At 31.5% G+C, this 60,400-nt stretch overlaps 3 protein-coding genes across 4 annotated transcripts; 2 read left to right on the plus strand and 1 right to left on the minus strand.

Moving 5' to 3' along the window:
• Positions 1 to 630: 630 nt before the first annotated feature.
• On the plus strand, positions 631 to 17,985 carry LOC139521524 (serine/threonine-protein kinase nekl-2-like). Its single transcript, XM_071315002.1, has 11 exons — positions 631 to 856; positions 3,327 to 3,608; positions 4,452 to 4,552; positions 5,990 to 6,089; positions 7,566 to 7,673; positions 8,980 to 9,160; positions 9,588 to 9,641; positions 9,997 to 10,047; positions 13,596 to 13,686; positions 14,274 to 14,373; positions 16,992 to 17,985. Exons 1-11 carry the CDS (start codon positions 722 to 724, stop codon positions 17,109 to 17,111), a joined length of 1,323 nt encoding a protein of 440 aa, XP_071171103.1. The 5' UTR covers positions 631 to 721; the 3' UTR covers positions 17,112 to 17,985.
• A 3,991-nt stretch (positions 17,986 to 21,976) lies between these two features.
• On the plus strand, positions 21,977 to 38,030 carry LOC139521771 (nicotinamide phosphoribosyltransferase-like). 2 transcript variants are annotated; one of them, XM_071315386.1, is made up of 10 exons: positions 21,977 to 22,034; positions 23,104 to 23,200; positions 23,919 to 24,149; positions 25,424 to 25,552; positions 26,564 to 26,722; positions 27,751 to 27,881; positions 28,507 to 28,732; positions 31,599 to 31,859; positions 34,123 to 34,245; positions 36,138 to 38,030. In XM_071315386.1, the coding sequence occupies exons 2-10, from the start codon at positions 23,144 to 23,146 to the stop codon at positions 36,219 to 36,221; spliced, it is 1,401 nt and encodes a 466-aa protein (XP_071171487.1). In that variant the 5' UTR covers positions 21,977 to 22,034; positions 23,104 to 23,143; the 3' UTR covers positions 36,222 to 38,030. The 2 variants fall into 2 exon arrangements, with proteins under 2 accessions (XP_071171487.1, XP_071171478.1); XM_071315377.1 differs by lacking the exon at positions 21,977 to 22,034 and having other exon boundaries at positions 23,030 to 23,200.
• A 1,929-nt stretch (positions 38,031 to 39,959) lies between these two features.
• On the minus strand, positions 39,960 to 45,593 carry LOC139521786 (melatonin receptor type 1B-A-like). Its single transcript, XM_071315414.1, has 2 exons — positions 44,642 to 45,593; positions 39,960 to 41,653 (listed from the first exon to the last, which is right to left on the minus strand). Exons 1-2 carry the CDS (start codon positions 44,901 to 44,903, stop codon positions 40,890 to 40,892), a joined length of 1,026 nt encoding a protein of 341 aa, XP_071171515.1. The 5' UTR covers positions 44,904 to 45,593; the 3' UTR covers positions 39,960 to 40,889.
• Positions 45,594 to 60,400: the final 14,807 nt, after the last annotated feature.

Raw genomic sequence — 60,400 nt, forward strand, 5'->3', positions numbered from 1 at the left:
TGTACTGCAATTATACAATCCAATATGACGGTATACAGTGAATCTACCTTGACTAGGATGTATTAGTAACATGATGAGTTTATTAGTATTGAAGACAACCAAAACCAAGAAGTAAACAAAGACTGAAACATTGAAACATTTGAAGAGCTATATGACCAAAAAGGTGAAAGTGAAATGATTTAACTTTAATTTTGATATTTTCAAACATTAATGTACGACTCCTAAAGTATCGAACTAAAGCCAAAATTCTGAATAAAAAACTACATTTGTATTTGATGTTTCTCCGCTAGTAATGCTGCAATTAGGAGTAAGAACAAAGACTGATATACTCGGAAGTCAGAATATTATGTCCAGGTATTAGGTTACTTGTCTCCTGAGGACTGTTTATTTCCTTGTGAACTAGCACCTTAAAAATTCGGCTAAGCGTATCAATCGGTCTGGTACATAGCAGTGTAAATCTGTTAGAATATGGATTTAATTTACATTGCATCATCATCATCAATAATTGAAAATTTATTTTAATCTTACTTTATCGATCTAACGTTTTAAGACTTAAATTTTTTTTTAAATAATCTCAGGTGAATTCAAACGTCTATATTTAAATTAACCCGAGAATAATAGATCTATTTTTAACTATGTGAATTTACAACCATTTGTTGGAACTTTTCCATAATTTCAGTAGCATGTTAAAAAAAACAACTGACCATTCTTATGCATCATCATGGATCCCAAAGGATTAGTCGGGAAAACATGTGGAGAATTCACAGTTGAAAAACCGATTGGAAAGGGTTCGTTTGGACATGTGTATTTAGTGACGAGGACAAATGAAAAACCAGCATGTTCTGGCACATACAAGGTATTGTGCATTGTGTCGTAGATTTAGGTTTAAATCAATGCTAATGATAGCCAACTAACAAAAGGATTATTTTGTTTAAATAGAATCGATAAATTTATGTTAAAAAGTATAGCTTTTGGTTTTGTAATTTGATTGATTAAGTCATTAAATCTCTCTAAAAGTTTAACCCTCTTAACCTTGAACGATGTCAGATACCTTTGTGAGAACTTGATCACAACTTGTAGTCTTTGCATACAATGATTATAATACAAATTCGAAATTCTTGAATGATCTATTGATAAAAATGCACATACAACGGTTCGGAAGGGAAACATACAAACTGACAACAATTTTAATAGTAATGAGTGAAGTAGATTTACTGTTTCATTCGTTTAGTTTTAAAATGCAATTAGTATAATAGAATGCCTAAACATTGATTACTTCCTCTTGGTTCGCGTTCAAGTTTTTACCAATTAAAATAATTTAAATGTATAATTGTTTAAACCAATCGGAGTTAAACGAATTATCTTTATCCCTGCTTTTGTAATTCAAACGTTAAAGAGACACAAAAGATTTTTTGATTTGAGAGACTAACCAGAATGTTTATTTGAACTTGAACAAAACATAAAGTATTTGAAAATTTTATTCAAGTCAAGTAAACAATGCTTAGTTTACGAGCGTACTAAAAATATGAAACATTTATAAATCGCGCTTTAAAGTGCATTTGATTTCGTTATGGTAGTCAAATAATGTAAAGTTAGATCTAGAAAAGTTTTAATTTACAGCACACAATTATAAAGAGAACTTAAAAAAATTACAAACATTTGCAGATTTTTATCAAATGTTAATGAAGTAAAATATTTTCTAGAATAAAATGAAGTTTCAAAAAGGGAAATAAAATTGAGAATGGAAATGGGGAATGTGCCAAAGAGACAACAACCCGACCATAGAAAAAAAAATCTGCAGAAGGTCACCAACAGGTTTTCAATGTAGCGAGAAATTCCTGCACCCGGAGGCGCCCTTCAGCTGGCCCCTAAACAAATATATACTAGTTCAGTGATAATGAACGCCATACTAATTTCCAAATTGTACACAAGAAACTAAAATTAGAATAACACAAGACTAACAAAGGCCAGAGGCTCCTGACTTGGGACAGGCGCAAAAATGTTTGTGAGATCTCAACCCTCCCCCTATACCTCTAGCCAATGTAGAAAAGTAAACGCATAACAATACGCAAATTAAAATTCAGTTCAAGAGAAGTCCGAGTCTGATGTCAGAAGATGTAACCAAAGAAAATAAACAAAATGACAATAATACATAAATAACAACAGACTACTAGCAGAAAACTGACATGCCGGCTCCAGACTTCAATTAAACTGACTGAAAGATTATGATTTCATCATATGAGCATCAGGCACAATCCTTCCCGTTAGGGTTTTAGTATCATACCATCATAACATATATTATGAGATATGCCAACAACTGGTTTTTGAATAAATGTGTTTAGTTCCGCAAAGACCCTATAAGTGAATCAATATTAACGCCAAAATATGCAATCTTTAATGATCTGACAACAGTATCGTAACTATATCCCTTCTTAATAAGTCTATTCAAAGGTCTGATTAGTTTTTGAGGTGTATACTGACACCTTTGTGCTTTATAAAGAATATTTCCATAAAAAAATGGATGTGAAATACCTGAACGTATAAGAAGTCTGCATGTTGAGCTATATTTACGAATGATGTCCTTATACCGATGATAAAATTAAGTAAATGTTTTGACTAGTTTGTGATATCGAAAACCCTGGTGTAATAATTTTTCAGTACTACATAAATTTCTCTCGTTAAAATCTAAAACATTGTTACATACACGAGCGAATCGTACAAGTTGAGATGTATAAACACCGTAAGATGGTGACGTTCCCTTGGATAATTAACGATAGGAAATGAAAAATCATCTCTTTTATCATAAATTTTAGTATTCAGCTTTCCGTTAGTGATATAGATATCAAGATCGAGGAAAGGGCAGTGGTCATTGTTAGTATTAGCTTTATTCAAAGTAAGTTCAACAGTATAATTTCTTTAATATACATACTGAAGTCGTCATTATTGAGAGCCAAAATATCATCCAAATATCTAAAAGTATTATTAAATTTGTTTATCAGATGTTGTTTCGATGGGTCTTTGCTTATTTTTGTCATAAATTGTAACTCATAGCAATAAAAAAACAGGTCCGCAATAAGTGGTGCACAGTTAGTCCCCATTGGAATTCCGATAATCTGACGATATACGGAGTCCCCAAAGCCAACAAAAATGGATCTAGTAAAAATTCAAGGGAGCATACCAATCGATTGTCCTTACGTAACAGTATATAGATCTTTAAGTATATAACACATAACCTAATTATTCATCCACCATATCTAACAGTGTTTTTATTTTGAATCGCCTTGTAATGTTCTTGCTTTATAATCATTTCAACATTTATATATCAGCCAACTCCATTCGCCATGAAGATGGTCCATACAGCAGGTACAAATATTAGAGAACAAACATTGTTAGAGAGAGAAATACAACTTCTTAGAGATTTAAAGAAATATGATCATAAAAATATTGTGAAATATGTTGATTTCTTCCACTACAAGAACTTTCCGTGTATTATAATGGAGTATTGTGAACGTGGAACACTATATGAATTCATTCGGGACCAAAAGAATAAAGTAGTACAAGAAGACAAGTTTGTTCATATTCTTACTCAAATAGCTGCTGGATTGGAAGTAGGTATCCGCATTAAGCTAGTCTTTGTTTTTTACATTCAAACAACAAATAAGATACAAAAACATCAACGAAAAACACTTCATATAGACACTACATAGTTCTGAAAGAAGAAGGCGAACGAAAAAATGGTCAAACAAACAGATACGAAGGAGACTATAGACAAGGACTATCAACTATCACATTGATATGTATATCAACTCTTATAAACTTATAAAGCTTTATCTGTGGATGTATATATTTTCCAAATCGGTTGTGTTTATTTTGTTGAAAAACATTTCTACACTTGATGCAATCTTAAATTTGATTTCTTGTACAAACACAGTCTCTGTTTTTTAAAACCTGAAATTTGTTGACCTATAAATGTATTTTGGTTATTGTTCATCGAAGGTTTGCTGTCCTATTGGTGTTAACCCACACTTCCTTCTAATCGTGTTCTAAACAATTTGTTCATCTAAAAAAATAACCGACTCTTTGAAAATATAAATGATATATAGGATACTTCAAAGGTACCTAGCTAAAGAAACTCTCCCCCTTTGGAAATGTAAATCAATAAACAGCTTCAGACATCCCGAGTATTTAAAAAAGATAGAAACTATTTCAAAAATATTTTGGAGTTTAGTATGGCGTTTATTATCACTGAACTAGTATATATATTTGTTTGGGGGCCAGCTGAAGGACGCCTCCGGGTGCAGGAATTTCTCGCTGCATTGAAGACCTGATGGTGACCTTCTGCTGTTGTTTGTTCTATGGTCGGGTTGTTGTCTCTTTGACACATTCCCCATTTCTTTTCTCAATTCCATTTGCATTTTGTAACACATATCACATTCTATTTCTATTTACAGTTCTTGCATGGTAAACATGTTCTCCATAGAGATGTCAAAAGTAAAAATATATTGATAAGTGGACACCTTGATATCAAAATTGCAGACTTTGGAGTTGCAAGGTAACAATTGTCATACGTTTAGATAGAATTATAATTTACAAATCATAACAAGAAATACAAATAGAGTATCTTTTTATGATAAAAGAGATGATTTTTCATTTCCTATTGTTAATTATCCATTTTTAGATGGTGACGTTCCCTTGTCACCATCTTATGGTGTTTATATATCTCAACTTGTACGATTCGCTCGTGTATGTAACAATGTATTAGATTTTAGCGAGAGAAATTTATGTATTACTGAAAAATTATTACACCAGGGTTTTCGATATCACAAACTGGTCAAAACATTTACTAAATTTTATCACCGGTATAAGGAAATAATTCGTAAATATAACTCAACATGCAGACATCTTATACGTTCAGGTATTTCACATCCAAAATTTTATGGAAATATTCTTTATAAAGCACAAAAATGTCAGTATTCTCCTCAGAAACTAACAAAACCTTTAAATAGACTTATTAAAAGGGGATATAGTTACGATACTGTTGTCAGGTCATTAAAGATTGCATATTTTGGCTTTAACATTGATTCACTGATAGGGTCTTTGCATCGGAACTAAACACATTTATTTCTAAAAAAACAGTTGTTGGCATGACACGGGTTATGTTCTTCTCATATATTTTATGATAGTATGATACTAAACCCCTAACGGAAGGGATTGTACCTGATATTCATATGATGAAGACATAATCTTTCAATCAGTTTAATTGAGGTCTGGAGCTGGCATGTCAGTTAACTGCTAGTAGTCTGTTGTTATTTATGTATTATTGTCATTTTATTTATTTTCTTTTGTTACATCTTTTGATATCAGACTCGGACTTCTCTTGAACTGAATTTTAATGTGCGTATTGTTATTCTTTTACTTTTCTACATTGGCTAGAGGTATAGGGGGAGGGTTGAGATCTCATAAACATGTTTAACCCCGCCGCAATTTTGCGCCTGTCCCAAGTCAGGAGCCTCTGGCCTTTGTTAGTCTTGTATGATTTTAAATTTTAGTTTCTTGTGTATAATTCGGAGTTTAGTATGACGTCCATTATCACTGTACTATTATGCATATTTTAGGGGCCAGCTGAAGGACACCTACGGGTGCGGGAATTCTCGCTACATTGAAGACCCATTGGTTGCCTTCGGCTGTTGTTTGCTCTATGGTCGGGTGGTTGTCGCTTTGACATATTCACCATTTCCTTTCTCAATTTTATCACTCTATTACCGTTTCTCCTCATTTGATGATTTAATTATCACTCTATTACCGTTTCTCCTCATTTGATGATTTAATTATCACTCTATTACTGTTTCTCCTCATTTGATGATTTAATTGACAGATAGTACATGATCTATTGATTTTAATTTGAAACAAATATTTGCCACTGGACATTTCAACAAAGAATAGTTAATTTATATATTTTTTCTGTTAATAAATCAATTTATAAATGTAGGGAAATACCTATTGCTGATCCAGGTCAGATGTCTGTTATGATTGGAAGTCCGCAGTATATGAGCCCAGAGATGTTATCACAGAAACCATACGATCATAAGGTAAATACTATACAGAAAGCCCAATATCACTGTTTAGACTTTAAGCTATTCGGTTGATTTTTTTCTAGTTATGAGTATTATTTGAATTTTTATAGGCTTTATACGGATAAGCTTAAACGCGTCAGAAATACCAACAACACAACAAACTTGAGAATAAAACTCATGAAAATAAGAAAAAATCTGTATCTTTCTTGAATTTAACGGTTTTTATTATTTGACTAGTGTTATGGTTTAGATTCCCAAATGGCTGGAGGAAATTGTTTATAAATTGAAAATTGACTATCAGAACTGATATGTCTTCATTCTCGACGTCCTTATTGGACAAGTATAAAAATTAACACAAAAACAATCAAGTTGCAACAAAAATACAATCGTAGACTTATAAAAGGTCATAGGCAAAGGATTTATAGAGTCATCTATTATTCATTGTGCAAAGTAGTTTAAATCAAATGATTTGTTTTAATTGAAAATTTCCATTTCCTCGCAATAATAATTCCAGCAGCACAAGTCTATAGTTTTTATTTTGCACTTTTGCTAAATGAAATATTGGTATCAAGATATGATATCAAACTGTCCATTTATGTATAGCCAAACCTCCGCAGAAATAATCAAATAAATATGTAGTTGATTATTTCTGCGGAGGTTTGGCTTTATTTGCTGCATTCATATAATCGACAAATAAGTTTTTTCCGCAATCTGTTTTTTTTGCCAATTTTTTATACTTTCAATTGATTGTATGGACTATTACTATATATATAACATATTGAAGTGAAATTATTTAGTTTATTAAATCTTAAATAAATTACCAAATTTTGGAGAAATTTATTTATTCATCTGACTTTCCGGAGCACCTGAGATCACCCCCAATTTTTGGTGGGGTTCATGTTGCTTAGTCTTTAGTTTTCTATGTTGTGTCTTCTGTACTATTATTTGTCTGTTTGTCTTTTTGTGTTTAGCCATGGCGTTGTCAGTTTATTTTCTATCTATGAATTTGACTCTCCCTCTGGTGTCTTTCGTCCCTCTTTTAGAGTATTCGATAAATATTTTAGAAATAACATATTATCGTTTCAAGGGAATAAAAAAAATACTTTATTTACTCTTAAAAATTTACAAAAGAAGATGTGGTATGATTGCCAATGAGACAACTCTTCACAAGCGACCAAAATGACACAGAAATTAACAACTACAAGTCACCGTACGGCCTTCAAAATGAGCGAAGCCCATACCGCATACGAGAAAACTAACGGCCTAATTTATGTACAAAAAATGAACGAAAAACACATATGTAACACATCAACAAACGACAACTCCTTAATTATAGGCTCCTGACTTTGGACGGGCACATACATACAGAATGTGGCGGGGTTAAACATGTTAAAGTTTGTTTTATCATTTCAAAGTTTTGGTTTTTTGACGTTATCCTTTTTATGTCTTTTCCTACGAAATAATAACATTATATTTCTGTATTATTTACAGACTGATGTATGGAGTTTAGGGTGTACATGCTATGAGATGGGAACAGGGGATTATGCTTTCAAAGCTGACAGTATCACCAAAATTAAGGAATTGGTTCGCAATAATGAGGTAGGAATACTATACAGATAAATAATAACATAAATACTATTTAATTGCATTAGACATTGAGGCGCCTATTTAGGTCTATACTAAATTAAGAAGTTATGTTATTGCTGTCTACGAGACAACAAAAGACCAAAGAACAAGGCAGTACAAAAGAACAGGTGCCTGTGCCACTTTCATCAATGCGCAAAACAAACGTTTATTTAGCTTTAAATGAGTATTACTACAAATGTCGAACTCAAAGGTAAGTACAAAAAGGAGGAATACCTTAAAACTAGACAAATGAACCGCTTAACTATATCAACCAACGTAACGAATGGAAACAACCTGTAGTATCATTAACTTAGTACAACCATATTTCGACTTGAAAGCACGAACAAATACAAAGCCTCGTCATGAAAATTACGACTAAAAATGACAACATTTGAAACATTTAGAAAAAACAAGAAATCAGATTAAAAAATGACATCATACCCGGTTGTCTTTAAAATCAAAGTATGATTGCACGGTTCTGAAGTCATTGCAAAGAAACGACATAAAAATGACCTATTGCAATTGAGCAAGATCAATATCTCTAGACTGACAAAAGTAAAAATCGTCAATAACGAGCTTGACCTCCATTCTGTGATCAGCTAGACAACACATGAAAATGTGAAAAGCAAGGATTAAGAAAATCAAATATTATTGCATCGAATCATTTTCCAATCAACCATGGACCATAACTCTTGAACCACAAAAAAGAAAATTGTGTATTTTCAAACTTAATCTCCATTTTTGCATTTCATAGCAGCATATTAGAATTTGAAATGCACCGGTTAATAAGTTTGAGCATAGAGTCAATAATAAGTGAAGAAAAAAAAACATTTTGACTTTCAATAACCAACGACGCTGGTATACTTTATGACTTAAAAATCATTTTTCATTAGTATGAATATTTCCTAACAGTTACCTCCAATGAAAAAAAAGCTGACTATTGTCAAAATGTTTTTTTTTTATTTCTTCACAGTTACCTCAAATGAAAAAGGCTGACTATTGTCAAAATGTTGGGGTTTTTTTTATTTCTTAACAGTTACCTCCAATGAAAAAAAAAAGCTGACTATTGTCAAAATGTTTTTTTTAATTTCCTAACAGTTACCTCTAATGAAAAAGGCTGACTATTGTCAAAATGTGTTTTTTTTTAATTTCTTAACAGTTACCTCCAATGAAAAAAAACTGACTATTGTCAAAATGATTTTTTTTTTATTTCCTAACGGTTACCTCTAATAAAAAAAGCTGACTATTGTGAAAATGTTTTTTTTTTATTTCCTTACAGTTACCTCCAATGAAAAAGGCTGACTATTGTCAAAATGTTAAAAAGTTAATAATGTGGATGCTCCAGAATGAGTCCGTAAACAGACCAACTGCCAAACAAGTTCTAGACAATATACAAACACATAGATGTAAAACCATTGATTCGCAGACGACAATGGATATCGCAAAGGCTGTAGATACAGGTAAGCTTAAAAGGCATACATTTATATTCACATTTATCTTTTTCAATTAATGGCAAATATACCCTGATTTGCAAAACAAATAAAACATAAGAAAAATGTGTAAGTACTAAAATACAAGATGGTTTTTTTTCTTTCAATTTGAATCTTTATCTTCATCTTTATAAAGATATTTAAATAATCACACAAGAGTGTATTATATTTTTTCAATTGGAGGTTTTTCGAATACAAGTTTATATTTGTTAATTTTGCAAAATATGTTTTGTTTAGAAAATTCCTTGCGATTGTCGTTGACTCAATTAATTAAGCTGACATGTCTGCTAGATATACTGGTGCAAACGACACTATACAGATATTAGACCGCGTTTGCCATATGAAGAAAACACGTTTTTATAATAAATACAAATGTACTTACATACATATTTCACAGTTTCCCCGACGAATAGAGTAGAAGAAACGACAACTCGAAAGACTAGTGTTATTGGTAAGTAGAAAAACAGTAAGACTCTAGTGAGAGCAAGTATTTTGTTTTGATTTAAAGTGAATTGGGTTGATAGTGTAAATACATGAGATACTTGTAGTAATCGTTTCAGAGAGGAGTTAGATAATGTCTTAGAGCGCGTAATAGGCAACTACTTATTCATTCTCACAAAAGGAATATGCAATGAAATAATTTTAACAGACTTCTGCTGAAATATTAAATCTATTTTACTTTACTTCCATCAGCCTTTTATAAACATGTGGTCATGTGACTTTACCCAAAATGTGAAATTTTAAAAACGACGTGCCTAACTTACATACAAGACAGGAAAAAAACACTCATTTCATTTTTTTTCCAGACCCTCCTGACAGTGGCATGTCGAGTGGGACAGGAACGGTGGAAAACTCATGTAAGTTAACCATACTGTTGTACATCCCATTGTTTGGCCGAAAATGTATTTAATATTTTTTTTACAATTTAAGTTTGCTAATATACTTACTGCTCTCAATGAAAAGTTTTTTTTTTTTTTTTTGTTCTAATAGTATAGATACTTTATTGAAAACTTTCACATATGTTAGTTTGATACAGAAAATACCGGTACCTTATCCCGGCCTCGTTAAACATTAGATTGTATATTTAGAAAAATTGTTAGTAATTGTTAGTACTCAAAATTATAAAATATATATACAGTATCGTATTGTGTATCAATTATTTCAATATTGATCAATAAAAAGAGAATTTTATTTAAGAGAGAAAGTGAGAAGAGAAGAGAAATTAATAAATAAATAAAACACAAATGCAAAAGAAAAAAAATAGAGAAAAAATTTAAATAAAAACTCCTTGAAATTTGGAATTAAGAATTTTTCTTAAGATACAACATTAAATAAATTTGGCAAAGTTGGTGTTCCATTGTAAATAATTCATGCAAACAAAAAACAGATATTAAAGAACGTATATGCTATTTAAGGCACAAAACAAGAACAAAAAACAATAAACAACATATAACAGTATATTATATAAAAAAATATATGTTGGTGTGGAGAAGGCTAAAAAACAAAATACACAATAACATTACATAGGGTAATGCTAAGTTGCTTAAGTGTAGATTATTCTAGTAATGGAAGCCAGGGGTTCCAGTAGAGGTTGGCAATGTGAAGAGGCTTTGTTTTAAAAAATATTCTTTTCTAGTATTAGATTTTCTTTTAGATAGTTTTTCAGCCCTGCACAATTTACTTGATTTTCACAGTTTTGTTCTATAGATGAAGAAATTTGATAAAAGTATTATTAAGTTTTTTATTTTATTATTTTCTGTTTTTTCCTAAATTTCCGAATAAAAGTATATCTATGTTCAATGGAATAATTATTTGTTTTTGGTTATAAATCCAGTCAATGAGTCTTATCGTCAGATCTACTATTTTATGGCATGTCCAATAGTTATCAAAAGTACCAGGATTATAATTTTATACGCCAGACGCGCGTTTCGTCTACATAAGACTCATCAGTGACGCTTAGATCAAAACAGTTAAAAAGCCAAATAAATACAAAGTTGAAGAGCATTGAGGATCCAAAATTTCAAAAAGTTGTGCCAAATACGGCTAAGGTAATCTACTCCTGGGGTAAGAAAATCCTTAGTTTTTCGAATAATTCAAAGTTTTGTAAACAGGAAATTTATTAAAATGACCATATAATTGATATTCATGTCAACACCGAAGTGCTGACTACTGGGCTGGTGATACCCTCGGGGACGAAACGTACACCAGCAGTGGCATCGACCCAGTCGTGTAAATAGTTATCAAAAGTGCCAGGATTATAATTCTATACGCCAGACGCGCGTTTCGTCTACATAAGACTCATCAGTGACGCTCAGATCAAAACAGTTAAAAAGCCAAATAAATACAAAGTTGAAGAGCATTGAGGATCCAAAATTTCAAAAAGTTGTGCCAAATACGGCTAAGGTAATCTACTCCTGGGGTAAGAAAATCCTTAGTTTTTCGAATAATTCAAAGTTTTGTAAACAGGAAATTTATTAAAATGACCATATAATTGATATTCATGTCAACACCGAAGTGCTGACTACTGGGCTGGTGATACCCTCGGGGACGAAACGTCCACCAGCAGTGGCATCGACCAAAATACTTTCTTGATATCAAAAAATATTCTTATATTATTCGGCATAATTGGTCCTAGTGTTTTATAACAAATGTTTATGGATATATAGTTCTTTAAAGCCTTTTTATATGATTTTATTGATGAAATGACCCCATTATAAGTAAGAAAGTTTGACTTAATTTTATAAATGTTTTCGAATTGTTGAAAAGTCATTAGTTTTCCCTCATCGTTTAATAAATCATTTATCAAAAAGATCCCTTTATCTATCCAGTCTTTTTAGAAAATAGATGTTGTTACTATTTTTATGTTTTCTATATTCCAGAGCGAATCTGATAAAAACTCCTCTTCATTTTTTGGTATAAATTTATTTTGTAAATCTGTCCAAGCTTCAAAAACGCGTTCCCAAAAAATGAAAAGTTTTCTGTTCACTACTGAAAAATAAGGAAATTTATCGGTAAAATACAGAAAATGAATATAAATATTAAACAGTGTCAATTCTTCTTTGTGAAAAATGTTCCTGTCTAAGTTTTGTTACATTCCATGTAAATAAGACCAAATTCTCCAAGCTTTCCTATCTTGACCAAACGACTGAACCATAATGTTGACTGTATAAAACATTGAGAAATAAATCCATCACTTCCATGAATTCTAAAGTTAAACTAAATTACTCTGAGACTTGACGGTATCACTTGATTATAAGAAAAAATCTGCCAAAGCTAACTGAAATCTAATTATGGTTTGAAAAGGGTTATTGATGTTTAAAGAACTCTAATCTTAGATTGTATTTAAACGGCATCTTAAAAAAAGCCTATACATCAGTAAAATACAAAAAAGTTAAAAGAAATCACGTATTTAAATTGTTTTCCTCAGATCCTATTTATTTAACAAGAATAATGCCTTGCTTAAAGTTGACAAAGTTATTAATCTGTAAATTGTACAAGCAAAAAATTCAACAATCAATAAAATACGGGGGAAAAAAGAAGTTAATGCATTTTCAAATCTTTGCTGAATTTTTTATGTCTCTAAAAAAGCATATGTCCGGAATTCGTCATTTTTCTACGAAGGATTGACGAAGTTATTGTGTCTAAAAAAATCTTTGTCTCTCTCAAGACAAAATTTAAGCTGCTGAAAATTTTATTTTATCAGTAAAAGACTGCATTAAAAAAAGAAAAAAGCTTTATAAATGTCCATACAAATTTCACAAAGTAATTGATGGCTAAAAGAGATATAACCCCAGTCTAAACAACAACAAAAACATGTGACTGGACATAGATAATAATGTCCTCACTATGTTCAATCTATGTGCACACAAAGAGACAATATTATAAATGTTCTCTTAGTTCCTTTATTTAAAAACCACGGTAATGCTAAAGCATTTTCATAAATGAAACTTTGTTTTGTTGTTACTGATGTTATTACTTCTACTCATTCTGAACTTGAAGTTAAGGATGTTTGCTTGTCATGTTTTGGAATTTTTGTCAGATTTTCGGAATCCTCTGGTTTTATCCATTTGAATGCCTTAAAAAATGGCCATTGACTCCCTTTTTTTCTTTTTATAAATCTTTTACATGTATAATTATAACCCATCTGTAAAAGTCTTATAAAGTCCTTGCTATTTTTTAATAGTTTTTGAGCACTTAAACATGTCAATGATAAAGCTATGAAAAGTCCAGAGAGAACATTACTCACCAAAATTTCAATGGCTAGTATCTGAAAACAAGCACATTGACCCATATTTTGTTTTGCCCTTATCCCCCATCAATATATACTGGTGTTATGAAAAGCTTGTTATTTCGAAACTGAGTAGCAAACCTCCTTTATCTTTAACTATCAATATATAACTTTCAGTACCAGGAGGACTTGGTTCAACAGTAGAATCAACAATGGCAATCATCAGTCAAAGCAATGATTTCCAGAAACTGTCTTGCCGATATCAAGCGTACGTATATTCCATCTGTTTCCAAGAATATAAAAAAAAATTTGATATGTTGAGGGGAAATATATTTGTGTGGTATCCTTATATATCCCAAAATCAAGGGAAACAGTATAGTTATTTGCAGGAAATTTCTTTTAATACATGAACATCTTCTTTTAATATGCGTGGTATCACACAAAGTTAGGCAACATTTTAAAACTTATCAAACTAATTTAATTATAATGTGTTGTGGATTACCAACAAGACAACTCTTAAAAAAAACCCACCAGAAGACAAAAATGTGACTATGTTTCTTGATTTCCAATATTCTTTTCCATTTTGTTAGACCTTTCTGTAACATAAAGACCTGTACATACGCTAAACTAACTTTACCTTTTATTATACAAACTATATTAGAGTTATGTTCTTTCTCATAAAATTCTTGGTCTACCTTTTTATCTTCTTCAATGAAAAAAAAAGCATAAACAGAAATACCGAACCAAGAAAAATGTCCATTAAACCTGACAAAATTAAAAACTCGACTATATCGACCAACAAAATGTTCAATTCTTGGATATGCCGGAGTTATGTATACAATTTAATGCTTTCAGAGACCTGGTTCGTTTGATTGGAGATAACACAGCTAGTAAAAAAGTTTCTAAAATCATGAAAGTTCTTCGTAGACATCCACAGAATTATGATAAAATAAAGGTATTAGTTTTTATTTTGCCTGATGAAGAACTTTTTGCCAATTTCTTATTTCAATTTCTTGTTTTAAGATCTATAATTATAAACTAACAATATTACACAACCCTATAGGTATAACCAATAGTAAAGCAAAGACTTCGAATTTCTAAAGCAATCACAAAAATTCGAGTAGTTCAATGTTTATAAATAGGCAAAAGGACATGTCCACATGTAAAATAATTTAAATTTGACGTTCGTATGTTTTATTTTGAAGCTTACTTGGCTCAATTAAACATAGTACAACCTCATTAATAGCTTTAGTATAGTACCTACGCGTTCTGATCGAAGCTTTTTGCATGTGTAACTGTCTTGTTTGTATCAATATTGATTTTTATCACGTGATTTATATCACTCGTGATTAACATGTATTCCTTACCTAAGCATGGGCGTTTTTTTATTTATTAAATTTGACACGGATTCCAATTTCAATGCTTCAGTTATATAAATTACAGGTATAATTTCAGCGTTAATCATAGACCTTTTTTGGCGAATCTGCTGTCTTGTTTGACAAACGTCAAAATTATTCAATTGCGTAGTGGAATGAACTATTTGTGGATTCTTATAAATTCCATAGAACTTTTAGACTATTTTAAATCTCGGTGTATTTCTGAAATTAATTCTTAAATACTTTTGACTTTTTAACCCTGTATGGTAACATTGCCCATGTGAAATTTTAAAATTGTTTGTATAAACATTGAACGACAAAAATATGTGACGTATAAAATGTTCTGACGTCAGACACGCGAATCGATGAATATGTTTGTGTTCTGTTAAATTGTTCCTTTTTAAATTGTTACATGATGATGACTGCTGTACCCATATTTTGAATATTTTATTTATTATGTATGTTTAATTCACGCATCATTGTAAATATAACGGAATTTGATGAGACCGTCAACAAAGTGAGAGGTTTAGCGCTATAAAACCAGGTTTAATCCACATTTTTCTACATTTGAAAATGCCTGTACCAAGTCAGGAATATGACAGTTCTCGTCCATTCGTTTTTTATGTGTTTTGTCGTTTGATTTTAGCATGTGATTATTGACTTTCCGATTGGATTTTTCTCTGAGTTCAGTATTTTTGTGATTTTACTTTTTGTTAACACCTGACTAGTCGAATGTAAAATTGTTTGGTTTATTTAAGTGAAACAACCGGATAAAGGATTCTCATAATAACGAAAACTCAATGAACCATTGCATTGATGCATGTTTTTATCCCAGGCATAGATAAAAGAGGGACGAAAGATACCAAAGGGACAGTCAAACTCATAAATCTAAAACAAAATGACAACGCCATGGCTAAAAAGGATAACCTTAGCCTCATTTAGCACAACATTTTGAAATTTTCGGTCTTCAATGCTCTTCTATTTGTTGGGCTTTTTACAATCTTGATCACTGATGAGTCTTATGCAGACGAAACGCGCGTCTCGCGTATCAAATTATAAACCTAGTACCTTTGATAACTATTTAATATGGCATTGGTGAACCTTGACATTTTTTATGTGACACAGATACGCGGAATAATTAAAGTGTTATCATTACTTCCTTTCATACGTTTACAAAAAATGTATAGAGTATGTTGTTTACAGTAGAATTGTAAAACACATAACTTCGGGAAACCTCCTCTGTAATCTCGATAAAGCTTGCTTACATTTAGTTTAAAGGGTCGAGGGTTTGATCCCTGCCAAGTTCAAACCATAGACATGAAGGTAGTATTTGCTGCTTCTGAGAATAAAAACAAACCGAGACATTTAGTAAATCCACATGTACATGATATTTCAGGTTTTTCATTTGCAGTCAGGATTTCATGAAAGAATTTGTCTTCAAACAATGAATCTATTGAATCAAGGGTTCTTATAGTAAACACATCAATGATGTATAAAGACATGATTTCCTTAGATTCTCCGTTGATATATTATAAACTATTAAGAAACCAATATTCAAACTGTCTCAGACACAGTTTACCTTTGATTAATTTGAATATTTCTCTAAGATTCCTATTGTCTTATACCTCCTCAAGATCAAGAACATTGATTAAGAATAATTCATAACCAAACTACGTCCGGTCTTGATTGCTCAAGTGTTATTTTCATTTACAACTGTGAATTTAGAATCTGGCAATGGGAAACCTGCAATCGTCACGTTTGTCTATGTTCTTATTTGAACTCTCGTATATCTCTGTTAATATCATAAAACAATTCAGATCTGACACAGACTTCAAAATAATGGTGCTAACTCTCATAGAAGTTCACTGGTGTGATAAAATTCACATACTTATAAAATGTAGGTTATGGCGACAGGGTATCTTTAATAATTTTGACAATGCATTTGTTTATATAAATCTACTAGTTAACATCTGTTTAAAACTTTAATGTTTGCTTTTAAGGCGTATCTCTTTATATAATGTTTGATAAATGTGTGTTTAATTATTCTTTCTCATCAGTATTCGCTGTTATCTTGTTCACAACTATACAAAAACTTCTACCAAAATTGTACACGCATGAAACATGTTAATTGGTGAGTGTTTCCATGTTTTACTGATTTCTAATTATTCTTCATTCCACTTTTAATTGTTTTTCTTAGGAAAAGGTTAGAAAATATGTACGGGAAGATAGGTTTGATAAAACCTATTCTATAGTGATGGCATTGAAAGGAATAGAGGAAGCTATAGCAGCACAGACACAAGTAAACTCTTCTGACTAGAGATAATAAAAGACCTTTGACCTTGATAACACATCGTGTACTTTCTAGTATATAGTTAACGACACAGGTGTGTTGTATTTATCATGAAATGTATGGATATCTGTGGATGTATTTCTACTTGGTATCATTTATGTGTCAATCCGTTTTGCATTACGTTAAAGCGTTAATCTTGAGCAAGCTTCCGGTGAAATCGACAACATACTTATGTTTGTAAACAGTGACTACGGCCAATCAACAGTACAATATGTGCAAAAAACAAATACAGCACATTTCTGATATTGGAGTTCAAAAAAATCTCTTGCATTTAATTATGAACATGGTAGCTGCGTTCTATCTTATGTTAGTTCTATTAAAGTATCAATATAATTGAAACCGAGCATATGAACCAGATGGACTCGATTTGAAAATATCGGCAAGGACGTTAACCATTTGTCATGTGTTTTGTCTTGTATTCTTAAATAGTCGTTGGTCGTGTTTTTAAACAATTTGTGCCTTATATTTCTGCGATCAATACGTATAAATTATGGACTTTTGACGAGGTCAATACGTATAAATTATGGACTTTTGACGAAGTCACTACGTTATGTATGGACCTGTTTAGATTATATTGACCGATGACGAAGTCCGAGTGTCAATATAATCTAACATGCCCATATATAACGTATTGACTGAGTGAAAGCTCTTAATTTATATATTATATGTGTAAATAATGTATTTGGAAAATGGCCCCCAATGTTCTTTCCGAGTATTTTTAAATTGTATTTTTCAAGAATTACAACATGTTATTGAAAATATGAATATTTTTTAACAACTTCATAGCTTGTTGTATTAGCTTTCATAGCGTCTGCATTTAACATAAAATTCTTGAAATATTTAGTGATCAACTTGCAATTTTTTTTGTCTGCTGCGACGTTTCCTCTGTGATTGCTATGTGTGACGTCAGGACGTCATAAATCAATATACATGTAAATAGAAACATAGAGTCAATACACCTAAAAATAGAAACCAGGCTATGGATACGTAAAATAACTTTAGAAACACGTGATCCTAATTCACTGAAAATAGTAAAATTGCTATACCATACGTAATATTAATGAATATGGCATCGTTTGCTATGGCAATATTTCATGTAAAGAATTGTCATTGTGCCTGACAAAATCTCAAACTTGTGTCTTAGTAATTGTACATAATATGAGCGATAAAAGAAACAGATGGGTCAGTCGGTTTACATGAATTTATATAGATTATGACATAAATAGTTGATGCTCGTTTGAATAACAGAATTTAGAAAATAATATGTATATCAACAACCAGTTGACTAGATTCAATTATAAACCATTTGCATTTTCACTTCAAGTGATGTTTTTGTGTGTACTTGTCTTAGGTTGAATAACAGTGGTTTACAAATTAGAACCAAAGCTGACGATTTCGGACTTGCCACTTAAAACAGTATGTGTTCTACTTCTATTTCTACCGGATAATGGCCACAATCAACAAACTGAATATTTTGCCTTGACTTCGGTGCGCATGAGGAGTAAGCAAGATGCTAAACCACCTAGAATGGAGATCACTTGAACAAAGACGAAAAATGGCAATACTAACTATGCTCTTCAAAAAAGTAAATGAGAAAGTTGCTGTGACAAAGGAAGATTGTTTGATTTAACCTAAAAGGACTCTTCTCCATATTGTTTGAATTTAGTTCAGCTTTGTCGCCGTAGCTTTAAAATCCTCGACTTACGGCGCTGACACTACTCCAGGAGGGAGATTGTTCCAATCTTTGATAGTTCGCGGAAAGAAAGAAAATTTCCGGTAATCATTTGAAGCTGCTGGAATTTGGAAGATTCTGTCATGCATATTTCTTGACAATAATTTAGGTTAAATCAAACAATCTTCCTTTGTCACAGCAACTTTCTCATTTACTTTTTTGAAGAGCATAGTTAGTCTTTTGTCTTTGTTCAAGTGATCTCCATTCTAGGTGGTTTAGCATCTTGCTTACTCTCGAGTGATTTTGGTGTTAATTTATCACATAACGTGCTGCACGTCGCTGGATCATCTCTAGTCGGTATATTTCTGTTTTATTGTATTGATCCCGTACAGGACTAGCGTATTCTGTTATTGGTCTTTTGTACGTTCTTTCCTTTACAGACGTAGATCCGATATTCAGGTTTCGTTCAGGAAGCCGGTTGTGTTATTGGCTTTGTTGCAGATGTTGTTAACATGGTCATTCCATTTCAGTTCGGACGTGATTGTGCAGCCTAGTTATTTGGCGCTTTAGATAGGATCTAAAGTGTGACCATCTTGGTATATTTAAGTGATCTCGTACACAAATTCAATTAGTTGGGTTTCACAAAATCGTTTGGAGCGAAAGCCATGTTGTAATGGGTAGAGAAATTGTTGGTGATCTGCTTGGTTCATGATATGGCTTGTGACTATGAGCTCTATGAGTTTGCAGCATATACAAGTCAGAGATATTGGTCGATAGTTCTCTGTTCTATATCTCTCTCCTTTCTTGAAGACTGGGCTAACATTAACATTCCTCCAGTCAGATGGTACATTCCTTATTTCGATTGACGTTTGGAAGATCAGTGTGAGTATGGGGGCTATTTCATTAGCAAGTTCTTTCAGTAATCTTGTCCTGCTGCTTTGTTTGGATTGATTTTTGTGAGTAGCTGTAATATACCATTTTCTGTTATGGTGAGTTCCTCATCGGACGGACATTTGCCTAAAATCTGACATCGAGATGAGAACTCATGCTGGTTGTATGTCTCTTTGGTAGAGAAAGCCGATTGATACTGTTTGTTAAGGATGTTTGCTTGTTCTACTGGGTGTGAGTGTAGAAGTCCCTCACTTCGTAGTGGTGCCACTCCACTGCTCTATGTACGTTTATGTTTTATGTACGTCCAGAACTGTTTCATACTACTGTATTGGTTATTTTCCTCTTAAGGTGTTACAATGTTCTCAATATATTTCCAGTATGCTCAACGTCGCTCTCTCTGGACCATTCGCTTGGTTTCTTTAAATTTGGAGTTGAATTTTGAATCAGCTGACCTTTTCTTCTTCTTGTACAGTCTGTCTCGTCGATGTATTAACTTGCATATATATGGAGTGAGCCAGGGGGCTATCTTTCTGCTTTTCAGTTTTATGCGGGATATGATTATTTAGACTCTGGTTAAGCTTAGATTTGAACAGTACCCAGAGTTCCTCCACTGAACTCCCATTTGCAGCTAATTCTTTGACCTTCTGGAAAATTTCATTCAATTCCTGTTTGTTATAAGTCAGAAAAGTGATTTACAAGTAAATATTGAAGATAAATAAGAAGAAAAAAAATCAAACTTCAAACCACAAGTATCAAGATTTGTTCAAAGCCTTTTTGAATGAGAAGATAAAAGAAATAATGAACTCCGAGGAAAATTCAAAACGAATAGTTCGTAAACAAATAGCATAATCAAAAGCTCAAACACATCAAACGAATGGATAACAACTGCCATATTCCTGACTTGGTTTCAGGTATTATCTTATGTCCATCAACTCAGTTTTGTTAATTGCAGCAGCAATGTACGTGTGTTGACAAGTTAGCATGTAAACAATTGTATGCAGAAGTATGATTGCATTCCTTTCTAGGTATAACATTGTTTAAAAACAAGAAGCACGTTGGAACGGTGTAAATATATCATTAAGTCAGTTGTTTGATTCATTTTCAATACACGGTCGGTGGGTGTGGTTTATTTTAGACAAACGGTTAGTATAAGAGTTACGTTTCTTTTAAAATTTAGATTAAAATAAGTGATTTGATGGTGTTGTCAAATTACCATACACTGCTAACATACATAGGTATATTTGTTCATGATTTAGCTGTAAACATGTCGTAGAGTCGCAGACTATCTCTCAATAAAGAATTGTTTCTGAATGTTCCCTTTTTCGTTTTATATTGAAATTGATATGTTACTTAAAGTTTTGAAAAATGTCGAATGTGCAGGCAGAAAATTATAGATTATCGATGTTTATATTCAAACGAGATTTCTTAGCAACAATCTTAACGTAGTGTGATAGCCCTGAGATGGGATGTTGCCTTGAACATTCACGTGTTTGAGAGACCATTGATAATCTCTTTTTCGCTATTTTGCCTATAACGTCGTCGATATTTATATTGACAACGTCACATACGCCCTTAGTTTCAGATAATAATAGGTCTATATCAAGAGAGTGGCGTAATTTAAAACATAATCACATAAAAAGATCAAAGTAAAAATCAAAAAAAATATAGTGATAAATCAAGGGATTTATATTCAGTTATCAACTTTAAAATCTTATATCTATAGTATAAAATCAAAGGGGGCAATACATACAATTTAATTTTTACTACACACGAAAATGCCTATACCAAGTCAGAAAAAGGACAGTTGTTTTCCATTTGTTTGAAGTGTTTGAGTTTTCAAAATAGATATTTGTTAAGGAACTTTTTAAATATTTCTACGAGTTCGGCATTTCTGTTATTTTACTTTTAATATTTCGAATATGAAAAAAATATAGTGCATTTTAACAAGATAAAAAAGGAACACACAACCCTAATAATGAAATAATGGTTTTCCATTTCCCATTCGAAACAATATTTTGTTTATTAGATGGTTCAGTGAAGGTCTTCATGTTTAACATGGAACACTAACAGAATATATTACCAGAAAGTGGGATTTAATGAAAAGTTTAATCATAAGGGCTCTTGCTACTTCGATCATTATATTACACTTTTCATTCATCATATCGACAGAAAATCACTAATGCTATAAATATTTGAAACCGTGACCTGTATATCATCTCAACTGTGTCACGAAATTTACTCAAATAACATTTGCAAAATATACATAGTTAGTATCTTCAGTGAACCATATCGGGTGTCCTTTAAATTTTCTAAACATAAAGAAAAAGGTAAGACAAATTTATATTTACTTCATTTCAATATTGTTAAATTTGTATTTTTTTTCTATTGATCATGATTCTCTAGCCAAAGATTGCGGAAGGTAAGCAGGCTTCAGTATGTTCGCGTGTACTTTAGTTCAACTGTATGTTAAGCAATGTGTAAACACTTTTGAATGGATTGCAGTCAAACGTAATTAACTTTTACTATAAATAGTGTAACAGTGTGAGGTTTATATTGGTTTGATGAATTTCTAATAACTTATATGATATTGATCTCAAGGATTCTTCCAAAAGTTGGAATATAATGATATCTCGTTTTTTATTATGCTCGTTGGACGGATGGTATTGCTCTGCTAAGATATCACGAAGTTAGTGTTGTTGTAATTTGCTCTGTCTAAGCAGCTACTATGGTTCTTAATAGCATATTCTCTTTTTTGACTCACTTGTTTCAATTGACTCTCTGGTCTGATATTATGCTCACGTATTCTGATTTCCGATTTAGTTTCCCTCAGTTTTATATATTTGATTTTGAATACATAGTTCCTCACATATTCAGGCAGTTTTCTTCCGGGTTTTGTTTTTTATTCAAAAGTTCGTTATGACGGTATAACAGCTTTAAAAACACAAAAAAATTCCAGTGTTATTTAACATTTTCAAAGCGGTTAGTTGCCGTTTGGTTGAAATCGGGGTAAACAAGAACCGTATGTAAAACAAATCCCAGACAAATCAGTTCAACTATTTGGCATTTTTAACAACTGTACTTAAATGTGTTTACGGATTTCGAATTGATCTCCATGAATATGGTAAGGAGCAAACGAACAGACGTTTCATAGTTACGTTTTATTTGTGGCATTCTCACATGGTCTTCTTTCTAGAATGAATATTAGTATGTTCACACTTTATTCAGAGTTTTATTTTGGAAAGCGTAATAATATCAACCAAGGATAATTTTCATTGCAATTATTGACTTTGGCAACAGCGATCCAATTATAAAACATTCTTATCACGAACCACGAAAAATGAAATACTTTATTCCTGTAATTTTGTGTTTGATTTATATTTCTACCATATATTTTAGATATTTTTTATCAATAACATTCATTGAGACTGTCGTTAAGATGTTACATCCTGCAGCAGGGACCAACAACATATGTCTTGTTACCGATTCATACAAGGTAAAGATGTTTAGAAAAGTATCACAGAAATTGCGAACCAAAAGGAAAATTTTAAAAGGGGTAGTTATCATGCATCGTTTATAACCGTTTATGACACAGAAAAAGGTTTTGGTGTTTGATATTTAATTTCGTATTGTTTATCTGGTATTTCCCTCGAGAAGTTTTGGAACAAATATAATATCCGATAGCCCCAATACTAAATGTAAGGTGATTAATTGAAAAAAGTGTAAAATAATATCAAACTCCAACGCAAGTTCAGAAAAGGGAAAGTCCTTTAAAACTGAAAAGTAAAACGCTATTCATTAACAGAAAAATGACAAAAACACCGCCATATTCTTGACTTGGTACAAGCATTTCTCGAAATATAACAGCTGTTTATAGTTTCGTTATAGAAACATAATGAGGAAATCAACCCAAACAGACATAAAAGATTAATGTGACAATAATTGGGAGTCAGCAACTAAAACTATGTAAAAATACAGTACAATTGATTCAAATGAACCAAACATACACGCTCAACTAACAAAGACACATATTTTTGCTCCGACACCGATGAAGTTTTACAAAGTCTAAGTAGCAGCTGCTTGGATATCGCACGAGTTGAGAAATGTATATTTTATACGTGGGTAAAGCTGGTATATTGCTGCTACGGTGAAGACCATATTTAAATGCAACAAATGCCTGTTTTAATATATCTTTCCATATGTTATATTTATAGGTGACACATTATCGTCAGTACCCTTCGAACACCACACTGGTATATTCGTACTTTGAAAGCAGAGGTGGGAAATATCCAACTACAACATTCTTTGGCCTGCAATACTTGTTAAAACGTTTCCTAACAGGTCAGGTCGTCACAAAAGAGAAAATAGAAGAAGCTAAGAAGATCTGTAACAGCCATTTTGGTCTCGATATATTTAATGAAGAAGGGTGGAATTATATTTTAGAGGTATAACAAAACTATATTTAAAATATTTATCCATATTCAACATAATTTAGGGTCAATTTTATAAATATTATGATATACCTCGTGGTTTAGTGTGCTTTTGGATTACTACCTAATTTGACAATGATATTGATTGGCAAGTTATGGTAGTAAAGTATAGACCTGTTGTTGTTTACCTACTCATCGAAATAACGACAATCAGTGTTGCGATCTAAGCACAAGTACTAAACTAAACGTATAACGTGGTATTTTTGAAAAATATAATACACAAACTTTCTAGACGAGAAGATTTAGTTATTATTATTTTGATGATCTTTAGATGTTTATAGAGAATGTTTATTTATTTCCTTCCCGTTGATGAATACCCCATATCCCTGATCATATATTTCGGGGTTTTTGTATTTATATTTTAACATTATTAGTTTGATATTTCTCTTGTACGTTTATACTAATTCAATTCGTTTAAAACGATAATTTACATTTTCGTCCTCGATTGTTCATTGTTTAACATTGACTGTTCCTATATTATGTCTCCCGCCTTTCTTTTTAATCAGACTTACCTATACCTTGCGTCACTATCCTATTGTTTCAGTTCCAAATCTGTTCTGACTTGAATATGCATACAATGTATGCCATTCGACGCTTGCAAGTAACATTTCATCATACAATCGATACTTTTGCAATGAAAAAGATAGGTTTACTTTCTTGAACTGAATTTTAATGTGCGTATTGTTATGCGTTTACTTTTCTACATTGGCTAGAGGTATAGGGGGAGGGTTGAGATCTCATAAACATGTTTAATCCCGCCGCATTTTTGCGCATGTCTCAAGTCAGGAGCCTCTGGCCTTTGTTAGTCTTGTATTATTTTTAATTTTAGTTTCTTGTGTATAATTTGGAGTTTAGTATGGCGTTCATTATCATTGAAATAGTAAATATATTTGTGTAGGACGCCTCCGGGTGCGGGAGTTTCTCGCTGAATTGAAGACCTATTGGTGACCTTCTGCGGTTGTCTGTTCCTTGGTCAGGTTGTTGTCTCTTTGACACATTCCCCATTTCCATTCTCAATTTTATTACTAATAAAGCATATAAATGATAATATATTGGTTTTAAAAAAATAATTGTTTAACTGTGATATCGATTTCATGAAATAATTTTGTATTATAATATCAGTGATTAATACATTTTGTCTTTTTATTGCTTGACAAATTGTTTTGATATTTTTCTTTTAAATTTATTTAAAATGCTACATTTCTTAATAAGTCTATTCACTATTTCAGAAACACAATGGTTATCTCCCTTTGTTGATAAAAGCTGTACCAGAAGGACTAAATATACAAACCAGAAATGTCTTGTTTACTGTGGAAAATACAGATCCAAATTGCTACTGGTTAACTAATTATTTCGAGGTAATATTATTGATAATATTATAGGCAAAACGTAATGATTTCAATTAATATTACAGACACATTCATGTTAGAGCAAAATAACAAATCTATTACGACGTTGAATTAATCTTAAAAAAATGTGATGTTTGCCTTGAGATAGAAATTAAATTAATAAATATATATTATGATTTCACCTGCCATAAAGAAATTATGAATACAACCTTTGCATAATAACTCTGTTACAGTGTCTAGGAAGAAATTATTTCTATTTCCGACGTTACTAAAAGCAAACAATGATCATGCAGTAAAAAAAACAAAGAACTAATATGAAAGTACAGTTAAATGTACTGTTAATTGCAATAGCAAAAAATATCATATGAAGAAATCTGTAACAATATTTTTTTACCAATTTGCGTATTGCTTGTCAATTACTATGAATCGTGAGTCGCCGCTGCCGTGATGATATTTGTGTAACTTGTTTGTGTGATCACGTCCCCATAATTGGATCACCAGCTATTTAAATTTAATATAAGATATTCAGCTAAGAGAGTTGAAAATAAATGGCTCGGTTTTATAATAATGACTTTTTTACCTCTGAAATAGTACTGTCAAAATTTACTAGAATATGTTCTAGTAAAAAAACGGTTTTATATTTTTATAACGGAAACATTCGTCCTGAACATAATTAAAACTTTGTTAACTTATATGTAATTTCCATTATCAGCATAACAAAATTAACTTTTCTTTTAAGATAATAACTACGCAGTTTAGAATAGATAATTTTAAACTCCTTCTTCGCAGCTTTTAAAGTTGACGAGAAAAGAAAAACAGCGATTTCAGTTCTGTCATAACCATACATCAATAAAGTTTAGGTATCATATCTTTAAAAAAATATTTGAAAGCTATTCATAATGATAACCGAATAAATTAAATCACAATTTAAAAGGACAAGTAACACAGTATGACGTTTTCAATGTTTGCATGAAACTAAGATCCAAATACATTTTATATATGAGTCTTAAAATTTTCCAGTCATACCTAGTTCAGGTATGGTATCCCATGACCGTAGCAACAAATTCTCTTTATCAAAAGGATCTGATTACTAAATATCTGAAAGAAACTGCTGATAACCTCGATAGCTTACCATTTAAATTATCAGACTTCGGATTTAGAGGATCATCATCATTTGAGGTAAGAAAACGTTTCTAAAACAATATTGTGAAATTATCAGGTTTCCCTCTGTTTTGTGCGACACTATGAATCACAAGAGGCCATCTTTCGATCCTGAAGAAGTTGTTGCCTTGAATAACAGGCAGTAAATGTTGCATTTTCCCTAGTACACTAGATACTGCATTTAATGTCAAAATATTATTTTAAGTTTATCTTAGGTTAAATTGTTTAATTTGTGAACTAGAAATAAAATATATCATGTTATTGTTGTCTGTTCAGACGTTATGGCTTTCTTTTGTATATGAAAATTTAAAAGTGCAAAACAAGTTTACTAAGACATGAGAAACGATTTCAAAGCGTACAGTTTTCATCAGATATGAGCGAGACTTAAATTTTACGGACGCCATCACCAGTTGGTTGACCGTTATGGAATAACCGTTTCACAAATGATATCGGATATGTTCCTTACGTCGTAACTACAATCCCCTTCCCTTTCATGAATGTGACCTACCGAATTAGACTATTTACCGGATTTGTAATCACATAAGCAACACGACGGGTGCCACATGTGGAGCAGGATCTGCTTACCCTTCCGGAGCACCTGAGATCACCCCTAGTTTTTGGTGGGGTTCGTGTTGTTTATTCTTTAGTTTTCCATGTTGTGTCATGTGTACTATTGTTTTTCTGTTTGTCTTTTTCATTTTTAGCCATGGCGTTGTCAGTTTGTTTTAGATTTATGAGTTTGACTGTCCCTTTGGTATCTTTCGTCCCTCTTTTAAAATTCAAAAGCCAAAATTAAAAAAATTTAACAGCAAAAAAAATGCTTTTTCATTATATGTATTAATGATGATACATAATTAACGATTTTTTTATATACAATATAACTCTCTGTTTATGATACTTATCTTAAATTTTTGTATGTAAAACTTTATTGTTAGAATTTGTGTTTTTCATGATTTAATCACCATAATTAACATGAATAATCGTAACTTACGAAAATGCCTTAAATGAAGGGAATAGCATCAATTATTAGTGATTTATTTCTACAGTCAGCTGGTATAGGAGGCTGTGCACATTTGGTTCATTTCCTAGGTTCTGATACACTTTGTGCTTTGATGACTGCAAAAATGTACTATGGCTGTGACATGGCGGGATTTTCCGTACCAGCTGCAGAGCACAGGTATGTCAATACATTTTATTCAAATAATGCGATTATATGGTATTAATACTTCTTCAACTGAATATTGATTTCTTGATATCATTTGTGTTGTTGGGTTGCTGCTTACTTGACGTATACAACATATCCGTTTATTCACATTAAATAATGTAAACTTATATCATCATCCAGTACTAGTTTATATTAAAATATGTCTATTCTACTGGTGTGCTATAATGACGCTTTGACATTAGCTGAACCTTTTAACTTAGCTTGGTTGTGTTTTAATTTTTTCTTCTAAGCTTTCTAAACATATAATAAATCCAAGGTTTAACTTTTTTATTTTTTAAAATGTTTGGACCAGGGTTACTAGATCAGTATTATCGATAGTCCAATATACTGACAACAAAAACAGCCATACGTAAAAGAATTTCCACATTAATGCAATGGAATGATTTTTTTATTTTTTCTTGTGCAACTCACAAAGCGAAACACACACATTTTCTTAAAGACATGTAACCATTTTCCAAACACAAATCTCAAAATAGTTTGCTTATGTTTATAAACCAATCTATAAATGTTTTGGTAAACTACGATACCAGTTAATTTGAAGTAATATACTCTAATATCTCTACTGTTATTTGCACAGTACAATAACCACATGGGGAAAAGATGGTGAGGCAGATGCATTTATAAATATGTTAAAACAATTCCCAACAGGGATAGTTTCATGTGTTGGTGACAGTTATGATATGTGGAGAGTTTGTGACAAAGTTTGGGGACAGGAACTAAAAGGTTTAGTAGAAGCCAGAGAAGGAAAGGGGACATTAGTGGTTCGTCCTGATAGTGGTTATCCTCCAGATATTGTTGTGAAGGTAAAGCATTGTAAACATAATAACAAAGATGAATTACTAATTACGATATGTCCATGTTAAAAAGAGAATCAAACACAATTAAAAACCAATTGAATGTCTTCCCAAACAATTTTTCGATTACTCAAATTTATTATTGGCGTCCCAGCATAGGTCTCTTTATACTCATTAAATGAATAAAAGTTTCTGTCTATTTTTGCCTGAAATAAGAGAGATAATTGTCAACTTACGGTCTCAAATCATAGCTTTATTTACACTGATTCCAAATATATTTCTATATACTGCTGCCTGTAATAAATGAGATACTAGGTACTTTCAGATTAGGGAAATTCACGTCCTGTCTCAAATTAGAGGTATTTGTCATTTTTTGATTCGAGCGTCACTGATGAGTCTTTTTTAGACGAAACGCGCGACTGGCGTAAATATATAAATTTTGATCCTGGTATCTATGATGAGTTTATTTGTATGCCTATTTGAAACACATATAATTTCTAGGTACGTTTCCATGAAATAAGTACAAAAATAGCTACTTCCGGTTTATTCCAGGTCAGTTCTGGTTGATGTTTGTCATGGTCTCATGGCAATAACAGTTTACAAAAGACCATTTCGCTTTATCGTGTATCAAGATGGAGTAATAATCATTAGATTGTTTCAGATCAAAAGTTCATATCTCAATCACAATTAGGCGAACATTTTTTTTAGTTCTTTTATATATATCTTTAAAAGTGGCAGAGGAGATCAAGAAACATAGAAAAGTCAAAATTGAGAATTTGACCTTGACTTTTGACATTTACCTAGTTTTTTTATTCTTTGGACAGACCATAGTTCACATACATATGGTTTATCAGTTACAAATGCATATCACTCATTTCAAATGCATTTGGGGAAATAATTCGCATATTGAATATTCCTATCGCTTCCGTCAAAATTGGACAAAAAATCCTAAGGATATAGCGAACACTTCGGTAAAATAAATTTACGTATTTTGATTATTTTATTTATTGTGTCTGTTTAGTTAACGCATCAATGTAAATAAAACGGAATTTGATGAGACTGTTATCAAAGTGAAAGGGTTAGCGCTATAAAACCAGGTTTAATCCACCATTTTCTACATTTGAAAATGCCTGTACCAAGTCAGGAATATGACAGTTCTTGTCCATTCGTTTTTGATGCGTTTTGTTATTTGAATTTGCCATGTTATTATGGACTTTCCGAATTGATTTTCCTCTAAGTTCAGTATTTTTGTGATTTTACTCTTTATTGCTTTCTTTTATGGTAACGAAGCAGATCTCATAACAAAGGAAACAGTATTTGGGGAGATAACCCTTGCAATAAAAAGTCTTCGACTTAACAGGGTTAATCTCAAAAACGCAATAACTGTTTGATATCATATTAAGAAATCTAAACAACATCTTGCGAAACCACAAATCAAGTTTTGAAAAGTTAGCGTTAGCAGAAAAAGAAATCAATCAGAACAAATACAAGAGGTCTTTCCACAGAAAAGTGGAAAGACTTTATAAACGAAGGGTTTGTAAATCACATTATTATTCTATTGAGTTGTACTAGCAATTGAAATTTTACAGAAATTAAAACAATTTGTCTGATAAATGGCTAGACCAATTCTTTTGTCCCCACAGTAGCGTCTACGATTTTACTGAATGTGTTGAACACGCACCATAGCCTTCGGAATTGAAGTGCATACTTTGTCCGCGCTATGAGCGTACCATGCTGCTACACAAAAGGGACTATAAGTCATCCTTTACTACGAGTCGGTTTATTTGAGACCGTAAAGGCTCAATTTTTCCTCTCTCCCTCATTTTTAATATACTCCCTGTGGAATTCCAAATTTTATCAATGAGACATGTATCCAAAAATAGTTCAGTGGATGAACCAATTACAGACAACAGTATGGCTTTCAACAATGAGAAAAACCCATACCGTATAGTCTGGTATAAACGAACCATTTAGGAAAATCATGAAATTTAATTGAGAAAATTAACGGCATAATGTATAATATAACAATGTACAAAAAAGAATATGATAGGCACTTGTCTTTGGACAGGCAGATATTGAATGTGGCGGGGTAAAGCATGTATGTGATCACTCAACCTGCTCTTAATCTTGAGCAGCGGTGTTACAGCAGAACAAACTATAAAAAAAATAGTTAAAAAGTGCTTACATCATCAGATGGATACAAAGCAGGAAAAAAATCTAACAAAAACACAAAACTGACGTGGCAGGTAATTTATACATCCCTCACAACAGAAACAGACACCTAGAACAGCTCTGAGATTACTCTCACTTACTGGCATTTAGTGCATAGCCTATACCAACTTATAGATAAAACCTGTATCATGAAAAGTAAGAAAAAAACACATGAATTTCTATATTATCTACCATCAACCTGAACCCCAATCTGCTATTCATATATTTTCTTTTGAACATATTTTGTTATCACACCGAAGATACCAAACGTTTTCCCACTGAAAGGTTCGACCACTGCAACCAAACTATAAAAATGGACGAATTTTTATATTTTGGTTGTGCGAAATTTATAAATCATATTCGCTACCAAATATGATCTTATTCGACGCCTTCAGTAAGGAAGTTGCTATTCCCTTTACATTATGAGAAACGTTTTCTTAAAAGAAATCGTAGTGTGTTGTCTTTTTAAGCATTTTCCTCTCTCAGAAACCCTCGTTTGCAGCGGTTATCTCAATTTTTTAATCTTTTCTCCCGTTTAGTCAACTTAGTAGAATCTATTTAAGTAGTGTTTTATTACAAAGTAATTAACCAAAACCTCACCATAATCAATAAACCGTTATATATAATATATTTATTATTGAATGCTACGATTGACGTCTTTCAGGTGTTGGATATTTTAGGGAAATATTACAAAACAACAATAAATTCAAAAGGGTTCAAACTGTTACCTCCTTATTTAAGAGTCATTCAAGCAGATGGCGTTAACTATGAAACATTAGGTGCAGTTTTAGAAAACATGAAGAAAAATCGATGGAGCGCAGACAACGTAGTGTTTGGCAGCGGTGGTGCTCTCTTACAGCAAGTAGACAGGGACACTCAGAAATGTGCTTTCAAATGTAGTTATGCTGTTGTAAACGGAGAAGAGGTAAATCAATGGTTGATAAAAACGCATATATTATCGAATATAAATAAGTTTGAGTTATTGCTTTTGTATTTTTTCTGAAGCAACTTTTGTTGACAATTTTTCCATATCTTTTGTTTTATTACGTGTCAAATGTTCCCACTATTCAGGATGGTACGTTTTAATTCCTTTGCCATTACTGACCTGCTGAAATAGTGTTGCACATGTGTTGATGATTCGTTATTTTGATATCTAACAGTTGTCAGCATTTATTTCGTTATGCAATCGAACCATATTTACTTATTTTTATATATCTAATTGTTAGATCACTATGCATAAAAGTCCAAGTGACGTTTGGTCTGTCGTTTACTTTTACATATATTTTCTTATCCAATATCTACCAAATTTGAAGTATGACACAAATATTCAACTCCAAGGCCATTAGAAAAGGGGAATTTAAAAAAAAATCAAATGCTTTCAATAAACAGAAGAAAGTGAAAAACAGCTATCATGTTCCGTAAATGGTGATTGGTATAACCTGGTTTCAAATTGATCTATAAAAAGATCGACAAAAGATACAAGAGAAACATTCAAACTTTTAAATAGAAAACAAACTGACAAAACCATGGAAAAGAAAATAAAGACAAACAGACAAACAATAGTACACAAGATACAACATAGTAAAATGAAGACGAAACAACACGAACCCCACCAAAAACTTGGGTGATTTCAGGTGCTCTAGAAGTGTAACCAGATTCTGCTTCACATGTGGCATCCATCCTGTTGCTCATGTTAGCAAAATAAAATGGTAATAAGTCTACTCCCATTTTATCATATCGTACAATCATATATTAATTGAGTCGTTGAAAAACACATATAAAAGCAAATAACAATAAATATAAGTTATTTAGCCTGATTTGATATAGCCATATAGTGTGGCGAAGGTTAAAGTAGTTTTACGTGCGCAGTAATGCCAACCTCGCTAACTATACAATTTTTGGAAAAAAACAAATAAACAATATCCTGTTCAGTTTCGCTGCCAAGAAAATGACCTTTAACTTGACAAAGAAATATAACCTTGTATTGTACAAATAACTTCCACTAAGTAAATAGTTTGAAGTTCGATGACTATAATGACTGCAGTGATCTAATTGAACTTAAAATAAATGATATTACAGATACATTTAAGTCTGCTTCATATCTAGACAAATAGGGTTAATGAACCAACTCAACGACAAATATCTGATTTTGATTTACCTACTGCGATCTTCCATTTTTTATGTAACGCCACATGAGATGCACATGCATATGGATATTTCCTAGATGATAAGTTTTTGTTTTTCTAGTGGTTGCGTTTTCTATAATGGTTTCTAACATAGAAGAAGTATCATTCTCAATTTTGAAGTTGGTGTCCTATTTTGAAAGTTTTATTCCTTTAATTGCGCCATAATCGCATGCTATACTTGTTAGAGATAGTCATGGAAATGTTTCGTATACATTTTTCTTTTTTCCTCGATTATAATATCAACAAATGCGACTAATCAGTCGATTGTTAGTGGTTCGTGCTAGGTAGTTTTCAAGGATGTACTAGTTTTAAGTGTATAATTGTTTGTCTGTTGATCTATTTACAACCGAGTTTGAATGTCCATCTGGTATCTTTCGCCTCTAATTTAATTGTCATGATCCACTCGACGTGTCCCACTATTGGAGTACTGCTTAATATGATGTAGCAGATTATTTCAAGTCTACATTCAAAAGGGTGGTGTTGAAGTTTTTGTGAATTGTATTTTTGCTATTTAATTAACATGTATGTGTGGTTTTGTATCACTAAAGGACTAGCCTGTCTTGAGATAAAGAATATGTTGGCACTTATAGATTTGATTGTCTGTAAAGATTTACATGGAGGATGATATGTGACGTTTTACGTTTTAGTCGTACATTTTTTTTTCAGACTTATGATTTGTCTATTTCCCCATGGTATTTAACAATGACAAGAAATAAATCATTTCAAAATAATTCGAAATTAAAGTGTGTTGTTGTTTTATAATCCTTCACAACACATTGCATGATAAAAAATAATTAAACAATCTGAAGTAAAAACCTCTATCATGACTCAGGAAAAAAGATATTAGAATGAAGATTTTTCTAAGCAGTTGAATTTTGTATACTAAATCGATAACTTTTCATCAACATTATCTACTACTTGTACGACATCTGATACTGATTTTCTTTTTTATAATGAATTGCTTCCCTTTGAACTGATTAAGATGTATTTTTTCTATCGTAGAGAAATGTTTTCAAAAATCCAGTTGATGATCCTGGTAAAATGAGCAAAAAGGGTCGCCTTACTCTTGAATATAAAAATGGGAAATATAAAACAATAGAAGAAGGCAAAGGTGATACAAGCAAGGTAAGTGTAATAAATATTCAATTGGACGTATTTATAGACAGTTGTTGAGTACTCTCAGTTATGTTCAACCATCTTTACATTATTTGTGTTCATGTCCGAAGGCAGCAGCCTGTTGTTTAGTGGTTGTCGATGTTTCTTCTCCGTCAAATCTAGATTTTGATCAAGTGTTTGTTAAATCTTAGTTCAATATTTTTAAGGCGGGAGGCTTTCATACTATGCAGACGTCATATACAGGAGTTATCTCCTTTGCCGAGACAGCCCAAACAGAGTAATGAGGAGGAAAGATAAAAGTGCAGACGTCCAGAATTCGACATATTACCGAATATGACTATTTTACCAGAGAGAATATCACAGTTGTTTTCATTCGTTTGTCGTGTTTGCGCTTTTAATTTTGCCATTTGATAGGGAAAAATTAAAACATAAAAATACTGAACTCCAAGGAAAAATCAAAACGGAAAGTCCACAATCAAATGGCAAAATCAAATGATAAAACACATCAAACGAATGAACAACAACTGCAATATTCCTGACTTGGTACGGGCATTTTTAAATGTAGAAAATGGTGGATTAAACCTGGTTTTATAGCGCTAAACCTCTCACTTGTATGACAATTGCATCAAATTTCATTATATTTACAACGACGCGTGATCAAAACAGACATAATATGTAAAATAGTCAAAATATGGGCACAGCAGTCATCCATTCATCACTGTGTCACAATCAAAAACGTACTTTCTGTTTTGAATTTTCATCGGAGTTCGGTATTTTTTGGTGATTTTACTTTTTTTGTTGCTTAACCGCCAGTTTCCATTTTTTGCATCCGACAATCAATTATTTAGTTTATTTTGTAGATTCTGTTGGATATTGTGTTATATCTAAGCGTATGCGGTATGAATTCTGTACATTCAGCATTATTTGTCAGTATTGATGAGTCTTTTTAAATAGTCTTGGATCGTCTTCAGTGTTTTTGTTTTATATTGTTTGGTCTTACATGATCTTGCCTTATATTGCAGTTATTTCATTTTCATTTTCTTTATGTATGTAAAAGATGAAAAAGTATGCTATTTCATTTATCTCATTTTTTACATGTATCATCTATTAAACAAAAACAAATCAGGGGAAACACATTATCTATAACAGGAAGAGAATGTTGCGAAAGAAACACTGAACTTCGTAAAAAAACACCACTAACATACAACGGAGATACAACTGCCATAATCTTGACTTGGTACACGTCATTTTAAATCAATGGTGGACTGAACATGGTTTTCTGGATATCCAAACCTCCCGCTTGTATGGTAATGTTAAGAATATCTATAATAGTTATTAAAGGTATCAGGATTACAATTTAGTATGTATTCCATACAATGACAACATTACTTGACGGGAATACAGTACACAAATAGACGCAAGAACATTACGCACAGATAATACATAAATACATAGTTTAATAGTGCATTACTGGGGACTTTCCGATTTGATTTTCCTCTGAGCTCAGTATTTTTGTGATTTTACTTTTTACATCATTTAAACCACTGAATGACAAAGGACACTTACAATAAATTTACAACAGTACAACAGGATACCACAAACAAAGTATAAACTTCATTTCACATGAATGTACTAATGACACAAAAACTGACTTTTTTGTGACGATTATGTAAATACTATTAAAAATATATTTGTTAAATCTATAGACATGTTCAAGAACTTGAAATTTGGAATGAGTTTATAATTGTGTTATTTCATGTATTTGCCAATCATGACAAAAGCATCAAACTGAAATTGTGTTTGTAATGGTGTCATTTTTTCAATCAACCATGTCTGTTTTCTTCTAAAACAAAAAGTGTGTGCAAACAAATATGTCACTTGTATCATATGTTGGTTTTCAGGATATTCTTGTTCCGGTTTATAAGAATGGTATTCTTTTGAAGGAGTACACCTTAGATGAAATCCGGAAGAATGCTCTGCTTTAACTTGGTTGTACTCTAGAAATATTGATTTTGTATATTTTCGCTACTTTTATGTACCTGTTTGAATTTTACGCAATTAAAAATACTTTGGATAAACATGTTAAGATTTTTTTCTCTATCATATTGTAATGTTAAAGGAAGAGATGTACAGATTAAAAAGCTTTTCTTTTTATCATTCTATCCATAATGACAAGATTATATTAGTGTCAAACTTAGAATTATTCATACTTTGTATATGCATTTCTGTACCACATCGTATTGAATATTGTTGACCAAAAAAAATATAAAAAATACTTAAAAAATTGAATGAACTGTACTAATAATAATTTATATACTGAAACGTTGCAGTCAAAATGAATTATTATTATAATCGAAGTATTTTTATAACAAAAGTTCATAACTTAAGTTTAATTATTATAAAATCAATCAAGACAAATAAAGGTGACAAATAAAACATGACTACAAACATGCTGTGCGCAAAAAGCATGTACCTAAACCGCAAAACAATATATTTTTATTTAAGAACTAATTTTGTCGTTGTTAAAAAATCTGCATTCTGATAATACAACTATTCATACCAATTGTATAGATATGAAAAAAATGTATAAAGATAGATTAACCACGAAGCAAACACTCTCGTGCTTGATGTTTTTTTAATAAACAAATCAAAATTTAATCCTTTTTCCAGATGAAATCTCGAAGAATGTTGTGCTATAACTTGGTTCTCTAGAAATATTGATTTTGTATATATTAAATTTTATGTTTTACGTATTTTATCGATACTTTCATGTACTTCTTTGAATTAACGCAAATTAAAAATACTTGGGATAAACATGTTAAGAATTTTTTTTTCTATCATATTGTAATTTTAAAGGAAGAGATGTATTGAATAAAAAGCTTATCTTTTTATCATTCTATTATGACGACAAGATTATGTTATAGTCAAACTCAGAATTGTTCATGCTTTGTATATGCGTATACAAAATTCAATCCTGGTTTATGTGATGAGTTTATTTTTCTGTACCACATCGTATTGAAAATTGTTGACAGAAAAACCTATAACAAATCCTTTGGTTGAATGAACTGTACTATTGATAATTTATACACTGAAACGTTACAGTCTAAATGAATAATTATTAGTATTTTTTATAGCAAAAGTTGATAACTTAAGTTCAATTATTATAAATAGGTTTCCAATTAAAACACGAAAACAAATATGCCATGCTAAAAAAGCATGAACCTAGACGAGCAAAAAACATATTTTCTTATTAAAGAACTAATTTTGTCGTTGTTCAAGAAGCTACATTCTGATAATATAACTATTCATACATATTGTATAGATACGATAAAATGTATAAGGATAGATTTATTACGAAGCAACCACTATCTTACTTGAGGTCTTTAAATAACCAAATCAAAATGTAATCCTTTGATAGCAACGTCCATGCTGATTGCAGCTAATATTAAATGAGCTTTGGTAGGCCATGACATTAATATATCATTACAAGATAGCATAATAACATCACACAAAAGTTTTAAAGATGTAAGCAGACAACCATCTACTCATGTATTTAAACTTAACTTTCTGAAACTTTAGAACTATATAGAAGTTCTCATGTTGCACTGTTTTTTTTAAATAAAGTTATAGCTGGGTATAAGTTATGGTAAGTTATTCTAAAGTGCCTATGTTATGTTCATATCCGATTTGTTTTGCTCAATGTGGGTAAATTGTAACAAAGATTAGATTCGAAGTGTTGTAAAGATACAGAAATACCCAGTCGAATTATACTAAATACACAAATTCTAAATCTATTATTAATGTTTACAGTTAAAGTGAATAAACTTCAAATCCGAGATTGCATATCATACTCTGACTCTGGTTAAATAAAATATAACAATACTAGACCGCATAATTATCTTAAAGTAAACTGGGACCTGCATATATATATAGCAGAGAGTTATGCAAGCAAATATTTACCTGATGTGATGACTAACACTCATTAGATCAAGTTACAAGCCTGGCACCTTTTGATAAGTTTATTTTGTCTAATAACAATAGTAAATATAAAAAAGAAGATGTGGTATGATTGCCAATGAGACAACTGTCCACAAGAGACCAAAATAACACAGACAATAACAGCTATAAGTCACTATTTGGCCTTCAACAATACGCAAAGCCCATACCGCATAGTCAGCCATAAAAGGCCCCGGTATGACAATGTAAAACAATTCAAACGAGAAAACAGTTATTACCGTATAAATTTGATTTATTTACAGTAAGTTCCTTGGGATAAATCTCAGCAGTATATTGGGAAAATTCATGATTATTTAACGAAAATATATCATCAAGATAACGGTAAGTGTTGTTGAATTTATCAATTAAATGCAATTTCGACGGGTCTTTACTGAGTTTAGTCATAAACTGTGATTCGTAACAGTACAAAAACAAGTCTGCTTTTAGAGGGGCACAATAAGTACCCATGGGGATACCTACAACCTGTCGATAAACTTTGTTGCCGAAATGTACTTAAACATTATTAAGAAGAAAATTAACAGCTTCAATAATCTCATCACACCTCCAGTAAGTATATCTAGCATATTTACCTTTCTCATTAGAGAAGAAGGCTTTAAATGAGTTGCAGCAAATATATTTGCATTCAGCTTTACCAAACGACCATTTAATTAAATAGAAAACTTTTGCTTAATAAGATATTGTTGAAGTGTAGTGTAAAGAGTAGAAATTTCGAAACTGTCAACAGAATCAAACGGACCATCAAAGGCACGTAATTTATCTAAAACCTCCAAAGATTTTTTTACACTCCAAAAATAGTTTATACCACTATGTTCATATATTTTATTACAATAGTTTATGAAAAGCTCTTTAAAAGCAATTAATGAATTTGTCAAAAGCACTGAAAGATTAGTTGTACAACACTTACTAGAGGCCGAGATAAAACGATATTTAATTGGTTTTTTGTGTAGTTTAGGTAGCCAATACATATTAGTGACCTTCAAATGTTTAGAAGAAGCCTTAAGCTTGCATGTAGTATTTTTATTTCAAAAATCAAAATATTTTGTATGCCTGCTCTGTTTATTTTTGCAAAGTCTTAAAAGTAAATAAGTGAATGCTTATCGAGTCGCACTCTTTGTCGAGTTTACTTTAAGTTCTCGAGTTAACTGGTGACTCGAGCTTCAACAATCAACGTTTACTTGAAACTCTCCACCTCACCGAATCAGGGTTAAACTTGAGTAACCCTTGAAAGAAGTCAAGCCAATCAAATTTTGTCATTGTTTTACGCTTGGTCAGGGACTTACCCTAGAGTTACCTAGATTTGTTCCGAATAGCAACTGTAGTGCATTCACGTGATACTCTTGAAACTCTAAAATCGATTCTAGAGTTTCAAGTAAACTGGGTCATAGAGATAAAGTTATTTTTTTTGTCATATTTAATATTGTTATCTAATAGGGTATTGGTATTGCTTTGCTCATAGTTGTATCGTATTATCAACATTGATCGTGATTTTGATCAGAATAATAATCGGGGCTCAATGAATACAGTACCTTTGCAATAAATAAAGAGTATAAGAAAACAGCTAAATATTGTAAAAAGTATGATAAACAAAATAAGACTCAAAGATTTGAAAGACATTTGTACATGATATTTCATCAGTAAGGAATAATATAACCAAAGTGATGTTTTTTCTTCATTGTAATTCCTTTTCTTTTGGTCCACCAAATACATTTTATTATTAAAGTTTGAATTTTATTTCATACAATCACCACAATTATAATCACTACAAATATTCATAAATCTCTATATATATATGGTTGATCTAAATAAAGACAATAGTAATGTAATATCACTTACAATAATATTTTAAATTTTGCATGTTCAAAACAAACTGTTTCGTCATTAGTATTTATTGATTAGCATTTAAAGTCTCTTTTGTTCGCCTCTCTTTTCCAGCACTACTTGCTATTGTGGGGTGGCCAGTTCTTTTAGTGGAGATCTGCAGAGAACCGCTGACCTCCGTAGGAAAACTGACAATCCTAGTCAATTTAGATTTAAATCGAATGCATCTGCCACGTAGGGGATTAGAGATCGTTCACACGGGCACCTTCGACAGCACTTTTAAAACAAATGATTAAGTAAATACAGAAAGAAGGTATCCCATTTACTGCAAGAGAAAATCTGTACGGTGTTGAATTATCACAATGAATGAGACTGAAAAAAAACTAAACAATCGAAACTTACTTTACAACTGATTTTTCAGTCTTAAGAACTCCTTTGATTTAATAATTGTTTCAATGCAAAATCTATCTACTAGTGAATATCATATCATGGCTGACTTTGTTTTTTTTCAAAAGTATATAATTTAATGAAATTCATCGGTTCTTTTACCTCTTACAATTCCCATTGTTTACCTTTTCAATAATAAGCAATACGATGCTACCTGTTTTTCAGTTTGGGAAAGAGTCATTCATTCCTCATACTCAAACGGTAAGATCATCAAGTAACTAACAATGTTACTAAGGTGCAGTGATTCTTTTTTATTTTATGATTAAAAGTCATTTAAATCAAACTCATAACTTATATGTCATTTTTCCGGCGAAAAACTTGTTTACGACATTGGTAGTTCCTTTGAAGTTTTCTTTAGTGTGAGGTTTTATTCAACAATTAGAAGAAGATAATTTCTCATTGACCCTTGTGACAAAAGATATAGACACTTGACCAGTAGGCTCTTTTCCTACTTCATTGTGGCCAATCTTAAACATTTTATGGAAATCTTTTTTAAATTTTTCATTTGAAAAATAATAAATAAAGAAATTAATCGATGGATGAAAATGGGCAAACACTGTGATACAAAGATGCACTTCGTGGGAAAATGTATCGTTTGAATCAGCCACAAGCAATATTGCAAACGGTATCCAACAGATCGAAAATACTGCATACACAATAAATATTGTTTTTGCAAGGCGCAAAGATTTATTGTCAATGACTGGAGCGTTTCCTCTACTTGTAACTTGTTTTCTTGTATGTCGGACAAATAAAAACAATTTTAAGTAAGAAATTCCTACAACTATCAAAGGAATCCACACAAGACAAACTGAAAATACAACAGTATAACTGTATGTTGCCATTCTGTCCCAAATACATTCCAAACTTTTGTCATCAAAACCATGTCCACCAATTCCAGCATGATTAAGTAGAACCATGATCAGTCCAACTACATACAGTGATATACACATTATGATACATGATCGCCGAGTAAATATTTTCTCGTAATGAGAGTTGTGACAGATTAATATGTATCTGTTGAAACTGAGCAATGTGATAGATCCAAGAGACACGATACATGAAACTGTACACATTTTCCCGATTATATCGCACAGAATTGGATACTGCATGAAGAATGGCCGGCCTTCAATTTTACCTGAAAAAAAAGAATTAAATGAAATGTTTATTTATTGAAGCGAAAACTAACATAAGTATATATATTCAAAATTCATGTAACAAAGGTAAAGCATTTGATTTACTGATTCCATCCATAAAAAAATCATACTTGTACTGGTAAAAATGATGACTTACATATAATGTCAATCTGTAATATGAAATTAAACAGACCTAGGAAATCCAATTGCACGAGTTTTGCTTTCTATTTATATCTATATTTATGCTTGTATCGCTTACATGACCTCCGGAGGTTTTCGGAGGTCAACTCGATAGATAATTTAGATGGCATGAAGACTAAACACAAGAAACGAAACTACATATATTCAAGTTCATGCCCTGTAAATTATTTTATAATTTGGATAAACGTTTTACATGGTTATAAATCCAATATGAAAATTTGAGTCAAATCGGTGGATATTTCATCTTTATCAAAGAGGGACGAAACATACCAGAGAGACAGTCAGACTCATAAATCGAAAATAAACTGACAACACCATGGCTAAAAATGAAAAAGACAAACAGTCAAATCATAGTTCACATTACACAACATAGAAAACTGAAGAAAAAGCAACACGAACCCACCAAAAACTAGGGGTGATATCAAGTGCTCCGGAATGGTAAACAGATCCTGCTCCACATGTGGCACTCATCGTGTTGCTCATATTTTAACAAATTCGGTAAATAGTCTTATTCGGTAGGTCACATTCATTAAAGGGAAGGGGATTGCAGTTACAACGTAAGGAACATATCCGATATCATTTGTGAAATAGTTATTCCATAACGGTCAACCAACTCGTGATGGCGTCCGTAAAATTTACAAAGGGATGATTTCAACTTCAACATTTGGAACTCTAGGTTTAATAACTTCCTTGGGATCAGCAACCCTCTATCAAGAAGATCGTGATAGGAAATACATGCACGGGAATATCGTAACAATTAGGAGATATATACCCCGTATGCAGGTGCTGCTGGAATGTTGCTACTTAGCAATGGAAAGTTTACAATTATCTATAAACATCTATAAGCATTAAGGACAACTGTTTATTCACATTTGTCATTAATTTATAATAAATGTTTGTAGGCTTGATATATGTCCTATTTCATCTCACCACCAAACAAGTTTTTTTATATTCTGTTATACCATTTGTCAGTGGTAAATTAACTGTTTACAAAATTTAGAATTTTTGAAAAACTAAGGCATTTCTGCCTCAGGCATAGATTACCTTAGCTGTATTTGGCAAAACATTTAGGAATTTGGTCCTTAATGCTCTTCAACTTCGTACCTTATTTGGCCTTTTCAACTTTTTGGGGTTCGAGCGTCACTTATGAGTCTTTTGTAGACGAAACGCGCGTCTGGCGTATATACAAAATTTAGTACTGGTATCTATGATGAGTGTATGATAACAAATGTTTGATTATTTCGTAATATAACATCAGAACTTAGTATGAGTGAAAATATAAATATCATATAGATTTCAATGATTTCTTTGACATTTATTGAGGTTAATTAGATGTACCTTATTTCACAGTTGATAGCTCAATGAATATCTATTAAAATAATTGTATAAATAATTATTGAATATTTTTATTAGTTACATTATTTTATAATGTCCACTATGTTCTTCCTGTGACTCTACTGCACCAGAAATGTTATAACATAATACATATTATTCTGGTGGGCGGAGTTTCTCCATCTTTTTGTGTGTTTTTTTCTGCTGTTCATTCATAAATCGGAAACTTATATCAGAATTCGGAAAATGGCGTACAGCAAATTAAAAATAGTATCTGTCTGAATTGAACACTCACTGCTTATATTCAATATAAGTAACCTATTTTTTAAAGAGTTATTATTTTCTTACTATGTTATTCAGTGCTTTTTCAATCTTAACGTTTTGTTATGAATCACAATTAATTACCACACTCCGTTAAAATTTAATTCAAGTGAAACATTAGATACTTCTTTCAGTTCCTTTATGTAATATGTTGCTTTATATAAATATACTGCAAATATTAACACAAGACTACTGGTTTAAAACAATCAAAACATAAGCAGAAATATTTGACATTTTAACACTTCATTCAACATAATTTTCGAAGAGGTTACCCATTAGTGTCGATAGATTTCATGAATAAACGTTTGAATCAAAACCTTAAACATATGTTTTAAAAAAGTAAAATCCTATTAATATTATATTCTTATTCGAAACAATGATTTATTTTTAGACATAATACTGTAATTCCAATTTTCATTCAATCTCTTATCGTAGTTGCAATTCAAAGTTATGTTGCATATCGCGTCCTTCATTATTATATATAGGACGTAGTGTAAACTCATATGCTAAACGACAAAATAAGAATTAAACAAAAATGAAAACTTTATACTATGTGAGTATTTTCCAAGCAAAGATGATTGTCATACACCAATTGCAAAGTAATCTCTCAATCAAATTCTTCGAATATATCTCATTTTCCTCTCTTGAACTGTATATTCATTTACTTCGCCATAAACGTAACCATAACTAATTCAGTAAACCTTTGAGAATTCTGTTGTCGTCTTTGTATATCTTAGCCGTATTTGGCTTGGTATGAAATTTTGAGTCCTCAATGCTCTACAACTTTGTACTTGTTTGGCTTTATAAATATTTTGATAAAGCGTCACTTATGAGACTTATGTAGACGAAACGCGCGTCTGGCGTACTAAATAATAATCCTGGTACCTTTGATAACTACTGTAAACAAACAATAAGATAAATCAGCATGTTTAGTTGGCATGTTTTGTAAAAGTTAACTTGATTGTATACATATTCTATAAAATACTTGATAACGTATCTAGGTATTCATAATTTAATACAATAAGTATAGACACTCTGATAAATTGACGGAATCGATGACCGTTCTGCAAAGTTAAGATACAGATATGTATTCTTTAAACCAACAAAAGAATCATACAGTAAGAAATGTCACTTACCAACAACGCTCATAGGATCTGCTACCATAGTAACGTACATGTCTGATATAGCTATATTGATGATGAATATGGACTGTACGCTCAACTTTCCCTTCGATCTGGCTGTAATAATCAAAATTAGAGCATTCCCGAATGTTCCTACAAGAGATGCAATAGTCTGTAACGCTATAGATGTAATTGCGAACCCAGGTGATTCCTGAATAAATTCATATTTTCCAAAATATTTGATAACGATACTAGATATGTTGAGAGTAGTATTCATAATTCAATTCTGTTGTTATATGAGCTCTGATAAATTGGTGAATGCAGTGTCCGTTCTGCAATATCCAGATACAGATGTCAACTGGTTAGTTTGCTGATGGTTAATCGTTGATTGGTATAATGTTTAACAATTAAAGTAAATCAGAATGTTCTCCCCTTTATAAGTCTAATATAACACCTACATGTTTAAAACTTTATAACCGTAAATGAATATGTCAAATCAGTTGGTTATTGGTTAATGCATCAACAAAATTATTATATTTGCATTGGTTTTCAGTAATTCTTTCATTGTGGAAAACGTCGGAAGTACAATACCAGTCATTTCCCTTGTTTACAGACCACCTAGTATTTATTTTCCTTTATAGAGATGACGTGCTGTCATCATAGTTCTTTAATCATATCCTTGTATTACAACCCCTAATTTAAGGATAATTTCAAAGAAACACGCGTCCCTGTATCACCATTCAATATATTGTGATACCTTTTCCCTACTGAGAGCTATGGTATATAGCAGTATTTGGTAAAGTCCAATAAGACACTTCAATCTTTTGTTTTTAATGAGGGAGAGACGACTTTGTGGGGACAATAAAAATATAAAATATCAGACAAAGTCAAAAAAAGGAGCAACACCCTAGCCAACAGATGAATAACATTTAAATTACGTTCATTCACTTATATATTCAGATGGTGCAAAATTAACCATTTCACAATCGTGAAAGATCAGACAAATAAAACTAATAAATCGATCATTTTTGGGGGGATTGAATGCATTTTCAACAGATGTAAAAACTATGAATCTGTCCTCAGGGGTGTCTTGCAAATGTTAAGTGATAAAGTTATCTGTACTCGACTATTCTTTGTACTTAAACCATTTCATTTGTAAGATGACTTTTAGGGTGAGGTTAAGTTATGTTAATTTGTCATAGGAAAGAAAATAGATTAACAAATAGGAAGTGCACTTTTTTTTATTTAACAATTATTATTTCCGGAATGACTGTTCATAGATAATCTTTTTATTGATATTTTACACTATTTTATCATCTTTTTTATTTTATTTTTCGTTTAGAATGACTGTACACGCTCTGCTTTATATTTAAATCGTATGCACTTATAAACACGAGTATCTAAATCAAACAAAAACATGTTTAAAAAAGTTTTGATGCCATAATACTTTTTGTTTTGTAAAAGAGGGGCGAATACTACCAGAGAGACAGTCAAACTCATAGATTGGACGTTATTTGACAACTCCATGGATAAAAATATATAAAGACAGACAGATAATAGAACACAAGTTTGATAATGTGTTACATATTTTTTTTTTTCTTCATTTTTTGTACATAAATAAGGCCGTTAGTTTTCTCGTTTGAACTGTTTTACATTGTCATTTCGGGGCCTTTAATTTTATAGCTGACTATGCTGTATGGGATTTGCTCTTTGTTGAAGTCCGTACAGTGACCTATAGTTGTTAATTTCTGTGTCATTTTAGTCTCCTTTAGAGAGTTGTCTCATTGGCAATCATACCACATTCTTTTTTATATATGAATAATAGTACACAAGACACAACATAGAAAACTAAAGACTAAGCAACACGAACCCCACCAAAAACTGGGGGTCATATCAGGTGCTCCGCAAGGATAAGAAGATCCTACTCCACATGTGGCACCCGTCGTGTTGCTTCTGTTATTACAAATCCGGTAAATATTTTAGTTCGGTAGGTCACATTCGTGAAAATGAAAGGGTATTTTAGTTACGACATAAGGAACATATCCAACATCATCTTTGGAACGGTTACTCTATAACGGTTAATCAGCTCATGATGGCGTTCGTAAACTTTACAAAGAATGATTTCAACTTCATCATTTGGAACTATGGTTTTAAGAGCTTCCTTGTGAGCAGCAACCCTCTATCAAGAAAATCATGATAGAAATGTAGTATTCTTTTGATTTTTGTCGGAGAGAGATTCCAATAAAACTGTATAGGATTAAAAATATAAAAGACTAGCGGAAGACACAAAATTCAAAATTCATATACGTTTTTCACAACTAATAACGCTATATAATAGAATGATAAACTAATAGAAAACTAAAGACTGCGCAACACGAACACCATACAGGATGATCTCATATGCTCCAGAAAGGTAAGAAGATCCTGTTCTACTCAACACACCCTTAGTTTTGCTCCTATGTAAGTTCAAGCTCAGTGTAAGTGTTATTGGGTAATGTCACATTCAAGGAAAAGAGGATAGGATTATGAGTATGACAAGTAAAGATTTCCAATAAAACAACATACGAACGTTATTCGACGTACGGACTTGCACTTTGTAAATACAGCTGTTTCCCAAGCCACGGGGAGATATATAATATTCAGTGATATGTTAATTTGTTCACGTAATTGTTCCTAGATATGATATCGTTGTTTCATCTCATAGAGACATAATTTGGGAATGTTATCAATATAAAAAACATGGTAGCGTCTAAATTTTAATTTTTATTAGGCCCAAAAGTGGAGGAAAGGGCAGTATATATTTTTGTATAAGTTTAAACTCTTACAAGTTCGCGGCATATAAATCTTAAAAATATGTCGAACAGCCCTATGTTTTGAACTATATTTTGACCTTTGAATGAAAAAGAAATGCATATCAAAAAAGTGAAATCACAAAAATACTGAACTCCGAGGAAAATTCGTAACGGAAAGTCCCTAATCAAATGACAAAATCAAAAGATCCCACACATAAAGCGAATGGACAACAACTGTCATATTCCTGACCTAAAAATGGTGGATTGAACCTGATTGTATAGCGCTAAACCTCTCTCTTGTATGACAGTCGCATCAAATTCCACTATATTTACAACGATGCGTGAACAAAACAGACAAATAGTTAAAATTGTTAAAATATATTGTACAACTTTCCGTTCTTGGATATAATTAATTTTTCACGAAACTTCGTTGTAAAAGAGGCACAGTTTGAGCCGCAACGGGTGTTCATATGGGAAATTGCATTGTCTATATTTACAGAATTGCAACCTTGAAAGAATGTTTTTGCCAACCATTGGATTTGGTTAGATACGTTGCTCAAGTTTAAACCAATATCCAAGAGTTTAAAATCCTACTCTAGTATTTTCGAATAATTCTAACAAAAAAAATGATGAGAGAATTCATAAATTTTTACTTATCACGTGAGACTCTAGATAACCGCCGTAATTTTCATTGACATACCACCACGTATAAACAATACCTTACATTTAAGGGAAACGTTTATCCGAAGGATGATTTTCGGACAATTTCAAAACTGTCAAAATCAACTGTCAATATCAGCGTTTAGAATATTGTTTAATTTCATTTTTTCATTAAACGTATGAATATAAAAAAAAAGTCAATTTAAATGTTGTGCTCGATTGAAAACTAAAGTATGATTTTTTTTGTTGTTCAATCATCAATGAAAGTAAAATAATGAAATCATAATTCGCTTCAAGCAGTCAGTATGGTTCAATTTTGTTAAATAAAGCTTAGAAACATTGATAATGAATTGTTTACTTGCAAGTGGATTAAAACGACCTCATTGAATCCGTATTCATGTGAACTTCTATTCAACTCCTTTGCTAGAGATGGATAACGCATAAAGTGTGTGTGTTCGGTTATTCAAAGGAAAAGAAATTCAATATTGAAATTGAAACAATCGTTCAGAATTTGATTGACTGATTCGATCCACTAAAAATCGTTCTTGTGCAAGTAAAAACGACGATTAACATCTATTTTAAATCTAAATTATAAAATCAAAAAGATTTAGAAAAATCTAATTGCAAGAGTTCGCTTTCTATTTGTATCTATATTTATGTTTATATCGCTTATATGACCATTGAGGGTCTTTCGGAGGTCAACTCAATAATTAATTAGATGGAATCAAGACTAAAATACACACATAGCAAAGCTACATATTATCAAGCCCATGTCCTGTAAATTGTTTATTTTAGACTTTCAATAATTTGGATATATGGTTATAAATCAAATATGAACATGAATTTTACAGCTAGTGCCCCTTTAATCTCAATCTAGTTTAAAGGGAAATTCCGCGATTTTTTACTTATCATCTAATTATGTTCATCTTAACATAAAAAACACATTTGCAAAGTTTTAAATTTATATTCCTTCTAATAACGGAAAAAATCAAGTATTTGTAAATTTTTTGGTTGAAATCTCGAGTGGGTCGTGACGTTTTAGCCCGATTTGTTGAATTCTGGGAAAAAATAAAATCTGTTTAACTCTTATAGCTTATCGACAATATACGTAATTAGAAGCGCACAGCTGACGAATGGTCGTAGTTATTAACCACAATATAAGAATGAACGAAAATGAATATGCATATACCGTTTTGTATTGATTGAATTTAACTCCTAAAAAATTATCTCTAGTAAATGTTTTTGAATAAATTTCATTAATTATTGTTCAGATTTTGTTCATAAAATATTTATAGAACATTTTTACTGATATTGAACTGAAAATATTTCAGTTCTATTTACCGTTATTGTTTTGATTATTATTTCAATGCAACTAATGTGTGAGCAGAGTGTGTATATTATTTTGTAAAGGTCACTGTATATTTCTCGGCTTGAGGTCAATTCGTTTACCTTGTAGCTATTTAGCCGCAGGTGTGAGTTCAAGCGTACACAGGTATGAATGTTGTTATTTGGAAAGGATAAACAGAAAGTATTAAAAAGAGTATGCTGATATTTAATACACTAAGATTTAATACACGATGAGAATAAAGATACAATAATTAAATTGTGTAAATTAATTGAAAATAAAATTCAGATTCGTAATTTCGAAAGTGTATAAAATAAAAGGAAACAATTTTTGATTACTTTCTTAGCGGCAATTGGCGTAAAGATTCAAATATGAAGTAAAAAATAGTAGTTTTAATCTTTAATAAAAACTAAATGCAATATTACCCAATTTGATACATGTACCATTGCACATCTGTTTGATATCATTGACTTTACCTGAATTTCTTAACTTGTAATCAAATCTGGCTGTGTTTAAATGCTCATAAAACTATCGCAATTTTAAAGTTTTTAATTGAAAAAAAATACAACATACAACATGCATGATTTTTTTTTTAGTTTCTTTTTAACATTCCATTCTTACATAATTAAATTCATTTGACAATCATACACACGAACTTTTTGTGAAAACAATACCAATTATCTAAGCTAAGGCATTATTTTTTTTTTGAGGATTTTTGTACATTTTTTTTTAAATTCTATGATAATATTTGTGCAATGTTGAACATGATAGCCGTCATTTATCCAAATAAGTAATACAGTAGTTGTAATAAAACTTATATTTTAGTCAATCATAACTGATATTGACGAATTTAGAATAGTTCGTCCATACATCGTTGTTCTTGAAATAATCATTATTAGTATACATGTAAGTTTCCTGACGTATAAGCGCCATTGAGGATGAGCTCCAGAGAAAGCAGACTAGTAGCGTTTCGTTAGTTTGTTAGTTGGGAAAGGAGAGGAAATGCAACAACTTGTACAGATAAACGACAGAATTAACATACAAGCATTTATAGTCAACACAACTAGAAAGAGTTCCCATCGTTGGACGGGGAATATGAAGGCTTCCAAGAATGAACAAGTGACATGTCTAACTCTGAACAGTTAGAAAACGGACTATCGACATCAACCGCTTGTTCTTGATATTTGAAACTGCATGCATATATACGTATACGTTTATGATAGTGATGAGTTCTTGCGTCTGACAAAAACTAAATTCCTTCATGGTTATATCTTGCCATACGTTTATATTGGTTTGTAAGGTGATTACTCAAATTCGTTATTTGAAAATCCTGTTTGTGAGATGTAGATTCATTTCAATACAGAAATTTCGTCTATATATTAAGTTTCACAAGTGTATAACACGGAGAAGATCTGAAGGTACATTACTCCCATTTTGTTTGGGTGTGAACCATCGATGTTTACAGCAATATGAAAGAATAAGATGATGATGGTAGAAAGAACTATGGGCGTCATGTGGCAAATATTACATGCATATCGGACCATGAGTTGTCAATTTGTATGAAAAGATTACCAATACAACCATATTATTGAGAAGGAATGTTTACATGCTATACCGTCTCGTACTAGTATTAAAGGGTTCTTCTGGCGTTCACCTTTGACACACAACTTTTTAACGATGTTTAAAAAAAAAGACAGAACCAATTTAATGTCATATTTCCCTATTTTTTAAATATAACTAAAAGTCTTTTATCTGACAAGAATACCCCTATTTAGCGGACTAATAATTTATTCTTTTTTCTGTTATTGAATACCAAGAAAGAAAATAAATCCCGAAATTAAGTTAATTTTTTTGAAACTTTGATACTCAATAGTTTTCCAGCAAAATATTCACATCCCTTGGGGATGATTAGTGTTCGTCCAGTGGCATATATAACAATTGTGATGACGAATTCCTTCCTTTGTTCGAGAACAATCTTATTGAAAAATAAATCTGTGATTTTACTATGTCCACAACTTCGAGGAACAAAAGCAAGTTATACATCAACCTGTATTTAAATCAAATAGGTTCTCTTCTTCTTCTTCTTCTTCTGGTATACAATAGTCTATCGACATTCGATGATTACATACTGTTGGCATACGTGGACTAGTCTATTTACAAAACTTTTACCCCAATTTATTCAAAATATATGTTTTTTTCTTATGTTCAATGTATTATACATGTTTATATTTTAAATTGCGCTATAGTTCTGTAACTTTCTACCCGGTCATATAAACGAATCGTCGACAAATGCGTACATTTTTTTGAATGTAGGACAGAAAGTCACAGGACAAAAATCACAGACAATAAGTCACGGACAAAAAGTCACAGGACAAAAAGTCACAATTCATTTTTTCTGACTATTTTCATTGAATAAAAAATGCTTATTTCTACAAAAATATTTTTGTATTTCTCTTGAACTATTGTATAAAATCTAACTTTGTAAACAAAATTTATCAAAAAATATTAAAGTTAATCAAATAATTGTTAAAAAAACAAAATGTCAAAGTGGCTTGGCACTTTAATGGCTTCATTGAGCCAATATATCTTTCTTTTGCATGATTGAAATTAAATAAATCTTCATTTATCAAGAATAATGACACATTTCCTAAACTTTAATATGAATATATGTATTAAAAGGTAAATATTTCAAGATATTTCTCTTATATATTCTAACAATTGTCAACATATTATTTGTGACTTTATGTCCGTTTACCACTTTTTTAAATCAATATTTCTGGTATGTTCCAATCTGTCCTTCACTATTGACAATGAGTATATTTTACATTTTCCCAAATTCACCCTTGGAAATAATATTTAAATAGATTTTAATTTCATCAAATCTTATTTTTTGGGTATTATTTATATTTTTATGAATAATATTCTTTACACCAGACATGTTATTTATAAACAAGCGTATGAGTTTAGTAATGACAAGTAAGACAGAGTTGTTTATTATGCATCTGATAGTTCAAAATGGAAAGTTATAAGTTATCGGCCGTGTACACTGATTAATACCTGCAGAAGTGAAACGATGCATGAACTTGCAAGCCCGACAGGAAATCGCTTGAATACCTGGACGTGTCACCTCACACCCCTCGGAATACCTTTGGAAGTAATACCTTTAGCCATGCTGGTGATCAGATGAAGGAAGATCAGAATTTATTTGAAAAAAGTTTATTACTTTAAAGAATTATGATCAAATTAGATTTTCGAAAACAATTTTCACGGAACACTTATATATGATTTCAACTTTGACTTTTTACTTAATTTCAATATTTACAGTTTAAAAACAACAGACCATGGTAATTTAAAAAATATGAATATTCTCCGTATCAAGTTAGTGAGTCGGATAAAACAACCGTACGATTGACAAGATATCGACACGCAATTACGACTACATCGGTTACTGTAGTTTTGTTCCTTTGTGGTTTATAGACATATCGTTTTTATAAATCGGGAAAGAAGACAAAATGGCCGAACGCAGAGAATTGATACTCTAAATTTAAAATCGATGGTGATCGCTTATCTAGCGGAATAAAACTTTAATATCTATGAATTTGAGCATTTTTATACAGAATGAACATAATATCAATTTTTGATTTTTTTGCGAAGTTTCCCTTTAACTATAATAAATGTTCGTGGTGTCGGCATATATTTCTTTTTTATTGTTTCAATTATCACTAATAAACATGATATGATTTGAGCTGTGTCGGATAAAATCAACCTTATGTAAATGAATACCAATACATCTGTTAACCTATTTCGGGTCGAAATATAAATGCAACTGTTTAAGGAGGCTGGCGGGTGCAAAAATTTCCTCAAAAGATTAACCATTTGTTTTTTCATTACAAATTTTATTTATTACACTATTAGTTATTACTGTATGATTTGGTACAAAAATCAACCAAAACAAATTGATTCTGTTTGACCCCAGTTGACTTTTAAAATGTTAATGACGTTGCGCACGATATTGGTGTCACTTTGGAAATATGGGTTAGAAGGCGGGTTATTCAAATCCAAGCTCTTATCCTATACAATAAATATCCATGTTATGCATATCATTCGAAAGGAAATAAACCACAGAAATCAATAACATAGATGATTTTGTGCTTTGACTATTTTTTAATGAAAAACTTTGCTCATTTCGATGCCTATAACGTCATTTCAAGGGTGTCCCGCTGTTACAATTTTGTTTTATGTGAGTCTTTAAAATCCCAGTGCGGATTCATTAGTAAGTAGAATTGCTAAAAATTTTGCAATTGTTTTGTATACATTTAACCTAAAATGAAGTAACAGACGTTTTTGATTTTAAGAGAAGGAAGGTCGTCAAAAGAGTTTAAATAAAAAAGAGAAAAAAGTCCCAATTAGTTACTCAACCCGTAATTTTTTTTTCTGTCTTCGCTTTCATAAGATATTATGGACGAAAATGGATTTTAATAATATCAGAAAAATTATACATGTCCCGAAGAAGCTATCTGAAGTCATCATTAAGTAACTGCGGTCTTATTTTAAAAACATCGTCATTTTTCCCGTGTCCAATAAAATGTCCCGATGGACAAAATAACACAAAGAATAATTCAGAGGCTTTTTATCAAACGAAATTCTACTATATCTCATTTTTTTAACACCTGTTTACTGATATGAATGGAAAATACATTTAATTTCCTTTAAAATGATATGATATGTACTTTTGTTTGAGTTGCTGTTAGAAAATCCGAAACGATCTAAGATGTCCAATGAAATGTCCCCGTAACCGTAATTTGACGTTCGCGTTATAATAACGTTAAACTGTATACTAATTTTCTTGCATATTTGTCATAACATAATTTTATGATATTGTGTGATCTATATAAAATAAAGTTCTCGTTTAATATGCATTAAAATATAGATCTGCATTGTTTCAAGGATATAAGATGTCAAAATATTTAACTCGGATACGTCATAAAGACAAGGCCTCGGAGCTATAACAAAGAGATAACTTACTAATGACCACACTCCCGCTTTATAAAAGCAAGATACATTGAAAAAGAAAATGCGATCAAAAGTGAAATCTTCTTAATCATCCTCCTAAGCCAGATAGTATCTGTAATTCGAAGCTATAGACATGAATAAAAATTCTCACAAAAATTGTATGAGAAAAAGTACACCTTAGTCGTGAACATCTCAGTAAAACGTGCAATCATTTTTTTTGTCGCATCGACTCATTTAACAAAACGTTTTATCAGAGAAATACTTGTATGTCATAAACATTTCAGTATAGCTAACGATAATTTTTTATCTACTGTGAGTAGAACAATTCCTAGTCATCTACCTACAAATGTAGCAATATGTGTTTGGAAAATAAGGTTATTACGCTTAGGAGTAGTGTGGCAGAATGCAGATTATTTTCTCGAATCTCCAACAGAATTGCCTGGTACATAGGCATGTGATGAAACTAGTATATTGAAATTTGAAACTTTTCTTTTACCATAATTTGAGAAAGAACGAAAGAGAGAGAGTGAGAGAGTAGTTGTCCGACATATATGATGGATGGCACACAAACATGTAGCAGCTAGCTCCAAGGTATTAATTTACGGACACTCCCAACTCATTCTAGAAAAAAAATCAACCAATCAATCTGCGGTGTAAAGTAGATCTTTTTTTTTATCTTCGCAGAACGCCACAAAACATAGCTTGAATTTTAATTTTTACATCGCGATGACCGTGAGGGCATTCCGATGTATTGTTGCCATAGAGATTTTACTTTCGTTTTTGACTGGTAACCGATCGTATAAATACGTGGATATCATCGAGTGTAAAATATTATTTCTTATCGCTTGTTATAAATTCACTTCTTCAATGAATACTCATAAGAACAGAAATTCATAATACGAAAATATTATGTCATTACAAATATTTATATGCTTTAAAATATGCACACGTACAGAAAAATTGTGTTAACGCATGCGGAAGAATATCAGAAGAAAGTTTTTTTGGGAAAATATGAATGTCTACTCAAATCCAATCTATTGGAAAAATCGAATTGTTATAGAAGAGTGTCCACCATGCACTTGTACTGCACTTTTATAAGAATCGTAGAATAGAACATTTGATATACAATTGGATGAAAATTATACATACATGTAACTGCTATATACAATTATAAATATAATATATAACAACAAACCAGAGTATACGTATTTGTATCGCCACAATATAATAGATATTAAAGCAGTGAAGTTGAATTCCTTGTCATTTATTCATCATCCACGCACGAACTTGTCTCAGAAAAAATATATCTCTGTACATAAGCCTCCGTTTTCCGGTATAGAAATGTGACTTTTTTTCTGAGACAAGTGCTTGTGACCATCCACAAGAACTTGCGGTCATCCGAGGTTCAGTACTTCAGTACTTTGATTATACTTTTAAAACAATGTAAAAACGAAACCAAAAAGATTGAAACCGAAAACATAAAAATAATCAGATGAATGTCAAAGAAGATTTTGTGTAAACCGATACTCAGTTATATGTTGAAAATGGAAGCGCGGAACCAAAAATATTGTTGAGAAAAAAAAAATGCATGAAATGCATTCCTGACGGTCCATAGTTGTTCGCTTGAGAAAACACTGAACTATGTAAACATGCACATATAGCAGTTACTTAAAAAAATCACATCTAGTAAAAAAAATAATTGTATTATTCAAAATCGGATTTCGACCTGTTGGTAATCTGTGATGTAGGTATTGGTCTGTGTAAAAGTTTTCCATACTTTGCCAAATTTTTTAATTTAAAAAATTAAAAAAAAAGTATTGATTGCCGACCCTTTTTTGAAGCTTGAGTTTGTGAAAAAATATGAGATGAAAGGATAGCTTGCTAAACATGTTTCCGAAAGCAAAAACAAAACAATACATAATCACAGTTCTCATTTTCACAATTAGGTAGAATATACGGCCGTGTAAGACCAATTAATAATTTCTATATGCAAACAACAATGAGCAAAACCCTTCCCTGATAGTCAGCTATGAAAAGCCCCGAAATGACAAATGTAAAACAATTCAAACGAGAAAACTAACGGCCTGATTTATGTGCAAAATGTGTAAATTCCTACATAACATGAATTTTCTTAATTATTTGCCTGGTAAAACAATCCTGATCTAAAAAAAATAATCAATGAAAACGTTTTCTTTTAAAAAAAAATAATCTAGACCCCGACCAACTTTAAATCATTGAAAGTTGGCAACGGCAACATAAGGGAACGTATTTCTTTTTCAAACATGATGCACATTTTGTAAAGTTTTTTTGTTAGAGATTTTTGAAATAATGATATAGTAAACATTTTCCATAAAATCGGGATTGATGTTAAGATTGTGGACTTACTTATACGTAAAAATAAATAATATGAATTGTAATGTAATTATAAGTCACTGTTTAAGAAAAAATAAATAAAACCAAATTCTTGGAATTTTATATTAACGTTATAGTATAAAAGTCTCAGGATTAAAGTGTTGATAAAATAAGATTATGAAAAGAAAAATAGCTTGCGATATACTACCTACATCTTTCATATAATCAAAGACATATCAAGAAGCATTTGAATATTTACTGAGGGAGCGAAATTACCAAATTACAACAAACATAAATAGAAGAAACTGATTGTTGAAGGCCGTGCAGTGACCTATAGTTGTTAATTTCTGTGTCATTTTGATCTCTTGGGGAGAGTTGTCTCATTGGCAATCATATTACATCTTCTTTTTATATATTTAAATCATTTTACAAGACATCAAATTGTCATTTTGTGCTATTGTTGCAGACAATTCTTCGCAAAAAAAAAAAATGTTCATGTATCTAAAATTTTGTTTTAATTCAATGGAATTTTGCATTTGCACCGGCTTGAAAAAAATAAAACCATATAAAGAAGCAACTTCGGACATCTCTTTACTTTAAGCGGCATTTTCAAATGAGTAGAATATAAGGTCAACGTTTGAAACTTTCCGTGGAACAACGTCAAAATCGTCGATTTATTAGGAACGTCGTGTAACGCTGAGTGGCACCAATACCGTGCGTAACGTCAATATCATTGAAAAAGCTCCAAATTATCTCCCTTTGGTGCAAAAATGCCTTTTTTGGGCATTAAAATTGAAATATCTTTTTTATAACTCATCGGTGACCTATATTTGTTATTATTGTTTTCAAATAAGGTGTACTAAATAATTGTAAAATTTATGCGATTTCTGTTATTTAGTTGGTTTTTTTTTAATTCGATATTATCTCTATTTCTCCTATTAGTTCAAAAGAAAAAAAGGACATATAAAAAATGTATGCTTCTTTCGAAGGCAGATTGTGAGCTTAAATGAACGGTGACCCCATTTTTTTATTTCATTTATCTATTTTATTTAAAAGTATATGATAAAGTTCTTTTATAGAAAAATATAGCGAAATCCTATATTTAAAAAAATATTGATTTATACCCGCGAGCCCCTTAAGAACTCTACAAAACAGTCAAAGATTCTTTTATAATTTCGTATTTGAATGTTCTAAAATCAACCTTTAGTGTTTAACATGAACATGTATATGTGCACCTTTAAACAATCGATTTTATATCTGACGACGATTCTTATCTTAGTTTATTTAACTTTTGATGCGGTACTGCATAATTGGATCCTGACTTAGGAAAGTGTGTCTAGTGGCTAGGTTGCTAATACAAAATCGTTACGCATCGTGATTGGAGTATTAATTGATGATGTTAACCTAGTTAAATTCGTTTAAGAACTTCTTAAAGTTAAAGTAAATGTTTGCCTGAAATTTTGTAGAATATTTAATAAAATTAACGGTACCAATTTTCTTGCACCAGATGCGCATTTCGACAATACATGTCTCTTCAGTGATGCTCGTGGCCAAAATATTTGCAATCCAAAGCTTATATAAAAGATGAAGAGCTATAATCCAAAAGGTCCAAAAAGTATAGCCAAATCCGTGAAAGGAATCAGAGCTTTGCATGAGGGAGATACATTCCTTAATTTATAATAATTTCTAATATTTTGTAACAGCAAATTTTAATAACACAATAAATCCGTATTTTCATGCCAGTACCGAAGTACTGGCTACTGGGCTGGTGATATCCTCGGGGACTAATAGTCCACCAGCAGAGGCATCGACCCAGTGGTAGTAATAAAATTAACGGTACCAATTTTCTTGCACCAGATGCGCATTTCTACAATACATGTCAATAAATGTTATGTTATTGTAAACACTATCTCCTGTTTTTAATTGTATATATTTTTGTATACCTTTGCATCATTGAGTTTTCCAACAGTATAGCATTTTTGTACGGTTGCAATGATAACATCGAAGGTGTAGAAAGTGGTCAAATCCAACCTGCATTGATGTTATGAGTTGTTCAGCACTAGTTCCAAACACAAGCAGAGTCAAAAACATTACCAGCGTCTAAATTTTGGGGAAAATATATATATATAGATTACTCACTGGGAGCTTTGATGTCGTCATTTCAAATCTCTATCATTCGCTTGGGTAACATTACATTCGTTCAATTTTTTTATTGCCTTATATTTAATGAGATTATGCACTTGCAAAGGATGATTGAATATGTTTTCTCAATATACAGAATAAATATCCAACTAGTTTTCTTCTATTTAAATCAGTAAGAATAGATCATTACACGATATAAAATACGAAATTCCTTTACATTCAATGTTTAAATAACGGTATTGATGCTGTTAACATCAGATATGTTCTTCACCACAATGTAATCACAAATCCGGTTTATTTTTGTAATTCAATTTGTTCTTTGTTTACTCCTACAGTTACATCAAACCCATTTGATTTAGAATATGTAGCCATAAACAAGCATGACAAGACTTTGATTAAGAAACACCCTTTAAAATGTGAAGTTTCAATTTCTACAATGTATACAACTCCTCTGGCCATGTAACTACTAAAATGATTCAAAATAAAACATAAAGCATCTCTGAAATGTGATACAAGTATATAATGGTAATAAATTGAGAGAGCCTCAACACATCAATTGGAACCATAATTATGAAATAATAATAATGGATTTGTTCCACCATACCACATGAAAAATAGAAAAACCTTGACTATGTCACGTAAATGCAAAACTACTGTATACTTATACGTATTGCTGTGTGTTTGTTTTTTCTATTGTTTATTATGAAATCTCACAAAACATGTTTAACCCCGCCGCATTTTCGCGCCTGTCCCACGTCAGGAGCCTCTGTCCTTTGTAAGTATTTTTAATTGTGGTTCGTTTATATAATTTGGGAGTGTAGTATGAAACTGTTTTCGCTGAACTAGAACAGATTTTTATTAAGGGGCTACCTGCCCGCCTTCGGGTGCGGGATTATCTTGCTGTCTTGATGACTAATTGGTGGAATTCGGCTGTTATCTGCTTTTTGGTCGGGTTGTTATCTCTCAGACATATTTCCCATTTCCATCCTCTATTTTGTTTTATACTTACATGCAATTGGTAGATTTTAGTTGTTATATTATAGTTCGTTTTGGTTTTGTGTTGCATTGTCGTTTTGGTTTTTTATTGCACTTCAGTCTTTCTGTTGTTTCGTTGTTTTCCTGCTTATAGATTAGGTAGCAATACACAGTCATGTGTTTAGTTTCGCATTTTGGCCCCCGGTTGATTTTTCAAATATGAAAGTTATTGTGTAATAAAATTAATTTGTAGACAGCTGAGTACTAATTTAGCCTTCAAAGATGGTTTATATGATCATCAAGATTATTTTTTACATGTTTTATTGGCTATTTTCTGTTTGAATCTCCGTATTTTCATAGCTATACCAGCCATCTGTCCAGAAATTATTGTAATGTTTACAAACACTTTTTTTCTACACGAAGTTTTTGACGCAATTTTAAAAAAAATGCGACAGAAGACATATGATTTTCATTGGATTAACTGAAAGATATATG

The sequence above is a fragment of the Mytilus edulis genome, chromosome 1, assembly GCF_963676685.1.
Source record: "Mytilus edulis chromosome 1, xbMytEdul2.2, whole genome shotgun sequence".
Lineage (NCBI taxonomy): Eukaryota > Metazoa > Mollusca > Bivalvia > Mytilida > Mytilidae > Mytilus > Mytilus edulis.

Excerpts from the sequence above, each read along its gene's own strand:
- LOC139521524 (XM_071315002.1), top strand. The coding sequence starts at position 722 with ATGGATCCCAAAGGATTAGTCGGGAAAACATGTGGAGAATTCACAGTT. Across the intron at positions 857-3,326 it reads CATGTTCTGGCACATACAAG|CCAACTCCATTCGCCATGAA; the intron begins GTATTGTGCATT and ends TTTATATATCAG. Across the intron at positions 10,048-13,595 it reads AGGAACGGTGGAAAACTCAT|TACCAGGAGGACTTGGTTCA; the intron begins GTAAGTTAACCA and ends TATAACTTTCAG.
- LOC139521771 (XM_071315377.1), top strand. The coding sequence starts at position 23,045 with ATGAAATACTTTATTCCTGTAATTTTGTGTTTGATTTATATTTCTACC. Across the intron at positions 23,201-23,918 it reads TTGTTACCGATTCATACAAG|GTGACACATTATCGTCAGTA; the intron begins GTAAAGATGTTT and ends TTATATTTATAG. Across the intron at positions 27,882-28,506 it reads GTACCAGCTGCAGAGCACAG|TACAATAACCACATGGGGAA; the intron begins GTATGTCAATAC and ends TTATTTGCACAG.
- LOC139521786 (XM_071315414.1), bottom strand. The coding sequence starts at position 44,903 with ATGAATACTACTCTCAACATATCTAGTATCGTTATCAAATATTTTGGA. Across the intron at positions 41,654-44,641 it reads AGATCCTATGAGCGTTGTTG|GTAAAATTGAAGGCCGGCCA; the intron begins GTAAGTGACATT and ends CTTTTTTTTCAG.